Here is a 71,427-nt window from a genome sequence, read left to right as displayed (position 1 = left end):
GCTTCTTTTTACACAAGCTTATTTTCATCAGTATTAATATGACTTTACTTACCTCCATCAGGGTGACCAACCATTCTTCCATTAAGTCCATTGTGTCCATTAAACTGCATACTTTGTTTACAAGTACATGTACTTTGGTTTTTATCTCTTAATTTCTTTTGTAGCTTTTCTCGTCGCTTTTCAGCTCTGCCATTAGTCTGTGTAAAATTATTTGTGGTATTTGCATTGCCATGAGATGGGCAATAAGGATTAACAGTAAACTCGTGTGAATTATAACCGTTAGGAATCATATTAGAGTTTTGAATGTTTTGCGCTGAAGTATTGAGGTACATGGGTTGCGGTTGATGTATTGGTTGAGGTACTGGCTGTATAGGCATAGGACCAGGTTGCTGTGGGTAGGGTACTTGAAAGAAAACACCAGGTTCAAATTCGATCATATCTCCACAATTAGCAATAAATGATGCAACTGTTTCACCATTTGGTGAATTGAAATGGACAACATTTGAATTGCCATTTGGTTCAAGTATAATATACCAATTATGTTCTTGGCCCATCATATTAGTTCCATTACCTCTCGGACTGTGTGATTGATCGGGTATAGGGCTTGCACTAAGAGGTGATTGGCTGGGAGAATGATGCTCAGGAAGACACATACCATAATCTTGGTGAGCTTGCACAGCCATAATTTTTATTTGGTTTATTTTGGTTTATATTCTAAAATAAAGATGCAAACTTTTTCTCCAATTTCACTGAAATGTGATAAACTGTCTGCAAAACTTGAATAGCTGGTACTAAAGACAACAAGATAACATTGATTTATTTACATTGGAATGTTTTGATATCAGCACATATCAAGAGCATTCTCTATACAATGTTGATACAGTTATGCACATGTCACTGTGAGGTCACATGGTTACCTTTGGCTACCTCTCAGATTCTATCAAAAAACTGATTATCTCTCTGTCTAAAGTTGTGCCTGTAAAATTGAAATGTTTGTTTTTGAAATTTATTTCTTTGATATGGAATCTGAGCTACCTTTTTTAACTCAGATTTTCTCCTCTTACCACTCTCACCCCCATCTATATGCAAACAAAATTCCAATTGAGTTTAGAGAAAAAGATTGTCTCCTCTTTTAATGAATTTAAATAAGAGTTGTTATGTGTTACATCATGTATCTCATTCACAAAAACAAAAACTAGTGTCAACAATACTTCAGGTCTTATAGAAAAATGATGATACTAAAATGGTGGATTGCACACCATGTATATACACAAACCAATAAGCACATTATGCAACTGCTAATGTTTCATCAATTCTTTTAAATTATAAGTATGTCTCTTTTACTACCGTGAGAAAAGAGAGAAAGAGAGAGGGTTGTCTCTTGGAAGCATTCAGAATTGACTATCCTAGTAAATTTGTCAATAATAAGAAGGATCTGAAAAAATCAGACTGTCTTGATAAAGTTAATTTCAAAACGACAGGAAGAGCCCTTCTTCACGAAGAATAAATGTAGTCTTAAAAGCTATATCATTAGCAATTCACAATCTTAATTAAAGACTGAGTTTTTCTTGTTTGTCCTAGCTTTCTTTTACGCATTGTGTTTTTGGGTGCCTTGACACCTCAGAATCAAAGTAATTTTGGTGTCTCGTTTAGCTTACTTCACATCCCAGCTTTTTCTCCTCTTCAAATTTAACTTTCTTGTTAAAACATCTTCAACCCAAAGCTCTGAATAATATTTAATATATCATAACCAAAACATATTTTATCTTTATAATTTCATATATTTATAAAAACATAACATTTACATATCTTAAATCCTCTTCCTTAAATTCTCAGATTATAACGACACTTTTAACCTACCCTAACTCCTTACCTTAGTCTTGCATAAAAACATACTTTACTTTTTTGCAGGGGTTTTTGTTTCTTACTGACAATATATATGAAATTGTATATAGTTTGTATATTATATTCTCTTGTTTCAAGCAACTATTTTACAACCAGCTTTCTCTTAATCTTTTGTATACCTCTTTTGTTTAGCATTTTGTTGTACGCCTTCCTAGTTTGGCTGGTTGTTCTGTCACATCTAGCTTCAACTTTTAATTTAGCCAACTTTAAGCTAATTTCTTTATGTCGTCTCTTTAGTGCTAAAATTTTATATACTTTTTTTACTTCTAAACAATCTTATAATTTGTATGTATGGATAATGGGTCTTACCCCTTCAATGCTCCATAGAAAACTTTCCAATTTTTGCTAAAAAGGTTTTGAAGTCCAGAGGAGGGACCATAATAAAACCTATATTATATACTACTTTTCAAAGTCAACTATGTCGACCACGAATTTCTTCTTCTTTGTTCTCAGGAGGGCGATATTCAAACTTTAAAAGCTCAATTTTCTATCAGCAGGGTTTGAGGGCTGAAGAAATGGGGCCAAATATTGGTGTACACTAACGTTGTCCATCATGCTTGGGTAACAAAGAAAATTTTGAATTTTAAGTGGGTGAAAGTGCTAATTTTAGGACACACTTCAAGTCAATTTGAAAAGAATTTTGAGAAATAACCGAGAGTTTTTAAAATAGTCATTTGCGGCAAAAAAATGAAGGGGCCATGATCAGTTGTAATTAAATCATGATTGTAAACTTATTGTTGAAATTTGTTTAAAGATTTTTATCTCTGAAACATCCTTTGTCTCTTGACGTGATAAAGAGGATTCCCAAAAGTGATTACACGTAAAATAATTGCGCTCTCGAGATTTTTGAGCCAGTCAGAATTTAGAGCACAAAAAACTGTGAAAGACAAATCAATAGACCTTTTCGTCTTTCCATCCGCCATCTTGAATTATATGAAAAAATACAGGAACAAAAAAGCAGCGGTTGGATTTAGTTGGAAAATATGCAAAACATATGCAAAGATTAAAAAGACAACAATGCATCTTATAAAGAAATATTATAATCATTAGAACAATAAAAGATAGAATTTCTTAATCCAAAAAGAAATATTTACAGAACAACAAAAGCCTTTTAGAAATTTGTTCTCAAAGATATAGCATATTCTGTTTTCATGTCATTAAAAAATTCCACAAAGACGGAGTACACACGTATCAAAATTTCAAAACACGCAAACTGAAAGCAGTAATTATGACGTCACACATTATTTCCTGTGCAAGAAAATATTAAAACCCCCGTTTTGATATACAAGGTCAAGCGCAAGACATTAGTAAAAGCCGCTGTAAATCAGGGGGTTCAGATCAATGTTTTGATTTGATCATTTGGCGGTTCTATTCCCAGGAGAATAATTTACCGCCAGCCGTAAAGGATTATTTTTTTACCTTCGCTGGTGATTTTTCAGCTTGAGTTTATGTCTAATGTTATGGTTTTTTGAAATAGTTGTTCTAAGAGATGAGCAAATATAATTATTTTTACTTTTTAAGAGAAGTAAATTTAATCTTTCTTCTACAAGATTACACTTCAATATAATGCTAATTATGCATGTAAGTTTTATTAATACTTTCTTTTTGCATAGATTTTGCATACTTTCAATGCAATCTCACCACGGCAATTCAGCCACCATAGTTTTGTACACAATTCAGTATGGGGGATGAAAAGGCGAAAAAGTCTATTATATATGTGACGCTTTCATTAAAAAAATTTATGCTCGAGTTATTCAAACGATCGTTGCACTCTCCCCCCAAACGACTATTTAAATCAGAAAATGAAGATAGTATACTGCAGATTTTCAGACTAGAGTTTATCTAGACTGTCATATTTTCTTTGGTTTTGAGGTAACTTCCTGAAAAACTCACACATTTCATTGAAAATTTATGGTAAAAAAGTTTTTTCTTTTAAAAATTCTGTCTCTATTATACCACTACCAGCCAGGCACTAAATAGCTGTTTAAGGGAACGCAACAGTCTTTTGAATAACTAATTACTCCAGCAGAATTTTTTATTGATAACTTCATCTTATTGATTTGTCTTTTACAACACAGCAGTTACCTAGGGACAAGATAATATATCCCGATTGTACTGGCCGAGGGAAAGTAATGTATGTGGATAATAGTAATTTTGTTATTCAATAAACCGTTGTGTTCTTTTAAACGACTATTGGACAAATTCTTTAGAAGAGGTTTTGGACCTGATTTATTTGCAATATCAAGTCTAGCATCAGCTTTCGGACACACATGACAGCCCTGCCGTACCCATCACAAAAACCAAAAAGATGATTTCAACACAATATTATTTTCGGGTTTATTCGCATTAGAAAAGTATAAAGTTGTTGAAAAACAAAATGTAGTAAACTTCTCAATGATAATATCAAACATGTTACAGGACCATTCAACTGTTTACTACCTTTTTACTCACATTCACAACTCTAGACTTCATGCATCATGGGTTAAACAAACCGTTTCTTTTGCATTTTATGCATAAGGCATAAACTTGATTTTTCTAATGAGATTATCATAAAAAAATTAGCTTATTAAAAAGACGGAAGCTACAAAAAACAGTGTAATTTTACCATCAACAAAGCCACATTCCATCAATTAAAAATAATTACTTTTTCTCTAAATGTCTCTGGAACTTGTGATCATAAAAAAACTCGTGCAACTTTTCTCGTTCTATTTATTTTCAACAAGCGGAAATTAAAGTAGACGCCCACAGTACCTTTACGTTTTCTGGTCAGCGGTCTGTTTACATTTTTTAATAACCTAGAAAAGCACTTTATCTCAAAAAGAAAAAAGTTGAATTCTATACTAGGAAGGAATATTTCACGCGGAGACAGCGCTAGATAGTAGAGCTTCGATATCTCATCTCTAGCACGAAACTTTTGTATTTTTGGGATTTTGAAATACTGGCCGTTACACGTTACACGTTACACCACCCCTGCTAAACACAGAACATCTTTTTCCGATATTTGGTTTGAACCGATAAAGGCAAGAAGTTGAATTTTTCCCGACCCTTAGTGGATTGAAATTTCATTTTCTGATCTTCCAATCCTTTGGAAGTCCAAAAAAGGTACCCTTAAGGGCGGCACACACCCGTACCCTCAATATGCCAAAGTACCTACCCCTCGGAAAGTACCTTCGTTCACTTTATCATGATCCTGATAGCGCTAACAAAATTATTTGGTCCATCAGTAAAATCAAAAAGTGGTGCAAGTATGAGATTGCAAAGTGAGGAACTCTTATTGCCCCCGCAGGAGCGCAGCGACGAGGAGGCACTTATAGTTTCACGCATAGATATTGGACTGGAATCTCGAAATTTTGTTGTTTTTGTTGTTTTTTGTCGCGCAAGCATCCCCGTAGTTAGTCTCTTCCGTAATAAATGTTCGGTTTTTTTTTCGAGACAGTAGTATGCATATTTTCATATTTTCGACTGTGTCATCCCAATCAGATTGTTACACTATTCAATAGCATTGTTGTACCCAAACTTCTATACGGTCTAGAACTTGTGACTCTTACAAAATCAGAAGCTGAACATCTTAATACCCAAGCAAGAATGTGTCTTAAGTCACTTTTCGGTGTATCTAAACGATCAAGGAACTTACTGAACAAACTATACAACCTAGCTGACATTACCACCCTCATAGATAGCAGAAGACTTAGGCTACTCAGCCAAATCATTCACAACAAATCTGTTGCTCCATACATCTTTCATCTACTAACTACGAATATGAACATAGACTTCAGCTACGTACACTCTACTAACAGAATTATAAATCGAGAAAATTTGAACATTTACACATTGCTGTTGAATAAAAGTTATACTTTTAAAACTGAAGTTATTGAAATTTCTGATGAAGTTGAGGAATGCATTTATTATATAAATAATTGGCATATTTTTGAAAATAGACTTTCATTCAGAGCTAAGCTGGAAGAAAATATTGTGTGGTCGTAGATTTTCTCACTGCCTTGCTCCTATATCTACAACATACAATATTCTCTCTTCCACCTTTTCTCTTGAAATGGAATCTTTTTTAGAACGGGCAGCCCAGTCTAGATTTTCTGTTGTTGTTTTGATTCCATCATTCATACATTTTGCAGACTCTGATTCCCCGTAATTTCTTGTTCTGGCTTTTTTTTTTTTTTTTCGAGTTGCTTGGCGATTCCCTCGCTGATGATCTCAGCCGGCCTCTTATTTTGACACTTTGATGATTCCCATGCTAGACTGTTATCTTACTCTCTTTATCTCCTTACCGTTTGGGCGGCCTTACAGTCTTTATTTTTCAGTAAACATACAGTAGTATATATTTTGTTCCGAAAACAGAAAAAACTTTTTTAAATGTACATAAAAGGAAAGAGCTTTATACTTAGTTTTAGATATTTATATACCATTGATTTTCTTGGTGATAAAAGAGATGTTAATAAAAAATATTACGTTATATGCTATTACCATTGTTACATATTACAATTTATTAGTTTTGATTTAGCTTTGAAAAGCTGAATCGAGTGTTATAAATGCAAATTATAACAGTGTATGATATAACACGAATTACAATATTACTTGTGCAAATCAAAACAAACAAAATGGCAGACTGGTTATGATGATCATTGACTGGAAAAAGTGTTTTGTATGTCAAATTTTGTTTCTTGTCTTTGAAACTGAATACTAAATACTGTAATTTAGTCAGAAGTTAATTTCAGCAATGATTTCAATTCTTTTTCTGGAATCTTTAAAGAAATTTGCTCAAGTTTTTTAATGTACGTACATTTGATATTTTTGTTCAAACTGTAATTTATCTTTGTCTGTAAAGTTGAATCCAAAAGTGGTTGAATGAATGTTGAATGTCAATCAATGTAAACAAACTTTTTCTTTTGGTCTTCAAAATAGATTTACCTCACTTAGAGTGTATTCACTGTTTTAACATTTGTTTAACTTTACATGCGCATATTCAACTTTTTCTAAATAACTTATGCTCCAGTGGTTTGGTGAAATAGCTCCAATTCTGGCTTTCCAAGTTAAGAAGGACCTTCCCGAAGACATTTAACGGTGGTTAGACTAGATACACAGACATTCATACGGAAACACAATAAAGTGAAAGTATATAGCTATAAACTCAAAAAGTCTAGCTTCCTGGAGGCACGTCTCTTCATTGTCTGCGCTGCGATCATCTTAAATGGCTTCGATCCTTTCAGATTGGAGAAAAGATTGCATCATGAAAAAGTACTATGAACTTGAAAAAAAATTAAAGCGCATTTCAACTTTTCTCGACTTTAAGTCTGAATAGACCACATTGGCATTCCTTTATTTTTCTTTTGACCAACAACCATAGAAGATTTTGCTTGAGAGAAGTGCAATCACAGCGTACAAAGCCTGGGCCTTGACTAGGATTGGTTTCTATTTCACCCAATTTAAGATGGGGCAGAACTTTTTGGTAAATTTTATACGTAGTATTTTCTTGACTATTGTTTATTAGGCAAAGTAGCAATAGAGAATTGTTGAAATATAGCAGCCAATGAAAAAAGAAAGCTATTTCTGATTGGTTGCCTTGTTGATTTATTCACCGCTATATATTTTGCCTACAATCTAAGATGTCTGCGGCATTATCAGAAAAGGTCTATTGTGAATAATAATTATGACATATATTGTTGTAAGAAAGAAACTGGAGAGAAAAAAACAAACAGGAGATGTGAAAACCAGTAAGCTAATGTACCATAATTTTTTAAATATATTTTTGAGAAGCTTTTCCAGCTTTTCCTTAAATTTTATTAAATTATCTAGCTGCGAATTCTTTAAGTATTTTGTTAATGTTAATTATAATTTTTTTTTCAAGCAAATGCCTCAATCAATCAATTAATCAATCAATCAATCAACCAATCAATCAATAATTAAATCAATGAATTATTCCTGATTATTTTTTAATGTTTTAATTTTTAATGCATTAAAGCTTTATAAGTGCTTGACATGATCTTTATGTGGGGGCATTTAGTGAAAGCTATGACTAGTAATTAGATTTACTTATGTAAGTGAGATAAAAATCTAGAGGTTTATCATAAAAGACCTCTTTTTACAAAATCTCGTGTACAATTCAAGCTAAAATAAAATCCCTTTAGAAATATGAAGAGACAACAAATTAGGGAAAACAAAGATAACACAAACCAGTACCAAGCCCGTACTAATCTGCCATGAGCTCGATTAAATTCCTGATTTTTCCGACCCTTAGCGGGACTTTGGAAGTCCAAAAAAGGTACCCTTAAGGGCGGCACATACCGTACCCTCCACTTGCCTAAGTACCCCCCCCCCGGGCTTCTGTTACTCTAGGGTATGACAACCTCCCCCAAACTCAAAGTTGGCTAAATTTTCTCTAAACTGTAAGGGTCCGATTTCAAAGGCCTAATTTTGGGCCACACGTACATTCATTTTTGAATCGAGTGCCCCTCCCGGGTCACTTTTCCGACTGGATGCTTGAATTGGATGACATAACGAAGACAAATACCCTAAACGTATACTAGACCAAAGAGATTGCATCATACCATCATTGTCGATGATATCATCAACGAATATTTAGTTGCTATAGTTCGTATGAAAAACTCTAGTCTGGTCCATTGTTACTAGTTTTTTTGTTCAAACTTTTCTTTGTGAAAAACAATGGTTGAAATCGATTCGCCCAGCTTTTAAACAATTTGTAAGCATAAGGATTTAGTATGACACAGAGGGTTCTTTGTATCTCTCTTTGGTTTTGTTTATGTGGCTTTGATACGTCATCCAATTCCAGCATTCAAATTTTGTAGTGCGCCGTGTAAAGAAAACGGATTAATAGATTATTTTTACTTGGCTCACGCGCATGTATTTCTATTTCGACAATCTCTACGGTGACTATGTGACGTCATTGATCACTTCAAGCACTCTGCATGTGTTGCTAGGCTATCCAGGTAGTGTACTTGTCAGATACATGATATAATTTAAGAGACAGGCGTCACAATATTGCGTTGTACATTTGCCAAAAGTTAATTATGACACAAAAATCAAACTTGTGGCCATTCATCACTTAGTTTGTTTTTTTCTGATTGCCCCTGCGAAATGAATCACGTCCTTCAATAAATTTAACGAAAATTTAAACAAGCGCTACAAGTAGCTGTAGGGAAGGAGATTTCAAACACACGCTTTAGTCAGAGGTCGCTTTTAGTACTGTTAAACATCATTTGAAGATGTCATCGAGAATATTCGATGCAAATAAATCGATCCAGTAAGTGATTCCGTCAATTTAAAACAAGCCTTAGAAAAGAAGACATAAAAAATATCATAATCATATCAACATCATTCGCATATTCAATGTATTAAAATTCTAGTGTAATACACGCTTTTTTATAAGAACATCCTAAATTTTTGAAGCCTTGGGATGTTCTTTACTTTTTGAGTTTTAAGCCTAAAAATGTTCTTAACATGTTCTTGTTTCAACCATTTTGTGAGCATTTTTGTCCATTTTCTTTAGAAATCGAGTGTTTTAGAGCTCGCAAAGCCTTAAGCTGTTCTTAACTAGTTCTTAACATTTTTGCCATGGAAGCCTTATGTTCTTATATAGTTTGTTTTTATATAAAAAAAGACGTTGTAGATACGATATGACAAGGGGGCAGCTCTGATCGTTTTATACACAGAGAAAGACATCACGTAGTAAAACTTAGTCCAAAACGCAGACCTCTACAAAACCGCAGGTAATATAGGATGAACACGAATTCGTTAGTGTAGATGCCAACTTAGACGATGCTATCGTCCGTTTAGAGGCCAGTAAACGCGGGAAAGAGTTTGGGCGTCAGGGCGGTTTACGGGAAAAAAAGTGGCGGTAGAGTTTTGGAACAAAACTGTAAACATCTCCGCCACTGCTTACTCCACCTGAATTTTTCACGCCTCTCCTAAACTATTCCCTTTTTTAGTGATCTTGTGTATGTAGACGACAGAATCGTTTAATGCTAACTGAGTACAACATGAATGAAATTCAATCGCTCTAAGTGGTGCGGTTGAAGTGTTTGAAAAAAACTGAGGTCATAGGAATGCCATAAACCAAATTATTAACAAACAAATATACAAACTAACACAAAAATAAACAGACTAGAACATAAGAGTCAAAATAATACCATTCTTTTTGCAGGCCGACTTGCACTTACTTAGGAATTAAAAGCTAAACTATATAATCTAGTGGACTAAACATAAACGAAGCCTTTGAATGCATAACCTTTATAATAAAGCTTTTCATAAAGTTAACGTTTCATAAAGATCCTTATTTTTCGATCGATTACTTTCTAATTCCCGGCTATAGCCACTTTGGAGCGAATAAAAAACCCAGACACTGGGTGGGCAAAAAAGAAACTTCAATTTGTTATGCGGCCATTTGTTATACGGTATAGTGTTTTACTAGACGGTTCCCGTCGTCGTAAACGCCGGTTAACGGTTTTGCTTGCGCATCAAAAGCCTTTAAAATACTATAACGTGGGTTAATTCCTGACATCGTTTTGGCTTAAAATGCCAAATACATAATAAAAAATATACTTCTAAACTTTCTACATTAGTCAAAATTTTGTTTCTGTAAGCCTCGATGATATGTCTTTTTAAGATAACGGAAGTTTGTGTTCAATGAAATGCCATAGTGACCCTGTCAAAATTATCGAGGGTACCCGTCGTTGCAGACGCCCAAAGGTGTCTGAGGTGGTGAGAGAGTTGCTTCTTGGAAAGAAAAAGCCTTAGTTGTGAAGGAGAGGCTCGCGCTTTGCGATTGAGCACTGAAGGTTTTCCCGTTTGTTTGCTTCGCATGCGGACAGCTTAAGACCGGCGCATATGCAATGCAACCAACATTGAAACCTTTTTAAATAATGTTAGACGAAGTTTAATCATCAAACAACAATGTTGGATTTTGTTGCGTGTGTTGATATAAAATAATTCGAAATCGTGCAACAAAAATGCCACACCTTTTTATTTGAAACTTTGTGACGTCGCAGGACTTTTTCATGAAATTGACGTCAGAACTTTTTTCGTTTACAAATAGCAGTGTAGAGTCTTCTCTAATCCGAGTTTTCTACGCTTGTCAAACTTAGCGCGAGACTTTTTGTATCGAAGGTGGATAGGTTTTCCAGCCGCGGCGTTCAAATTTTAGAAACCTTAACATATGTTACTGGGCTAGCGTTACAGACATTTTTCATAAACTCATTTAGTATAGTAAGATTACGCAATTATACGCAGCAGAAGAATTATTTTTGCCGGTATGTCCGGTAAAAAAGGTGGAAAGATCTTGGAAATCCGCAAGAAATGTTTTTCCGAAAATGAGAAGTTTTAGCCATCATACCATACCACACCTGCTCAAACAGACCCAAAAAAAGAACTTTGACCATTAATTATCCGGAAAAAGAACTCCTAAAGAAGCTGGATTGTGCACGGAATCAGCGTTCCAACGAGCAGCAAGCCGAAAAGTTTCCGCGAATGGCAAATTCCGCAAATTTATCAAAAATCGCCTCTGTATAGTTTACAATCTAAGAGAATGACTCCTCAGAGACCAGCATGTGTCGCGCCTTCATTGAAATTCCCGATAGGAAAGTTTGAGATATCAAGCGACAACTGAAGAGAGAGAATAAAAGGATTATGTGTTGATGAAAATCAAAGCATTAACCAAGACAGCATTCCAAAGTAGAACCATGCTGATATACATGTCATAGTGTCAATTTCAAATCGAAAACATTGCCAGAGACACAACCAACCGTTATAAACATACAATTCTGTCATTTTTTTTCATAACATCTACCTTAGCATGATATTGTCCTTTCTTAAACAGAGAATGTCTGTAAGTCACATTTACAAGTCTCCACAACAGTTGTATAACCTTCTCGCAAAACACTCCGCGAAGGAGTGTATCTGCACCGATAGAGATAGAGATCCAATACCTTGGCTATTTGAAGCACTCCATCACGGAGGCGTTCCTAATGAATCAAGAAGTGACTTTATTGACTAGATTTCTATTGTTTAGCACATAGTTGTGATTTGTGGGTATGAGAGCATAATACTAGTTCCTTCTCTATCTCTCTCTCTCTCGTTTTGAAATGAACTGTTGTTGTTTTGACTAGCCGGCGGTAAGAAACTATCTATCTGATAAGCGCATTCGAGAGAACAAAGTCCGAGAATGTTAAACTGATTGAGTGCTAAGAGCTTAAAATTCGTTTTGCAAACATTACTGTCAAGAACTGGGTACAACAAGTATTCTAACCAAATTGATTGGTAACAACAGCAAGAAACAAATTCAAGGCAACGAGTAAAGAGTAATAGTTCTAACCATTAAAAATAATGCCTCAAAATAATATACTCCAGTCATTGCTGAACAAAGTTACACTCCATCATGTATCATATTTAGCTCTTATCACAAAAACAAGCATGACCCCGAAATTACACATCACGCCATTTCTCCATGTCAAATAACACTCATCACGTTGAGACCGTTGATCACGACAAATTTTCACGCCTACCTATATCACGCACGAAAGATTCCCCACTCACACCATAACTCTAGGTTCTGGAGGAAGGACTCTTGGGTGACTCTGTATTTCCCACAAGTGCTTCACCAGAAACCAAATATTCTATTAAAAAACGAAGTTTAATGCATTGCTATAAAAGTGTCACCGTCAGAGAACAAATCATACTGACTCCTTAAAGTCTAAAACGTCTGAAAATCTCCAAGAGACATCATCAAAAGAATTTCAAAACTTTGAACCATTTAGAATATGTAAATGGGAGCTAGGCCACAAGAAAGTTAAACATTTTAGAAAGCCAATCATTATATAAATCGATTATAATGATCTGGTGTATAATTTATGAAAACAATTTTTTCTTTGCATGACACAAACCTCTAAGCTTTCCTTACATAGATCGTGTTACGCTCGCTGTCCTTTGAGGTTGCAAGTTGGTGTATGTGGACCCAACGAGATCTAGTTAGATCTTAGTAGTACCCGTCTATTCTGCAGACTCTATGTTCACTCTATTCTGCCCAACTGGATAAGAATTCGAATCTATAGACAATGTTCTAGCCGTGTTTAGAGTTTAAAATCAATGTACAACGAAAAGAAAAAAGAAAAGAAAACAGGAGCTAGGACCAATAAAGATTTATCATACACTGGATAAACGACTCATAAAACGATGGAAGTATTGTATTTCCATTGTTTCAGAAAACAATTGATGTTCTAGCTTTGTCCGCAAAGGACAACTGTCATGGCGGCTCGAAGATGTCTGATTTTTAAAAATGTTTATCAGTCTTATTTTTAAAAAGTTCTCCAGCTCTTTCTTTTTGTACATTTGCAGAAAAAAAAGTTTGAAAGTAAGGCTAGCATTCCAAGCCGGATACATTTGTGAAATCTAATGTGAGAAAAACATCATTAGACAAATGCTTATAGGGACACAAAATTTTCAATTGGACGAAATATCTTTCCAAGACTGTCCCCAGAAGAGCTGAAATATAAGACTTGAGTGTCTTGGCTCCATTGTGGTATGAAAATCCTTTGGAGGCACGTGGTGGCAAGGTGGTTTTTTTGAGGTTGAAGTTTGAAAATTTCCGGTGTCAACATTAAATTTTTTATACACAACACGTCTTTTGCATCTTTCTCACAGCTTGAAACGTCATAACGACTTATAATTATCAATTAAGTGGAAGAATCTGACTCTCACAGGAAAGTTTTAAGTCTCTTTTGGGAATTGGATGAGTGATTTTGTGAAAATGAGTGAAAAATCATTTAATGAGGGAAGGAGAGTGAACAATAATATCATTACTACGGATATAGCTAGTACACAAGAAATCGGCAAAAATCTGTTACTTGTATATCCAGTGTATGATAAATCCTTGCTAGGACAATTTACCACTTAACACCAATGCTGTTTATGATTTCAAGTAGACTACTGCTCTCACTAGCCGAAAATGAGGAAAACTAGGGCCTATTAATCAATTCTTATTTAGCTATTACAATTAAAAAAGACTAGATTCCAGTCTAAAAACAAATGGAACAAAAACCAAGATCTTGAAATTTCTGCCGATCACTGTTACAAAAATTGACGTCACAATTTTCAAAAACAGTTTGAGACACTTGCACGACTTCATTGTGACCAAAGAAAAAAAAACATCAACACACAACATACACAAGACTAGTTTGATTGCAAAGATTTATCAGCAAAAAGGAAGAAAAATGAGGCCTGAATTGGGTGCTCAAATTACGCTATCTTTTCTGGCGCATCTCAGCATATTCTTTGTGGCAAATCAGTTCCTAAACTCGTCAGGTAAGATAACACGAAATATTTCCTGTTTTGGATAAGGAAAAAAAACTACTACTGCGACTAATCGTGTAGTCTTATTGTATTAGATCTTTATTATTCCATGGGATTATTGCATCTGAATGCAACCGCAGTCTTTAAAAGTACTATTTAATTCGATTTCTTTTTTCTTGCAGAGTTTCCACGTTTCGATATCGCAATCAACACAACACAAATTACAGACTCTAGCATCACCGTTTTCTGGAAGATCACCAAAGATAGCCCAAACATTGAACTAATTAAAACTGCTTATGTCAGCATTTACAGTTTAGAAATTGAAGATTTGACTTTCCGATCAAGACCTTTCAATAACATAACGTATGGCGAGTATCGGTTAACAAATTTACAACCCAAAATGAAATACAATATTTGCATTATTTTGCGGACCCTGAATGAAATGGAAGTGAGCAAATGTGTTGGTGCAAAGACAGGAATCATATCAACAGGTTTGACATATTTTATTTCTAGGATTTTCTGGACTAATCTATTCTGGAGTGACCTGATTCTGGAGTAACCAGAAACTTTTATCAACCCTTATTTGAACTAAATATGACAAAACAAGAATGGGTAAAATTGTGAAAGAGGGTGCTTGTAGTAAACCACAGTAGTATTATTATACTACTGTGGTAGTACTACTGTGGTACTACTGTACTATATTAGTATTAGTATTATATGAGAATCAAAATGCAAACATATCATAAATCTTCCGGCTTTCTGCAAGTACTCCCAATCTACAAGTACACCTTACGCAGTTCACTTTTAAAAAGTCTGAGTCGATCAGTTTTAAATTCTTTTTGTTCCGTCAATCAATCTGACGACTGATCAAAAAAATGCTTTTCCGTGTTTTTGTTTTTCATATTTTGCGAAAGAAATCACGTTTTAAACCACTACCATTGATAGTTTCAAACAACTAACTCGATATTAAGCGAACTGCTTATACTCATCGAGCGATTTGTATGTTTTTAGTGGTTGGCCTTACTAGGCCCTTTTCCACTATTTAGTAATTTGAGGTGTACAACACTCAATGTAGGAAGAGGTTAAGTAGAAAGAATTGGTAGGTGGATAGTATGTAATAGGTTTGGATTGTGAATAGATTTTGGATACTATGTGACATGTCGTTAGAAGGTGTTTAGGTCTTTTATGACAGAAGAGGAGGGGTTTTGGTGTGTGTGGATGAAAATGTAGATTTTTATTTGATTTTAGACATGGATCTTATGATGAAGAAAGTTATGATTGTCAGAGGTGTTTTGGCTTAAGAAGCAGAGATAAAGATAATAGGTGTGTGTGCATGAAGAAGAAGATTTTTTTTTGACATCGATAACTTTTTTTTTTTTTTTTTATGGGTTGTGACTAGAGATAACTTCATGAGGAGTTAAGAGACGATCAAAGCCATTGAAGAACACTTCGTTGATGTGATAGACGTTGTTTTTGGGATTTGTTTTGGCCTGAGTTAGCCAAGATTTAGCTAAGTTTTTTATTCTGTGATTGATTGATATGACTCTGCTGGAGTCTTGGAGAGTGGAGATTCTAGTGTATCTAGATTGATTGGTAATAATTCTTAGACATTTGTTTTGAAAGATTTCAAGTTTGTTTTGGTTTGATTTAGAGAGATTACATAGCATGGATGAACCATATTCGAATATTGGCCTGATGAGTAAGATGTAGGCTTTACGTTTGGCATTTAGATTGAAGTTTAGGTTGTTCATTCGAATGAGGTAATCGAGTTTTAGATGAGCTTGAATAATCTTTTTTGTGATGTGAGAGTTGAAAGAGAGATGGGTATCTAGTAACATGCCAAGAAATTTGGTTTCAGTCTTTCTGGTGATTTGTTTGTTTTCGATGGTGTATGCTGTATTGGCATGAATACCTTTACAAATGCTAAGAATGATTGTTTTTTTGATGTTTATTTTCATTCTCCACTTATTGCACCAGATCAGTATATCATTAATCAGTTTTTGGAGATGAGGATTAGCTTTGGCAACTCGTTTGTCACCTTTGTGGAGTTGTGCCATAAGGGCTAGATCGTCTGCAAACTTGGATTGTTTGACTTTAGGATTGGTGGGTATGTCCACGACGAAGAGGATGAATAGAAGTGGGCTGAGACAGCTCCCTTGCGGGACACCGTTCTCAGGAGTGAAGATTGTGCTCTTTTGGTTTCCATTTTGGATAAAACACCTTCTATTCTCTAAGAAACTTTTGACCATAAATAGATCCTCGTCAGGCATTCTGAGGGCTTTCAATTTGTATAGGAGGCCTTTGTGCCAGACCTTATCAAATGCTTTTTCGAAGTCTATGAATATTGTATCGGTTTGATGGTTTCTGTTGAAGCCTTCATAACAGAATTGGATGAGTTGGTATAGTTGATCATTAGTGGATCTTTGTTCCTGAAGCCTGCTTGGTTAAGATCAATTTTGTTGTTGTCTTCAGCCCAGAATCTGATTATATCTGCTATAAGGGATTCAAAGATCTTACCAAGCTGGTTGAGTAGAGAGATAGGTCTATAGTTTGAAGGATCTTGTTTATTGTCTTTTTTGTGTAACATTTTGATTCTGGCAATCTTCCAGTTGTCTGGGAAGAAACCATAGTTATAACAAGAATTAAAGATGATGTAGAGAAGATCTGTCAGCGAAGGTTCGAGGTACTTTATAAGTATGTTTGTCACTCCATCTGTTCCTGGTGACTTTTTTGTTCTTTAGTTTTTTAATTTTTTTTCGTATTTCAGCTTTCTCGATGAAGATTTGTATAGGCTTGTGATAGTTGTTGAAAGAGTTATACCAGCGATTGACAGTATTTTCATGCTCAATGTCGTGTACTGGGTTACCTTTAAAGATACTTTCTTGGTTCTTCCTAAAAACCTCAGCAATATCAAATTCAGATGTTTTGGTAGAGTTATCTGAGGGATCTGTGATATGTGAGATGATATCTACTTTTTTCTTTCTGAAAAGATTGTTGAAGGATTTCCAGGATTTTCTGGTGTCTCCTGATTGAATGTTGTTTATTTGTTCGAGAAGTTTTCTTTGTTCTGACTGTTGGATGTCTCGTTTGATCTCCTTAGAGATTCTATTGACATTTCTTTTGTCAATAGCGTTTCTCGTTCTTTTAAAGATTTTAATAAGTTTTCTTTTTTCCTTTATTTTATCTCTGATGTTTTTACTCAGTACCTGGTTACTAGTGGTTATGGTTTTTGTTGGTATTTCGTTTTGGATGTCTGTTATGGTAGACTCGATACTAGTGATAAGGTTACATAGCCCTTGTCTAGAAAGATCATCGGTATTCAGAGATGAAAGACGACGATTGGTCTCTGTCCAATCTACTTGGTGGTATAGTGGAATATTTCTGGTGAATTTGGGTTTAGAGAGACTAGCGTCGATTTTGAATAAAATAGGGAAGTGGTCACTTCCTATATCTTCAAGTTGAGTAGGTGAAACAGATTTGATATATCTATGTCTAGATTTCCAGAGTGCTAAGTCGATCATGCTTTCGTTATGAGGAGGAGTATGGCTTTTGAAAGTTGGTTTATCGTGGAAAGATGTGGATATGTTATCACTAGTGATAAGGTCAAAAAGTTTTCTTCCTCCTGGGTTTTCTGATGGGTCTCCCCATGCTCTGTGTTTACAGTTAAGGTCTCCTACTAGAATAGATGTATCAGTGAGTAGTTTCGAAATTTCTATGTCCAAGTTGTCTGTTTTGGGGTTATAGTATGAGATGAGTTCTAATGGTTTGTCATCATGAATGAACTTAGAAATTATATATTCGTTCTTTTTCAGAGTGGCCACCTTTTCAGTTTTTGAGTGTTTGATAGTGTCTCTGAATGCTAAGATGATTCCCCCATGACAGTTCATGGGTCTTCGAAAGTCTTTTACCTTGTATCCTTCGAAATCTATTTTTGGAGGTCTATTTATATAGAGAAAGGTTTCCTGAATCGATATAAAATCAGGGTTGTGGGTTTGAATGAGATCTAGTAGTTGTGTTTTTTTTGATTGGATACCTTGGATATTTAAATGAAGTATGGTAAGGATCATGATGGTAAAATATCCGAATTGCTGAGAATATGGAGATATTATGCAGATGAATTGTTTCTAGCTCGTGCAGGCTTTTTGACGAAGCCACAGTTGGCCATTAGTTGGTCTAAACTGTTTGTTTCAAGTTGTCTACTATACAGAGCAGAGATGTAGGATTTAAGCTTTGTCTGTGCTTTTGTTTCATCGTTGCAGTTTCTGGCAAGGTTCCAGATACCTATAGAGAGAGTCATAAGAGCTTCTGGTAGTTCCTTTAATTGAGAATGTTGGTTTTGAGTCTCTAGTAGAGTAAGCTTGTCTTCAAGTTGATTTATTTTATTGACTTGGTCTTGCAGATTTTTGTTCTCTTTTTTTAGGTTATTGTTTTCTTCTTCTAAGGCTTTAATTTTCTCCTCTAGACTGGTGATTGTCTGGGAGTTTTTGTTGATGTTGGATTGGTTATCTTTGGAAATTTTAGTGATATTAGCATAGGAAGATGTGGACGTATCAGAAGTTATATGGTTTACTGCTTGAGCAAGGTCTTTGATTTTTCTATTTTGTTTTGCTTCTTTCTGTTGAAGAAAAGCTTTTTCCATTTCATCTCTATAGGAAGGGCATCCTTTGTAATAAGTACTATGGTTGCCTTTACAGTTAAGACATTTTTTGGTTTTGTCTTTTGGGCATGATGGTCTAGAGCAATCCTTTTTATGGCAATCTGTGCAAATTTTTTCTTCACAAGAATTGTGTTTTTAAAGGAATGACAGGATTTGCATCTAAAGATGTAATTCGATAAAGGGTCATACTGTTTGGCATAAGCAACTTCGTGGTTTATAGGAATTCGTTTGTCTACATGAGATTTGCATTCAAGGTCTTTTGTTGTGAATACTATGGTGCTGTTGTATGTTCGTTCAATATGAAGGATTTCAGTTTCTAGGGTGGTCTCTATTGAGGTTTTAATGTCTGAGATGTCAATTTCTTTGTTTACTTTCATTAGGCAATAGGAATTGTGATCGATAAAGTTTTTAGTAAGCGTGCATTTAATATAGTCATACATCCAGTTTTCTTTCGATAAAACTTTTTGGATATCTTTGCGGTAAATTTTAAGAGTAGTTCCTTGTTTTAGGTCTCTAGCATTAATGATTAGTGCATTTTTGGAGAGCTCATTAAATAGTTCTGTTGTATCTTTGCGTGCATTATCATTCTTGTATCTCGTGGGTATAAATATTGTTGGTTCAGTGTTTTGGTTTTGTTTTTTGTTGTTTTCGTTTTCAGTTGGAGATTGAAGAGGCCTTTTTTGTTGTTGTGTGTTTGGGGGTGGGGTTTGGGGGTTTGCTGTTGCAGGCATGCTGCCAGAGAGTCAGGGTGACTCAGCCTGGGTGGTTTTGATGACCTAACCTAACCCTAACCTTAACCCTAACCCTAACCCTAACCTAAACCCTAACCCTACTTGTGTTTTTTTCCAAACGGTTTTTTCCAAACGGAAGAAAGAAAGACGTGAATTTATGGCTTAATTAGACGCTTTCAACACTTAAGTGATTAACGCATCCACGAAGAAAAAGACGAGTCTCAGTCTATGTCCGGTTTCGACATTTAAGTGATTAACCCGGCCCGGTAGAAGAAAAAGATTTTTCAAACAATAACTTGATAAATATTTCTGGAAGTAAACTTCCAGAGGGTTAGATTTTTGAGATCTAAACCTTGTACCCGTCGAGGTCATGTAGGTTTTCTCCGGTACCTTCAGTCACAGTCAAAAGTCCGAGGATCTTATGACGGAGGGTGTTAGTCTCAGACTGAGGTAACGTTTACTCGCCACGTTTGTCCGCACTAGAAACTCGTTTGTCCGCAATTCGTTTGTCCGCACTATACGTTTGCCTGCACCACTGATAATTGATAGTTTGTTTTACCAAGACTTCCTTATACTCATCAGTGCAGTCAAAACTTTTCTAGTGACAAAGGTTTATACCAATAAATTAGACCAGCGCAGGAAGCTATAGTCAGGTTGATAGCACTACTAAAATAATAGGCTTGCTGCTCATCCTCTAGAGTTTCTAGATAGGAGATATAGAGGCCTGTGATTTCGACTACTAAAAGATACTTTTTTCTAATACTTGATTGTGACATATGAATCAAAGTAGACACGTCATTGAGATTTTAAAAACCCATTTGCGTGAAAACGGATAAAGCAAAGATAACCCAAGAAGCGATTGCAATATAGTTTTCGAAATAGAGAGTAGGAAAAGGGATACTACTTAGAGTAATATTTATTGTTTACTATATGAGAGAGAAGAGGTGGAAAAACGAAGAAGAAAATAAAAAATTTTGATTAAAAAGTTGAAAGTTTGAGAGTTGTTTGAAGAGTTTTTTCGTTGAAGAAACGTCATCGCTTGTCGAAGGGGGGAGGTGGGCGAAATCCATCAAAAGAATCTCTCAATGAACTCTTCTTTCCTCTCTTTTGATGACATAGTCTAGAACGGTGACTGGTCGCAATAAAGTCAAAACTAGTTTAACCTTTTCCGGTGGCCAGTAAAGAGTTGCCTCATGTTTTTAACATTTTGGCCATCGAAGCCCTATGTTCTTATATAGTTTGTTCTTATAAAAAAAGTGTAAACAATACACGCGTTATTTTTATTCTTATTCCCCAGGATCTCGTTTCAAGTTGTTACACGGGCTAACGTCGACAGGAGGTGGACACACCGGTCAAATCATTTTCTATTTGTTGCTTGTGGGAAGCGTCTTTTTCGGAGCATCATACTTTTCGTACCAAATCTACAACAATGCACTGAATGGCGGTAGACGGAGACGAGGAGAGAATGTTGGAAAAGAAATGAGTTTTGTTTCGTTCAGTGACATGTGCACTGAAGGTGATGATGGAGATGATGATTTTGATGTCAACATTAGAAGGTTTGTTTACGTTATAATTGTCTATTATATTCATGATTGATAATGCACCATTGCAATGTCTTCTGACATTACATCGCGGACCCTATTAGCTCATTGGTTGTAAGTGACGTAAAATCAGGCAAGCAGCTGTTGGGTCCGTGGAAGACATTGCAAGGGTGCATATCATGAATACATGAATACCCAAGAACCTATACTCTTACAAAACCCTACCCATGAACTCTATAACCCCTAATCACACAAGAGGAATGGGTCAGAGTTCACGGGGGATTGAAATGTATGTATGGCGAAGAGTCCTCGTGCTCTCCATACAACATCATGAGACTTTTTTCTACCTTTAAGAGGTCTTTAAATTAAGACTACCTTAAGGGTATAAATTTTCGCGGGGATTATATTTCGCAAATTTTCGCGAATTTCGCCTTTTTTTCGCGAAATATAATCCCTTGCGAAAATTTTCAAACTCTCATCTCACGCTAAATTCGCGAAATTTAATCCTCGCGAAAATTAAGTTTTTTATGCTAAAAATTCTTTCAGCTAATAAACTATCTTAAATGAGTCCCCATTACTCGAATGTCTCTATAATTCGAATAAATTTTCATTCTTCGTAGCCGTTCGAGTTATGGAGACTCGACTGTACACACAAAATCTCGTAATCAAACTAACGAAAAATGTTTTCACTGAAAAAATTCGCCAATTCGCGAAATTAAATCCTCGCGAAAATTTACAGTCGAAGTTAGTCGCAAAAAAAAGTTATAATTAAATTATTTTGCGAGGGAAGCTGTCTCGCGAAAATTAGTTGCCGCGAAAAATTATTCCCTTAAAGGCCGGTCTCTACTTGCGCGCACTTCAATCGCATATTTTCGAGCAAAGCTTCCACGCTATTGGTCAAAAGAAAAATGAAGCAACTCTATTGGCGCGATCTGACGTAACGGTTGAAAAAAGTTGAAATGTGTTCAACTTTTTTTTCCAGCGCACGCTACATTTTTATGACGTAATCTTTTTTCCAAGCAAAAAGGATTGAAGTCAAAAAGTGCGATCACAGCGCGCGCAAGTGGAGACCGGCCTTAAAGCTATCATGAACGGGCCATATAATTCTAACAACAAAAGAGGGTTGTGTTTGTGTTTACTGGGGTCGAATGTTGTAAAACTGTACTGGGTAATAAGTACACTTGACGTCACTCAATCCTTGTAATCTAGAACCCAATTCCCTTTCACGTAGCTTTTTGTCCAGTGATTCATAGGTTTAAGCATACAGAAACAGGCACTCGTCTAATTTGTTCCACCCTTTACTAAAACCTTTTTACAAGAATAAAAATAGTGGTCGTCGAAATTGGCGAAATTTTTAGACGGAAAATGGTAAAAGAAATTGTCAGCAAAAAAAACATCTTATCATTCCTAAAGAGAACTTGAAAACCAAGATTATAGATTTCCTCCATGTTTCTGATATCTAGAATAAGTGAACAAAATAGTCAAATGCTTACTTCATTTTGAGGTTTTCTTTTTAAAGATAGGAGCTTACGTTTTAGCGGTAATTGACACACCCATAAAGATTTGACTAGTCATGTAAAGAGTATTAAAAACCTATAAATATCTTCTCAAAAAGAGCTTTAAAACAATCACCAAGGGCCCGGTTGTTCAAAAGTCGATTATGTTACGGTAACGGCCACATCACGGTTGAAGATTGAAACGAAATAAGATCTGCTTTAGATGGCACACTTTTAAACCTGTATATTCAAAGGGCAGAAGGCCATCTTTTGACCTCCGTGCAATGACTTCTTTCAATCTTTTCAAGCAAGGATTTTAACTGCCAGCTTTCTGCCTACTCAAAAAATTGGAAAAACAGGGAACAAAGGTCAGTTTCAACCAGAGCTAAAGCTATTCTCTTAGTCAATATTAGGAACTAACATCAAGCCTAGTGTACCTCGTGTATAAGCAGATTTATGTATATAGCCTTTTAAGGAGGGCGAAGATCTAAAGGAGGAGTTCCGACAGTTCTGAAACGCAAAATCAATCAGAGTCAGTCAATCAAAAACTAACCGTCTCCATCGCAGAAAAACACAGAAACATACACACTCGCTACTTCCAACTCAAGTGAACTTTCACCATTACTGTACGAGAATTATGTTCCGTTGGAGTTTTTTTAAATCTCTCCGAAGAAAGTAAATTACACAGCGTGACCTCTCGATAATAAAGTTACAAAACAAAATGGTGGTCAGCCAATAAAATTGCGATATTGACCTCTCGACCTTGCGAATTACGTGATAGACCCTATGTGTGATCAAAGTGCGTCGTTCATCCAAGTAAAAAACACTCATCCAAGTGAAAAAGAAATCAGTAAGGTTTCCTCGTTAAAGAGATCCAAAGCCCATGAAAACATCTTTAGTACAAGCATGTAGCAAGTACAACACAAAATACGAGTCTATATAAAAAATAAAAATACTTTCTTTTACAAAGTCTTAGATTAGAAGAATTACGTAAACTAGGGGGAGAAGAAAAACCAAGAGATTTCAAAACCACAGAATCTCGATGATGACATTTTTGGATGATCACTCACTTATGCTTTTCATACAAAACTCTGTTGAAATTGTCTAGATCATTCTTAAGTAGAGCCCAGTAAAGCTATTGTGCAGTGCACTCTTCATAGTTCGAACCTCTATAACTCGAAATGTTCCTTCAGCTAAAAATGTCTTATAAACTAGCCTCAACAACTTGAAATTTCCTCAACTCGAATAAAGTTGTGTACCCCGTGCTTGTTTGAGTTATAAAGACCCCCTGTAGTATTTTTGTTTGGGTGACAGAGGCAACAGAAATTTTCCCTATCATATTAGAGAACGTATTACTTCGACAAACCTTTAAGAATTATCTCTCTTTTTGGCGCTGTAACAAAAAAATCTCAGAGATACAAACATCATTACTCATGCATTATTCATGATACTGGCGAAGAAATACTTCAGAAAAAAAGAGGAAAAAATTAAAAGATATAGATTTCAGTCTAAAATTTTACTCTACCTGTATATTATATTACAAAGTATTGGAATATGAGTCTCAAGTGGTCCCTAAAATAAGGACATCAAAAAAGTTTGTCTGAGTAATACAACGCCAATCACTCCCATATTATTTTTCTTCCCAGCCCATCATCGTATCAATTCAAGTGATATCACATCACCTTACACTCTATTCTCTTCTTTCTCTCATTTTTTTCAGTGTAGAACAGGAATCTTTCACTTGAAATCGAAAAAAATCTCCAGTTTTCTCTTTCCCCCTCTCTCTCCTTTTTATCTGGGAGTAGGAGGTAAGACGTATAAAATCTCGAACTGTTTTATTCCTGGTAAGTGGGCGGGTGACGTCACATAATCACAACAAGAGATGTCTCAATATTCTGTGATCCGATGTAAACACATCATTCATTGTTTAGTCTGTTACTTATTTGGGACATCACCCCTCTTGGCCTCGAAACATCTCTACAAAAGCGACAATAAAGGACTTAACTTAATGTTCTTAACTTTTTGAGTTTCAAGCCTAAAAATGTTCCTAACATGTTCTTATTTTGGCCATCGAAGCCTTATATTCTTATATAATTTGTTCTTATAAAAAAACTTGTATCGTTATTTATTCCAAACAAAATTTCTCTGATAACCGAATACTTCCTATTCACATACGCGCATTGCAGCGCTTTAGTTCTTACTTTCAAAGTTCAAAGACTCTTACCAAATAAGCCCCCCTACCAAATACTGTTTACAAAAATCCAAAACATTAGCCTGTCGCCACACTTTACTCCGGTAAGCAAAAACAGCGCACAGTGTTTCAAAATGGTTTCCGGGTCAATGGATCTTTTTGCCCCGAAGGAGAAACTTTCTATGATAACGGTGTTCCTATGATAACAGCAGACTTAACCACACAACGTCAATGTAATTCAATAATCAAGTTGTGAAACAGAGGAAAGAAAGAATCCTTGTTCTATACCATTGACAGAAATTTTATCTCAGATAAGAAAATAAAACCTAAACATAAATAAATAAGAGTACCTTTTTACTGTGCTCCAAGTGCGGTTTATGAAGCAAGTTTGTTACTAAAGAAAATGAAAGAAGCATTTTAAGAAATCTCGATAAAACCAGTCCCCCGGTGCTAGGGGAAATTTTGCAAAAATATCGCGAAAGGAGCGAGCGCGAAATTTTTTCGATATTTCTCCATTTTCTAGGGCTAAAAACTACCATTTGTATGGTAAAAAGGGGAAAGAGGCGCTGAAATCAGTGTTGTGAAAAGCCTTTTTGCGCCCCCCTAAAAAAACACGAAAAAAACACCACGCTGATGCACATATCCTCTTCCAAAGGTCAAGATGTCACAAGATGATCTGTGAAGGTTGGCATATTAAACTTTCTAGCAAGGACATTTGACTAAAACGGGCTCTCTTCTTTCGTCTGAGGCCCAATTCAACTTGACGGAGAATATGTATCCGTGTTTAACTTAACAATCTGGCAGGGAGGGAGCGCTATGGACCCGTATAAGGAATACCAAAGAAGAAGGAAATTTCACAGCCGTAATGAGTAACCAGGACCACTGCACGCTAATGACGACTTACTATTGGTCCAAAATTTTGAAGATTTTTGCGTCTATCCAACCGGCAGTCGTTACTAGAGCGCAACCAGTCCTGATTACCCAGGATTCATTTCGACTGTGAAATAGCATATACTATATCATTATTGAAACTTCCAAAGCACAAGCTTGAAAATTAACCATACCTGTTCATTTTCAGTTCATGCCTTTGTAAACGAACAATCAGGTGCATCCAGTCTAAAAGGAAAGTCAAAGTTGTGAGTGATTGGTCTAGAAACTGCACTTTATTGAATTCATTTTCTCTTTATTTAGACAACAAATGGAAGAACCACTCATCACCGAGGAAGATAAAGAAATCAACACTTAAAGTTTTGAAACCTTAGTGAATGAGGCCAGGCTGAAGGACTCCGTGTCGCCAATGGACCTCTCGTTGCCTAGTTATTTTGTAAGATATGTTTATTAGGGCTAACAGTGTCTTTACAGGCTAAGATAGTGGCTTAAGTCTTAGGTGGGTCACTAGTAAATAAACTTCCAGTAATGAATAATTTAGTTGAACTTATAAAACCTTGCCTGAGTGAGCAGATGCTTGTCTTTTCTATGCAATTTCCTATCATTTTGCAATTTCATTTTCTAGACAATTATTTTCTATCCATTTTGTAACTAGTATTTCACATCTATTATAAAAGAAAGTATGTATGAATTTATATAACCTATACAACGATCTATTTTCTACTTCTACTAGGTAAGTTACAGTAGGCAAACAGCCTTAACCAGTGTTGAAATCTCAGAGTAAAAACCCCAGCTGGATGGGATATAAGGAGCTTCATTTCCCATCCAAAAGTTTCAGCTTCAGCCCCTTCACAGCTTTGAACTCAATGCGAAAATCCCATTGAAGGAGCTCAACTGGACTAATAGACCTTTTCATAAATTACGTCACTTGTCTCGTTTTGAAATTGTTACCAAGTTGATTAACTCCCAGCGGATTTTATTGAAACTATTTTCTATTAAAAAAAAAATTTAATGTCTTAACGGACATAATCACCATGGTAATTGTTGGAATACGAGGCAAGTGATGTTCGTGGCGTAATTTATGAAAAGGTCTATAGATCAACAGATTCTTTAATAAGTCATGTTAAAAAGGTGACATAAGTACAGGGTATCAACGGACATTTCTCCGGAAATGCTTCATTCCAAACTCGTAACCAACGTCGACATTTTTATTTAAAAAATTACTTTTTTCAGCTAAAGGTATTCTAAAAATCAAAAAAATATTAATTTCTGGGCTTTGATATTGCAAAGTCTACACCTAAAAATGTTACGGCGATACAAAATTAATTTCAAGTAGACGTGAAATAAAGAGTAGAATTTTACAAATACCAAACAATAAAAATTTCAAATCCCAAGCCAGCCAAAATGATCATTTTCCCTTCGATCTCTTTTAAAAATTGAGTTGTTTCATGGTTTCGGCTAGCTTTGGGTCGCATGCACCGATTGTTGCTTTAGCCTGTGATCCTTCTTCAGGTGCTTTTTGTATGACGGGTGTCAAGCCTGTAATATCATTTCTCTTCAATTTATCAAACTTATCTTTGAATTCAGACAAGATTGTTTGATTTTTGAATTTTGCGGCGATGAGAAGATCTTCCGCTTTCTCTTCACTAATATCTTGGAAAGCCATCCACGTGATCGTTAACTCGTTCGTTTTGAACGGTTCCAAAGTCATCTCCTCCACCAAGAAATGATTGGCGCACAATTTCCTCACCTGATCACGACGCATGACTAATCGAGCTTTACCGTTGCCTCGATGTCTCAGAATCTTCATTTCACCGACACCGCGTTCTCTCCATTTCTTGTCAGCGAACCGATACAATTTACATCTTTGGTTGAAGAAGCAATCTTCCTCTTCTTCGCCGCTTGTTACGGCAACCGTTGACAATTGAACAATCGGCTCTACGTAAACGTCATGATCGTCTTCTCCTTGAGCACCTTCGTCTTGATTGCCTGCGCCGAAAAGTGTTCTACCGGCACCAGAAAATTGTTGACCGGCATTGCTGGTGAAACCTGACTCTCCGCTTGATGCAAGGGAAGCAAACGAAAGATTACCTGAAAAAGATGCAATAAAATTTTCAAAATTGATTCTGTGAATTTGACTAAATTTTCTACAATTCTTATATACCTTATCGGGGAAAACTTCGTCGGGGAAAAGTGACGAAATTTTGGACAAGTGACGAATATTTTCCCCGACGAAAATTTTCCCCGGCCTTAATGCGTTTACCAACTACCAGCAAGTGACGAATTTTCCCCCAACGAAAATTTTCCCCGACGAAAATTTTCCCCGACGAAGTTTTCCCCGATAAGGTATATCCATTGAAATGCTTATTTCACACAACAAGTATAAGAACTATGAGGAAATTTTTAGCGCAATGAAGAGTTTTTAAGGGAGCCTTCGCAATTTAAAAGAAATTGACAGTATTACCTAAGCCACCACCAAAGATTGATTGAGGCACGTCAGGCGAAATCTTGCTGGTTTCTTCTTCCGCTTGATTTGATGTGAACACTTCTTTGAAATTCTCCGCAATGACCATAGATTGGTATTTGAAGGCATATTTATCTGTGGTGAATTGACCAGGGATATGAACTTCAACCATGGTCGGTTCTCCTTGACGAAATTCGGCTGACATCTTCTTGGTGATTTTCTTTTCGTAACAAACGTTATCCTCTCGAGATAACAGTAAAATTGAGTGATTCTCGTTGGTTGTCAAGATCAAAGCATTCACATCATTTGCTGTTTCTGCAACCCACTCTCGAGACAAAGTCATGAATTTGAAAATCTCAACTTTTTCTTCGAATAACGTTGTCTTGAACTCTGCGGCATCGAATTGTCGGATTGGTTTGAAAAGTTCATCGGTTCTTGGTGCTACATCTGCTCTTCGGTTACCGGAACTTTGGTCACTTTCCTCGTCAGACAGCGATATGGGTTGATTCACTTCAGTTTTTTCGCCTTGGCGGTTGAAGAATGACTTAGGCAACAAGAGATCTTGAGCCTTGTTTTGATCAAGTGATGAAGCCTCTTTCGTATACGTCAGAATGATATCGCGCGGTCGCTCGGTCATGGTGCCGGAGTCGACCATCGATGAGCTGTGAACAAAAAAAGCAAGCAAATCAGTAATTGATCAGTTTGAAAATATCATGACAATTTTTCAATCACCTTCTATTCATGATATGCACCACTGCAATGACTTCACAAAATTATGCAACTTTTCTGTTTTTGTTCCACCCAATACGTCACTTTTTCTATTGTTTAAGTGACGTATTGGGTGGGAAATTTTAAAAGTTCTCAGAAGACTCTCCAGTGGCGCATATCTTGAATTGAAGCATAAAGATTTTACGTTTTAGAGGCGACAGGTCGCCAATAAAAATCAGTTACAACACAGAGTATAAGTTTTGTCCAACCATTGACGGATAACACTGGCAAAAAATGTTGAAATAGTTAATAAAAGCTTACCTCAAAGCTTCTGTCTTAGTTGGACGTTGTCGTAGTTGAACGGTGGGCTGGTTGTAGAATGATATTGGCAACAAAAGCATGCGTGCTTTCTCACGTAAATCATGCGTTGGTTTAGCTTCGTACGTTAACGTAAGTTCGTCGTCATCCACGTGCTCCCGTAAAGCCGGGTTACTATCCTCATCTTCTCCGTCGGAAACCACGATCACGCTCGACTCACTTGCGGCCGCTACACTTTCCTGTGCGTCCGCTGCTTTCTTGAAGACCTGAGCGAATTGACTCGCAATTTCTTCATCCTTGAAACGAGCGGCGAACATCATATCTTTTGGTTCGTCATCAGAAATATCGCCGAGTGATTGCCATATATAAGCTTTATTGGACCCTTTCATTGGATTCAAGTCGGTTCCAGGCCTAATATTATGATTAGCGCATAATTTATGAATCTGGTCACGCCTCATGATCAAACGGTGGTTACCAGTCTTCTTGTTCAATAAGATTTTCAGCTCTCCCACACCGCGCTCTTTCCATTGATTCGCGTCGTAGCGGAACAGTTTACATCGGTTAGCGAATAAACATGATTCGTTCTCTTCCCCCGTGCTTTGTGTTTTCAGTTGCGATAGAGACACGAAGGGGGAGAACTCGACGTTAGCCTCTCCTTCTGGGTCGTACTCTGAAGAAGTAGGGGGAGTTGGGACTTTCCATTTGGATTTTGTCGGTGATGGTGTTTTAGCGGTTTTTGTTTGTTCAAAAGTAAAAGAGAATTCAGCGTTAGCGAAAGCAGAGGTTACGCCTGAGAATGTGTCTTGGGTTGAAAGATCGTCAACACTACTGGCATTCGATAAAGATGGTTTTGGGTTTGCGCCGAAAGAGAAGAGATTTCCAGTATTCAGACCAGTGGGTATCCATGAATTAGATTTCTTTGTGTCTGTAGTTGGAGTTGGTAGACCTTTTGGGACAGCAAATCCGTCATTTTTTGGTGTTTGAGCTGTGAAGGTAGACGGGAAACCAGTTGGAGCTTGGAAGACATCTTTTTTGGGTGTTGTTTGTGCTTTAGGTGTGGCCGTTTGTCCCCAGCTGAAAGTTGAAGGAGATTGTGTATTGGATGGTACAGCAACTGAAAAGGGGAAAAGTTTGTTTTCCGTTCCTCTAGAAGCCGCAGCTGCATTGAAATTAATGGGTTGAGAGAATTCTTCGGGGTTCAATTTAACGACCGGTGTTTTTTGACGCGGATGTCCGCATTCTCGACATTTGTCTCGGTGTCCGGCGTTTTTTATCAAACATACACACTCCCAGGTGTCCGGATCTGCTTTGAATTTATCCTCAGCAGGAGGTGTGGTTTTCGGACGAACGTCTACTTTCAAACTCGATTTGAAATTATCGTTTTTGTTAGGAGTGGTTGATGACGAGACTTGATCTTGTTGAACGGGGTCATCAGTTGTGTTTTGACCGAACTTAAATCCAGTGGATGTTGGTTGTTGACCAAAAGTAAATCCAGGGTTTGGTGTTCCATTCAAAGCTTCGCCAGATGATGTTGGTGTTCCGAATGAAAAATCACTTGATTGATTGGAATCTGCGGGTTTTCCTCCAAAAGAAAAGCCACTTGATTGGTTGGAATCTGCGGGTTTTCCCCCAAACGAGAAACCACTTGATTGGCTAGATTCTACGGCTTTTCCTCCAAAAGAGAAGCCACTTGATTGATTGGAATCTCCGGGTTTTTCTCCAAACTTAAAACCACTTGATTGACTGGAATCTACAGGTTTTCCTCCGAATGAGAAACCACTTGATTGAGTGGCATCTGCGGGTTTTCCTCCAAACTTAAAATCACTTGATTGGTTAGATTCTACAGGTTTTTCTCCAAACTTAAAACCACTTGATTGATTGGAATCTGCAGGTTTTTCTCCAAACTTAAAACCACTCGATTGGGCAGAATCTGCAGGTTTTTCTCCAAACTTAAAACCACTTGATTGGGTAGAATCTGCGGGTTTTCCTCCAAACTTAAAACCACTCGATTGGGCAGAATCTGCAGGTTTTTCCCCAAACTTAAAACCACTTGATTGGCTGGAATCTGCAGGTTTTCCTCCAAATGAGAAAGCGCTTGCAAAACCAGAATCGGAAGAAGGAAATTTGAAGGTACCGCCAGCGCTTGTCATCGAGCTTGAAGAACTTGCAGTAGCACCCTTTGGAGCATTAGGGTTAGGTGTTTCACAGGATTCACAAACCATAGCTTCTTCATTATTGGAGACCATACAAGTATCACATTCCCAGGATCCAGCAGCTGGAGCAAGTTTTCCAAAAACGTTATCTCCTCCTTTGGCAAAACTGAACGTCGGTTGGGCAGGAGGTTGTTGCGTTGGAAATAGTTTTGGTTTTGGGGTTTCCTTTGGTGTTGTAGTCGGTTTGGGAGTTTCACATGATTCGCATTCTGTCACCTCTTTAGTGTTTTCAATGAGACAAGCATCACATTCCCAAGAACCTTCTCCTGGAGTGAATTGTGAAAAAGGGTTGTCTGATGTCTTGGCGAAACTGAACGTTGGTTTCTGTTCTGTATTTTCAGTTGTTGAGGATACTTTACCGAAAGAAAATCCAGATGATTGTTCAGGATCAGCTTTAGATGCTCCACCAAAAGAGAAACCAGAGCTTTGAGAATCGTTCGTCTTAGATCCGAAAGAAAATCCACTCGCAGGTTGACTGCTGGTTGAAGTGTTACCGAACGGAAATCCAGCAGTTTGTTGGTTGGTTGTTGTGTTGGTGCCTCCAAATGAAAAACCGGAACTTTGTTGCTGATTGCTTCCTGAGTTACCGAAGGAAAATCCTGAGGAGGCCGTTGTTGAAGAAGGCTGGGCGCCGAAAGAGAAGCCTCCCGTAGTAGAGACAGGCTTTGTATCTGTCTTAGGGGCGTTCGGATTGGCGGTTTCACAAGAAAGACACTGTGGTACTTCTTCTTTGTTTTCTACAAGACATGTTTCACACTCCCAAGCTCCTTTTTTGGCTGCGAATTTTGAAAAAATATTCGATGTAGGAGCTGTTGGTTTAGCTTCTTCGGTAGCTTTGTGTCCTAATGAGAACGCTGGTGCAGGCGCGCTGGTTGCTTGGTTACCATTTGGTGATGTAAAAGAGAAGCCGTTCATGTTTGAGAACGCGTTTGATGGACCATTTGTTTGGAAAGAGAAGGAGGGCGATTTGGAGACTTCAGGAGTCGCTTTTGTAGCATTAGGAGTTGTCGGTTTGACTTGTGGTGATGGAGAGGTTTGTGGCTTCGCTTTTTGAACTGGTGTTGAAACAGTTGCACTTTTACCACCAACGATTTGAATACATTCATCAAATTTCTCTTTGAATTCTTTCGCGATTTCCGATGTTTTGAATTTGGCGCAAAAATATTCGGGTTTTTGTTCTTCTTCACTGAAATCAGCTTGTGTGAACCAGGTCCACTGTTTGTCTGATTTTTCACTTAGCGGTTTGACTTCCATGGTGGAAACCACCGCATGGTTTGCGCATAGCTTGTGAACCTGATCTCTTCTCATCAACACACGACAACTATTCTGTCCTTTCGTTCTTGTTAATTTGAGAACACCGAGTCCTCTCTCCTTCCATTGTTTGTTCTCAGAATCGAATCGATACAACTTTGATCGGTTTTCAAACATAGTTGTTTCGTTTTCTTCACCAGTAACTACGCTATCTAGCTTAGAAACTTGCACGATCGCTTCAACGTGGATATCGTCATCTTCCTCATTGTTGAAATAGCCTGGTGATTTCGGCTCTTCGGAGTTCTTCTGCTTGTCTACATCTGATGTTGTTTCGACAGCAGGTTTGTTGGCTTCAGAGCTACCAAGTGAAAGAGAGGAGAACGGGCTAGGTGCACTTCCCTCATTATCCAAAGCCGATTGAACTGTTTGATTTCCACCACCGAAAGTGAAATTACCAAAGGGTGATGAGGAGGCAGCAGGGGCGGTTGATTTGGATGCACCAAAACTGAACGAGGCGAATGGGTTTGGTGGTTTACTATCTATTTGATCCCTTTCTTTTGGTGCGACGGCTGAAGACTCTTCTTGTTGCTTAAGTTGTTCTTTTGCCTTCTCCTTGGGTGCTTCAATCGATACTTTAGACATCGTCTGTGTGATTTGGTCCGCTTCTTTAGCCTCTGATCCAGTTTCTTGAGCTTGAAGTTCATCAGCGGCTAGTTTAGTCTCCATAAAACCTTGACAAGCAACAAACTGTTTCTTGAACTCCTCAGCAATGTCTTTGTTTTTAAACTTGACGCAGAATTGAACAGGTTCTGGCGGAACGCCCTCCGAATAATCCGAAGGCGTAAACCAAATCCAAGAGACGTCTGACGTGTTCAACGGTTTTAGCTCCATGTTGGGCATGATTGCATGGTTGGCACACAATTTGTGGATTTGATCACGTCGCATGAGGACTCTACAGTATCCTGTCTTTGTGTTCTTTGTCAGTTTGATGTCACCAACACCTAATTGAATGAAAAATGAGAAGATTTGTAAATTTGAGGACAGTAGAAAAACATTAACTACTGTAATATGCCTATTGCAGCTATTAGTAGAAGATTGCTTATGTAATTTAAAGATTCGGGTTCAGTTTTAATATCAATTAACGGTTGAGAGAGGAGAGGAGAGAAGAAGCTATGTTGTTATTGCTGAGAGAGCCTAAATTTCAAAAATTACCGAAATTTACCTCTTTCTTTCCACTGTTTATCGAAACGATACAATTTCGCACGATGTTTGAAGAGCACTTCGTCATCTTCTTCTCCGGTCTGTATATTATCCAGTTTCTTGACTTGAACGATAGCCTCGTAATGAGGATCGTAATCATCGGCGCCGGCATTTTCGTCATCTTGCGAAGCTCCAAACAATTGAGCACCTGCACCACTAAATGCGCCACCTGTACCGGAAAATCCACTTTCTGTGTTTGAGGCTAACGATGCAAATGATGAACCCGAAAATCCAGATCCGAAACCCGTTTTTGAGCCCGATCCAAAGGTGATTCCAAAATTGGGTTTAGAATCAGTCGACTCCTCTAGTTTGCTTTCGATCTTTGGTGTTACTGGCGTTTTATCTGAAGGGCTAGATTTTCGTTGGAAAGGTAGTCTTGGTAGATCATCAGCTTCGTATAAATAAAACGTAGTGGGAAGCTTGAAACGAGCTGCTTTCATTTGCTGATTGAATGCTGGAATACGTTCATATGTCATACTGATTTCATCATCGATTATTTCCTCAATGACTCCTTGTGGTTCACGTCGCTGGATGTTGAATCTGAGAAAAAGAAAGTAGAGAGGGGTAAAGGAATGTTTGGGGTTCGTCAGTGCGGAAAGATATGACTTATCTATTATACTATTACATCTATCCGCAGACACGTGTTTCATCCTTCCCAGGGCTTGTCAGTACGGCTCGGGTAAGCGAGCATAGACTGCTGTTGTCACCAGAGTGCTCAAAACACTAAGTGTTGAGCTTCGCATTATCGCTTGTGGTGAACGGAGAAGCAGAGCTTGCTCCTCAACAGAGTCTATTATATACTATTATCCAAAAGTTCATTAAATACATTTCAAAAATGCCATCAGTGCAAGATTTTATTTATTTCAATGTGCTAATCCGCCCATAAGTGGAGCTCTGGCATCTCGTGGTGAATTCGGCATTGTGAATTGGGTAACCAATGAATGTAAAAACTGAAAAATAATATTACCTGTCTTCAACTTGATTTCCCGTGGGAGCGTCCGACGATGATTTGAAACTCAATTCTGCTTCTTCAGGAGTACGACGGCCGCTGCTAGGTCGTGAACCAGGATATAAACCTGAAAGTACAAAGAGCAAAAAATCATATTTCATATTTCGTCACGAGCCATTCTCAGAGTATATACTTTTGTTATCAGTCAGATGGATTCAACAAGAAGAAAAACAAGTTTAAAGAGTTTAAAGATATGTCTATGAAATCTTTTGCGACTTGTCCAATAGCTTATATAGTTTTAAACCATTGGTCATTGTACGCGAGACAAACACTCTTGAAGACTGAGATACCTAGCAGCTGAATGGTCATACGTTAACAACAAAACTACCACCAACTCTCTCAAATTTGAAACCTCTTCAATTTAGATTCTTTTTGTGATTCGAACTAAAACATTAGTGCATTCAGCTAGAAAGTGGTGTGAAATGCCCTCTAAAAGTCGAATATTTCTATGATTCGTCTAAGTCTCGAGGGCCCTCGAAGAACGAATAAGAAAATGAAGATCGAATAAGAAAATGAAGATCGAATAATGGCACATGTAACCAAATTTAGTTTTTAAAACACTTGAGAAGAGAACTTAGCTCTAGTTTAGACCTAGTCGACTTTCTGCCTTGCCTATTCTAATTGTTTGAGTAGGCGAAAAATTGGCGCAAAGTGGGTGTTAAGAATCTTCGCTTGGAAAAGATTGAAAGAAGACTTTGCATTGACGTCGAAATAGGGCATTGACTTTAGACAGCCAACTTTCTTCCCACTTTAATTCACAATTGGAATACTGTAGGTAGGGCTGAAAGTGAATCGTCTAAACTAGAACTTACCTTTTTGATCGAAATCTTCATATCCTTCCGTGTCTTCATCATCATCTTCGTCGTCCTCGTCGTAACCGAAATCGTCGTTTGGATCGTAGTCATAATCTCCCATGTCATCGCCATAATATTCACCGTTCTCTCCGTAGTAATTACCTATGGAAATGGTAAAGAATTAGATGGATCTAAGTAGTATTCGACATTCTCGCCGTATTAATACCCTAAGGAAATAAAAAAATTAAACGTCATCGCCGTAATATTTACCGTTCTCCCGTAGTCATCTTCATGTAAAAAAATTCATCTTAAAAAAACCCGAATTTGTAAATGAGAAATATTAGATTCAGACAGACAGACAAACAGGCAGATAGACAGACAGACATAAAGAAAGCAATACAGAGCTGTTGATGAAGGCCAAAAACTACCTTTCCAAAAGAAAAAGTTTAACAACTTAACCCAACACTAGCAAATCAATCCAAAGAAAAAATATATACAACAAATCAATAGTAAAGATCATTGATGGAAATATGCTCGAATACTACCACTATCCAAGCCTATATTAAAAACTGCCACAGGCAGACAGACAGACAGACACTCACCATCGTAATCACCCTCTTCGTCTTCTTCAATTTCTTCATCTTCATCATATTCCCCTTCCTCCAATTCGTTGTTCGTTTTGAAGAACTCGTCCTCGTCAACCTTTATATGAAAAAGTATTCAAGAGAAAAATGAACGAGTCTTGTATTGTCAATTGGCTGTCTAAATGAAGCTAGATTACTTGTTACTAGATCTAAAATCTTTTCCAATGTTTTGTAGGTCTATGTATAAGAACGTGGGTTTTGTTTTACCTTTTCAAAAGCTTAAGACTAAAGATCAGTGTTACATACACACATCAATATTTCATGAATTTGTACTTTTTCCAACTACCATTGTGATAGTTAGTATAAAAATTCCATTAAAGCAAAGTATAATGCTACGTACCTCTCTAGGTTCGTCTGCTGTATGACCAATAGTGTCTAGACCTTGTTTGTTTCCGGAGAAGAAAGTAACACCAGCGGTGGCATTGGACCAAAACGAGGCTGGATCAACAGCTGTATCGACAATCCCTTTTTCGAACACCGGTAGCTTCTCCATGCCTTGACGAAGAAAATTAAAAACATAATTCAAAATTCAATTCAATAAATTTATAACATTTGCCCAGCGAAATTAACAATAACGCGGGAAAAGGTAAGAACACTAGAATAATCGAGACAGATCGAGAGCAATTTAAACGACTTTAGCGGAGGCTTTCTAGCTTCGAATCGAATTACAGGAAGATTAAATAAAGGTTTAAATTTAAGAGAATTAACTGTAGATAATTAGAGCCAATCAACATCATAATTACCTGGAATGACAGTTTTTGAAGGTGACACATTTTGTTGCTGTGGCGATTTATTCACAAGCGGCGCAATAGGTGGTGATTGCTTTTGCTGTTGTAGCAATGAGGTCATCATTGGAAATTCATTAGGAACGCTTGTGATAGGTTGTTGGGCGATCGGCGAGGGCGTTGATAAGACGGTCGTGGCGGGGACTGCGGGTGGAGGAGGCGTTTGAGCTTTGAAGCTGAAACCAGCAAAAGGTGAACTTGTGGTTGTTGTGGGCTGTGGAGCCGCAGTGACGCTACTTGGTTTTGACATATCGAAAGAGAAGTTTGCAAACGGGTTTGGTTTTGCTTCTTCCACTTTTTCAGGTTCTTCTGTTGCTTTGGTGGTGAAGGTAGGAGTGAACGATCCTTGAGGTTTGAGACTCATCAACGGTTGTGGTGGAGTGTTGTTTTGACCTGGTGATCCTTGAGGTTTGACGTTGCCGAATGGTGTTGGAGCACTGTTTTGTGGAGTTCCAAACGAGACTGGAGCAGTGTCAAACGTTGGTTGAGATCCACCAAATGAAGGCTGTGGTGGTGGGACTGTTTGAGCTGGTGGATGGCTCAAGGGTACAGTACCTTTACTGGAAGGTTGAGATGAAGAAATTCCAAACGAAGGAGCCTGGCTGACAGATTTTTCATCTTTTGGTTTTATAGGTGAAGGTTCGCTAGACAACAACTGCTGACATTGCTCGAAGGCTTCCTTGAATTTATCCGCAATCTCTTGCGTTTTGAACTTGATTGTGAATTTCTCAGGGCGTGGTTCTTCCTCAGTGGCGTCTAAGGGTGTAAACCATGACCAAGCATTTTGGGCGTCCGCCTTCTTGACGAGCTTCATATCAGGCGTGATCATATGATTACAGCACACCCTGAACACCTGATCTCTACGCATAGTGATGCGAGCTTTCTTTGTTTTGTCGTTGAACAGGAGTTTAACATCGCCAAGACCACGTTCTTTCCATTGAGATAGGTCTTCGTCAAAGCGATACAATTTTGCGCGGTGAACAAACTTCTGGGCTTCACCTTCTTCGCCTGAAATTTCATTGAAAAGAGAACCAAACAAGGGTTTAGTAAAACGTCTTGAACTTTAATATCTCGACCAAGCAGATTTGGTTAGAACATAGAAACATTGAAAAGCCATCTGATTATCCCTTTACATATCAATTGTATGATTTTCTAATAGCAAAGGAAAAGTGAAAGGTGGTATACCTGTTGTTATTTCATCGATCTTTGATTCAAGTTTAACGATAGGCTTGACGTAAATATCATCGGGTTCAATGCCAGGTGATTTGGGCGTTACAACTATCACTCGTTCCTCTTCCGCCTCCAATCCGCCATCTTGTGCTTTGGGCGTTGTGGGCGTAGCGCCCGTTTGTTGTTGTTCATCTTGGGGCGGAACAATAATATCACCAGTTGACGGGTCACGTAATGTTGGTGCTTCTCCTTCTCCACTTTCTTCACGAACCTGAAATGCAATGGAGAGTGTTTCTTTTAGCCTTATAATCTTTAGGTTATAAGGTCCAAAAACGGACGAGTTCTCATGGTCTAATGAGAAGCTCGAGACATGGGGTGTGCGATTCAGGCTTATAATTCAAAATTGAATCGTGTTTCTGCGTAGAAACGATTATTGTGCCAGCATACTATACTATACAGCAAAATTAATTCGCAGGGAACGTAGACAAAGGGTGCTAAAACTTTTCAGTGATGTAGTGGAAACCAACCAAAAAAAAAAAGAATGCAAAGATCACCCACCTGTTCGACGTGTTGTGCAAGACCAGCAAAATATCCTCGTTCGAAGGAGGGTTGCGGAGAGAAGGAATCCCACCAGAGATCAGAAGGTGTCTCCATACCACCTGTCATTACTGTAGGTGTCATCGGGTTCGAGCCATACATTCCTATGAAATATAATGGACACATAATGAGATACAATGTTTAGCTACAATGAAGTCGCTTATAGTCCGTCTTATACAGTGATATCGGTGTTATATGATAATATCATATTCATCCATTCCATTATTTTGTGCTTATTTTCTACTATTACTGAATTAGTCGTCTGGCATGTTTGACTATGTTTTAGCCGGAGCGTTGCAAAGTTCAGAAAATTAAGAAAAGACAAAGGTTTGAGCATTTTTCTCCGTCGAATACTGAAAAGATGATCTTTTCTGATGATATTCAAGTCTTCTAAAGCCTTTAGAGGAAAAACTACGGACAGAACTGTTGTATTCGATTATTTTAAAACACGTCCTCTGCCTTATGAAATAGCACAGAAAGTTACAAAGGAATATGACAAATTTTGAATTTTGAATAGTTAAGGTCATACCAGGGCGTGGCCATTGTTGCATTGGGTGTTGGGGCGGTTGAACGCCCGGTATCACGCTTCCGTTGGGCGGTGTTTGCATGGTGTTCGAAGATTGTCTCATGTGTTGTGGCATGGCTGTTGTGAGGAATTGAGAAATTAGGACCACCAGCCTTTATAAACTCTGGAATAAACTATCATCTGCTTTCTTCGATCGGAGATGCTTTTGAAAGTGATTCCCGCAAAGAAGTCATTGCAGTGTTAAAAATGAACGTCAAATAACGCTAGCTACCTCATCATGAGTATTGGCCGGGGTTGAGAAATTGCCGCCAAGGTCTATATAAAGTTCAGTGATAAGGACTAGCGAAGATAACTTTAAAGTTTGTATGATGATATAACTGAAACGTTGCCGTTAGTGTTACAAGAGGCTTCGCTTAGCCTTGACGGAATGTCTTAAGTTAGACTTTATTTTTAGGAAATTTCTCCCTAGAAAGTTTGTTTTGGGACGGAAATGCTTATTGGAAATTTCAATAGACGGTAAAGTTAGAATACTGAGTTTTAAAGCTTTCAAAACTTAATATTTGTTGAAATTTTATTATGCAACCTATCAGCAATTTCACGGGTTTTTCTTTCTCCTTTGCTGATGAAATGGGGCTGGTCGTTTTTATTGCAGCCAATTTGGAGCACTAGATTTAAATGTAGCACTTACCATTAGCTGGTTGTTGAGTCTGAGTCATAGGCGGGTGCGCCGCTGGCTGTGTAGCGGTTGTTTGGGTGGCTGAGTATTGTGGTGGTGGTGGTTGAGTGGTAGTTGGGTGAGAGAGTGGTGGAGGTTGTGGGGCTGCTTCTTGCGTTGAATTCGGTGGCATTTGTGGATCGGCTTGTTGTGGTGTTTGCTGAGGACCTATTAGCAAGAGAAAGAATCGCCCAAAAAATAAGTTTTTATAAAACTTTTTAAAGTTTTTAATTATGTTGGTAATGGCTTAAAGGGTTTCGAAGTGATTTGGTCAGGGTTAGTTGAGATTGACATAAAACACAGACAGTGAGGTCAAAAGTGATACCGGCCTTGTTCGATTGAAAAACACTAACCAGGGTGTTGTTGTGGCCCCATCATTGCTGGTGATCCGTACATTTGTTGTTGATAGTGAGGCGACATCATCTGGTTCATCTGCGGATGCATCTGATGTCCCATGGCGTGTTGCTGTTGTGCATTCATGTACTGTTGCATAAACTGTTGTTGTTGTTGTCTGTAAGCAGGGTGGTGGGGCGGTGCCATAAACGGTTGCGCCAAAGGTGGGCGTTGCCTTTGCATCTCAATCTGAGCTTCATACATTGCTAAGGCTTGTTTCAGACTACGATTTTCGTTTTCTTTAGCATCAAGCTGTTCCTGAAGGATTGACTTTTCTAGCATGGAAGACATGTCGTTGTTTTCCAAGACTGTTTCTTCGTCTTTGATGCTTTGTGGTTCAGAGATTTCTGTGTCCTCTGAGTTAGCCTGGAAACTGAGCGATTTTTGAGCTAACGGTTTAGGCATTGGTTTGGCAGGTTTTGACGGAGTTCTGGAGGCTAGTTCTTGCATCTGCTCAAAGATGGTTTGTTTAAACTCAGGGGTGTGTTCAGCATTGAGTAGACAGATTTGTAACTTTTCTTTGGCTTTGGTCATGTAGTAGAGATGGTCTTTTTCTCCTTCTACAGTTTGAGGGTCAGTGTCTGATGCCATTTTGATGTAAATCTAAACAAAAATGTTAGTACGGTCTAATTGTGTAAAAATTGTGCACAAAGGCGTACAAGCATGAGACTTTTCACAATTGTAGTTTAGGGGTCAAAAATGAATTTAAATCTCAGACCCAATGTCATGTTACATACCGTTGGAAAGCATTTTTCATGCTCGTTTAGAAAAACATTACAACCCATATCTGAAAATGAAGCCAAAAAAAGTTATTGAGGAAGGCTTTTTAAAAAATGCAGAAAAATGACGTAATTGCTGACGTCAGCAAAAATTCAAGTACCACCCAGAAAAGTTTACTTCTATCAAATTAAATAGAGGACCTTTCAATGTCTGAATGGATAGCTTTGGTTGAGAGTTAGACTTACTTGACATTGAATATCGTGTTTTTATGACCCTTCGAAAGCCTTAGGCTAGATGGGTTGTATCGGGCATGCCCATGATAAGCACTTCTATGTCAAAATTTCCCACCATAACCATACTCGAAAAGTTATTGTAAAATAAGTTTGCATCTGATCTAATTGATCGTATCTAGTATCCGAGAGGTGCATTATTGAATTTCACAAAAATAAACGTCTTTGGGTGGTCCTGGAGTTTTTGCTGACGTCAGCAATTACGTCATTTTTCTGCATTTTTCAAAAAGCCTTTCGCAATAACTTTTTTTGGCTTCATTTTCACATATGGGTTGTAATGTTTTTCTAAACGAGCATGAAAAATGCTTTCCAACGGTATGTAATATGACAGACTTTGGAGAAAAAAAATTCATTTTAGCCTGGGAACCTGTTCTGGTCTGTAAAATACAAAAACATTTAAATCCATTTTTGACCCCTAAACTACAATTGTGCAAAGTCTCATGCTTGTACGCCTTTGTGCACAATGTTAATGACTTTTGGCACATTTAGACTGCACTATGTGCAAGTTATCAATAGCTAAATGTTTTCCGAAAGGCGTGTCTCTTTCGAAGGAAATATTCAAAATATCAAAATGATTAAAATTTATTGAGAGAAGCGACTTAATTTTAATTGTTTGTATAAGATTCAAAGTCGTATTTTACTTCTAAATTCTAATTTTATTCGTTTTTTGAGAATATTTTATGTGGATAGTAGGACTATTGTCTAGGACTAGGACTTTTAGAACCGGCTCAGCTATTTATGAACTGAACGGAACATTCAAAAAAGCGGGAATTCGAGCCGTCAACCCTTGGTTTGCAATGCTGACGTCTTTGACCACGTGGCCATCGTTCCTTAGATATATAAAATATAATTGCTGTTCAACGAAGATATGAAAGGGAGAAAATTTATCGAGGTACCTGAGCTTGATTGTACAGAGCAGGTAACGTTTTGACTTCTTCATAATACTGCAATGCATCCTGGTATTTCCCATCAGTCATTGCAGCGTCACCGAGTTTGATGTAGTTCTTATTCAACAGGTTCGTTACTTCGTCAGTCTAAAAGAAAATTTAGTGTTCGCGAATTCAATTTAAAGGTCAATCGTCAAATCGACTAATTCTCGCTTGTAAAGACCCTCGATAAGTTCTATCAATTACTGCCTATCAACTGAAAATCGATTTACTCGAAAACTACAAAAAATTCGAGAGTCAGTTTTTTGTCAATTCTTCACTCTATTAGGAGCAAAATATTGTAAAATTGTAAATCTGACCATACGCCTTTTCTGAATTCCGTACGCTGGTCTGCTAGTCTTAACTTTCTCTCGCTCCTTAGCTTTACTTTAGAGGGTCGTGAAAGTCGACAGAGAGTCTTAAGTTAATACAATGCCTTGTGTTGATTTCGATACACTGATTTAATTCCAAGCTGATTTTGAACTACCGAAGTTCCGTCGATTTTCGAATGTCCCTTGTAACTAAGCGGAGACAAGGCAGAAATTCAGTTGTGTAGGTCATTCCTTAGAAAAAGTGTGCAGAAAAATAATGAAACGTTGACTCACCAAGAGCGGATCAGATAAAGGAGGTATCAAAGGGTTCTCGCATATTGGAATCGTCTTGTTCCTGAAGAAAAATAAGCGATATTTGAAAAATAATTAAAACGGTGTACTTATTTGTATTTGCTGGTTTGGCTGCGTCATCAATACACCCATCAACCCTTTGCTGCACGGTCGGCTTTTTAGGGAACTGGTAAAGAATTTACGAGGAACCTTCGTTCTCGTCGCACGACATTTTTTAGGATACAATCAAATCAAGCAAATTCCCACCAAAAATCTAGAGGCATTTTACTGTGTCTCTGCGGTAGAGTGCAAACTATTTTTTAGCATCCGAATAAAACTTAACTATATTAACGTTATTTCATCACTTCAATGTAAGGGTATCTTACATTTTAAAAGAGCGCTTTTACACTGTGTTTTCGATAACGTCATCAGGAAAAATTTCCCGTGTATTTTCGTTACCAGTCTCCTCAAAAGCGTTAAAGGTTGATTGGTGTATTTGAAGACTGATGGTGGTGGTGGTTCATCTGTGACGATGAACATGTCCCTTGCATCCGAGCGCGTTCTTATAGAACGCATTTTTTGTAAAAACAAGAGGATTTTATCACTTTGTCCTCAAGCGTCTCTGTCGGCCAACCGATTTTCGTTCGTTTGTTTGTGTCGAATTCAAAATTTTATAAATTGTTAATCCAGAACGTGACAATTTTACGATGCAGAGAAAAGGCTATCGTAATTGTTGTTAGCATCATCCAGTAGCTTTTAAGAACTTTATCTAGAAACTTTGAAGGTGGAACTCTCTAGCAGATTTCGATAAGTGGCATCCACATCATAAAATACTTAGATAATGGAACGAAAAGTTATAATTACCTTTTAAAGATGTCTAGAATTCGGATGGCTTCCTTCATGTAAAATACTGCGCGATCTTGTAAACTCTATGATAAAATCACGTCAAGAATATCACATGATTTCTCGTAGAAGTTGAAATTTTGGCATACATTGGAAGGTTGGTTCGCAAGGATTACTTACTTCTCATTATAAAGACTTTAAGATCTCAATGGAATATCTTGTTACTCAAAAATAGGGGGCGGGACAGGGCACTTTTTTCACATCAACGAGTTCTTGCTAACATCGCGAAATTATCAATATAGAAGAAGGACTCCCTAGAAGGGTTTTTGAGAAATTTGGGAAATTCATGGGGAGTCCATTTCAGGATCAAATTTTGGTAAAAAAAGTTGCCCGAAGTGTGGTCTTGAACATCCCCACATAAGAAAAATAGAAAAAACGATCGGAAACAAACCTGCCAATGGTCTTGATAATCATATTCCTTTTCTTTCAATCGCTGTAATTGTTCAGCCTGAGACAAATCAAGAAAGTCATTGACAATTACCTTGGCAAGACTGTACTAAAATGAATACCTGATCTTCATATTTCAGTGCCGTAGCAACTGGGGGGGGGGCAAGGGGTTCAAAAATGGTTATTTTGCAAAATGCAAACTTTTTCTTTTTTAATTTGTCATAATTGTCTTTATGTGCATGTTTTGAGTGTATTTTTCAGCAGTCTAGAGCTCAAATTTTCAAAATTTTCCGCTCGCGATGTCACTAAACTTCAGCCCCCCCCCCAATATGAAAATGCTTCCTACGGCACTGTATGTCTTGAGAAAAGCTGGTAAAAAAATAAGAAAAAGTGATTTTCACATTTTTACCTTTTCCCAGAATGCTTGAGCCATGTAAATTAAGATGCGCGGGTCAATCCCATGATCTTTGATACACCTCAGAGTTTCTAATCCCTTCTGTAAAACAACTTTCAATCTTGCAGGGCTCAAAGTGCTGAAATAAAATGAAACATTATTTTACTTCAAATTCGAAATAAAGTTCAAATCAATTATTTTAATACGATTTCAATAATTTGACCAAGGATTCGAGTCTCCTAAAATTTTCAATTATATCAGTGATTTTGTGATGCTCTCAACAAAAACCCGCAATTAGCATATTGGAAAGTTCATCTTTACTTGGATCAATTATGGCTATTCCATTGCGAGAGATTCTTCTTACATCATTGGGAGCATTCTTTAATTCTTTTATGAAGCGATGGCCAAGTGGTCAAAGGCGTCAGCGTCTCAAACCAGGGATTCGCGGTTCGAATCCCCGCTCTTTCCAATATTCCGTTCAGTTCATAGATAGCTGAGCCGGCTGGCCGTGGACCCCGTGAAAACAATCGAAAGACTGTCTAAAAGACCTAGATTACTGGGCTATCCACGTAAAATATTGACTCTATCTATCTATCTATAACAAGTGCAACTAAAGTTAAATAGTGATTACATACCCAATCTTTCCTGTGTACAGACTGTAAGCAGCTTGCCACCAATCTTGTTGACTTTTGGTGACCAGGCTAGTGCAAATGACCGTTGGTAATAGCTTGAGTTCGTCTTCGTGTTTGATACATTCAAGATGGATGCTCTTACTGCTTCGAATGATACCGTAAATAAATGCCTGAATGGGAAACAGAAGAACTGATACTGATGGACAGAAGACAGAAGGACTTAGGAATGAGAGTTAGTAATAAAGGTTAGGGGCTTATATCACAGAAACTTAAATAAAAGACTATGGATGGTGAAGTAGTCTATAATCACCAATTTCGGCAGTGAAAAAAGCTGTAAATTCATCGTCCTCATCATGTTGCAAATTGCTTTATTTTTTCAAATTTTTCAAGAATCACTATAATGCCCAACAGTCGTGAATTATCACCGTAGACGAACAATGATTTGATATGGATAATATTGCCATGTATTTCTTTACCTCGACATCTCTCAAACACATTGCTGTGTGATGGCAATTCTTCATGTTCTTTGCATCCAAGGCAATCCCTTCAAACAAACGCCCAACGATGACGCCCACTAAAAAGAAAGAATGTATAACGTTTGATTTTTTCACGGTGCAGTTCCGTACTCTCATTGTAATAAACATGGGAGGGAATATCGAAAATTATCTGGTGGGGAAAGAGCGTTGTTACGAAAAGAAGTGAACCAGGTGTACTGGTCAATTTTGGGACTATTGGTTTGTTGCATTTCTTGTTCTATTTTGTTTCGAGTTAAAACGGAGAACTTTTCCCTAGAGTTGTTGTAGTTTTTAATCTCGAGTCAACTGGTTAATTATAGCACAAAATTACAAAAACAAAAGAATGGGAGATTGTAAATGTGTTTTGTGTACCTCCAGGTCTCATAGGTTCATTGAGTTGATTCCAGTTCAAACCTATCCATGTGATGTAATGAAGATCTTGCGCTTTATCAGCTACCGAAACTGTAACAAAGAAAAAAGAGTTTGTTTTCTACAGTAAACTCTCTCTAATTAGGGGGGGGGGTGAATGAAAAAGTACGTACTTATCAGGGGGTACAGTCATTTGCGTACGCTTGCGTACAGGGGGTAGGGAGTACTCGATTTTCGACATTTTAGTGCGTACGTACTATATAGACGGCCCCCAAACAAACGATCGAAAATCGGTTGGCCGAAAACTTTTTGTAATTAGAACTAAAACCCTGTCCTTTCAGCTAGGAAAGGGGCGGTGTTAACATTCAGAGAAGTTCGAAAAGATGAAGTGGGTGTATGAGTTAAAAGCCCCACAAGGGCTAGAGTTGAAAATCTTGGATGGGAGAAGAAGCCACTTGCCTATCTAAAACGCGTGTCCCACGTGGTTTGCGTACAAATGCCTGCTTGAAAATATAATATATCGCCAGATTTCGAAAGATACGCCGCGAGAAAACAATAGATTAAATCCGTCCTTCTCAAGGCGGTGTATATCTTAAGGATCTACTTTTTTATGCTTGAGAAAGGTTGGTGATTCCACTATAATCACACTTTGGGCTGAGCAAAGATAGATTATCAGAAGCTAGACATAAAAAGTTGCACAAACTGAAGTAAGCTTTGATCAACTGTCACCGTTGATCAAACTATTGACTGATTATATTTACGTTTAGAAAACAATAAATTTCTTAGCTGATCAAATAGAAGAATCTATGATTGCGTCAAGACGATTGATTTTCCAGGGGTTTGGCGCTAAGTGTGACTGGGTACTAGGTTGGTTAATAGAAGTATTTAAAACACCGATATTCACGGCGATCTCGCGCATTACAAGATTAGCTTAATTAATTAATGGAAGTTTAATTACACTGATAATTTTCAATAGTCGAACGTGCGCAACGCACTGGGCTCAACTTCAGTGCCTTCAAACTAATCATAGGCCCAATTGTAGAACCCCAGATATTCACCCAAGGAACAAGTGTGCAAAATTTCAGCCAAATCGAACAATTTTTGAAGCCTCCAGGCTGCCCCAAAGTTTTAGCCTCGTTTTGGCGAAAACTCGTCCCCAGGCCCCAAAAATTAAAAATTTTTGAAAAATAAAAGAAATACGTCCTCAGATAATCACCTAAGGAACAAGTGTGCAAAGTTTCAGCCAAATCGAACAATTTTTGAAGTCTCCAGGCTGCCCCAAAGTTTTAGCCTCGTTTTGGAGAAAAACTCGTCCCCAGGCCCCAAAAATCAAACTTTTTGAAAAATGAAAAAAACACCCCCAGATATTCACCCAAGGAACAAGTGTGCCAATTTTTGTTTCTTAAAATTTTAACAGAAATTTTCAAAAATATCAACAAGAGCTCATAAAACCAGAAAAAGTTTTATCAATGTTGACAAAACAGACAAAATAACACAATTTTAGTCGCACCGTATAGGATTCGAACTCTCTAAAATCATTACCCTATAAATGCCGTTTCATAGATATATCCCACTCGGCCGCGCAGGTGATGTATGGTGGTAGTGAACAATAATTATGATGAGACCTTTCTTTTGCCATGACTTGTATAATTTTACCCTGTCAAGGTATTGACTTCTTTAAGAAATGATTTTAGATTATTTCCAACATGCAAGAGCCGATTGCACTAAATATATATAACACTCGAAAACTGTCGTGTTATATTTTTTTGTAATTAAATCTTGCATCAGCAGTTTCGAAACAAAGCTTGCTATATTTTTATGTTAAATTATTTTTATAAAGAGAAACGCTTCCTAGGATTAAAGGAAAAAAGAGTGAACGGAGAAAACACTTGGTATCAAAACATACTATTTGAAATATTTTTTTTGATGAATTGTGTGTGTTTATAAAAAATAAACGATCTGATTTTTCTTAGCTCTTTGTTACCTATCCCTTGACCAAAAACGTATGTGTGTGGCCTTATAAATGAACCTCTCACTCTTGTTTTCAGCCTCCCGCCTCCCACTTTCGTTTTCAGCCTCCCGCCTCCCACTTTCGATTTTAGCCTCCCGCCTTCCACTTTCGTTTTCAGCCTCCCGCCTCCCACTTTCAATTTCAGCCTCCCGTCTCCCGCTTTCGTTTTCAGCCTCCCGCCTCCCGCCTCCCACTTTCGATTTCAGCCTCCCGACTCCCGGCTCCCGGTTCAGCCTCCCGCCTCCCGACTCCCAGTTTTCCTGTATGCCAAAAGAAACTTGTTTTGTTTTGAAAAGAATTCGAATGTCATTAACCCTTTAAGTGCCGATGTCGTATATATACGACATGGGCTATATAGGAGGGCGAAGCCCTCCTGTAATGCCCAGTTTGAGTTAGAAATCGTTATTTTTGGTCGAACTCGTAGGAATTAGATTGTCCTTTATGGTCAAGCAAAAAAAATTTCAAAAATGAGTCTTTCCAGCGAGATTTTAAGCAAAAAAGTCAAAAAAATGCAAAAAATTGACAAAAATTCACTTTTTTGAGATTCTGACCGTTTTTTGACTATTTTTGGTCAACGAGTGATCCAAGAACCTCCAAATTTGGCCCTGTTTTACTTTATTCTGTCTTCTAGTGAATTGATTTGAAGTTTTACCACTGGGCACCTTCCATCAGTTCAGTCAGGTCCGCGCAGCGGGCCTGACTGCTTTAATTCCCCTAACGTACCCCCCCCCCCTTGGCCGCCGCCCACCACGCCCTTCCTCAATTGGGCGGCGCCGAAGGCGCCCAAAAGAAAGAGGAGACTCTAAGCTATCCAACGAGCTATATACGAGCTTCTAATTCTTTCTAGATCAGGAGATATAAGCCCTTAAAGTTTGAACTAGCGATTTTTAAAAAAAAACTTAGAAAAAAAGACCCTGGCACTCAAAGGGTTAATAAACACGGATCGTTAAATTCGAAAACATTTCAAACAAAAGAAAAGAGAAAAATCGGGGTAAGGCAAAGCTAGGCAGAAACTAAAATTACTAAATGTAGATGGGCCTTAAATTTCAAAACAAAGGCTGACTAAAGTCTAAACCAGGCTTTATCCGATCTGTCAATCAAAACAAACTTATCGAGAACAAAACATTGCTTGCGAAATCGAAAGTGACACACAGACAGAAAACAGAAAACAGAAAACAAAATGACATACGCGTTATACTAATAATATATAGATTAGAAAGGAATGCTGACTCATTTGAAAAAGTTTCTAAATTTTACAGAACGTTTTCACAGCTATTAGAAAAGAGAAAATAATATGTAATAAGAGCACTTTGAACTTCCGAAGCGAGATCGCAGTGATTTTGAAAAGGAGTTTAAAATTTGAATAGAGCAACAAAACGATAAAATGGCGATCTGTAGTTTATTCTTAGCGGGTTTGTTGATATCTTTCATCTACGGCGATGCGACAATAAAGGAAACGGAAACACTTGGATATAATTTAAAGGACAGCTCTTCAAGTGTAAGTTTTAACTACCTCATATCATAAACATTAATCAAAATAAAATGTGATGTAGTAGCTATCAGGAATTTGAGACCTACCTTATTACACGCAAAATAAGTAGACATGTAATTAACACGAATCAAAAAAAAAATTTGTGTATTATTTTCAAGACCGTTAATTATTATGTGTCTACTTATTTTCGTGTAATTAAGGTACTTTATCTCATTCAATAGTCATAATCTTCGCGAGTAAAACATTCAGGAATATTAATGTTTATTTATGTCTAGAATTCAAGATGTTCTGTGTGTCGCCACGGACGTGATGGTTTGAATGGGCGTGATGGCATGAACGGGCGTGATGGTGTGAATGGAATTGACGGGTGCGATGGAATGCCCGGTAAACAAGGAGTGCAAGGTAATAATATTTTCTGTGAGCTAATCCCGAGACAAGCGATAAGGTCAAAGGTTCAAGCGTGAGTTTGTAAGTTTGAATTTTTCTGAAAATGTTTCCTGATGTCAACAGAAAACGACCAAAATGTATTTTTTTTGCCCCATTTTCTTCATCTCATTTTTGGGCTAAAACTGATGGAAGCATTAAATATTTGATTTTCAGACTTGGAAAAAAATCGATAGACCCTTAAAACTACCGAGAAAGGGAGATTTTTTCTGTCAACTCTATGCTTTATTAGGAGCGTAATATCTAAAATTTGCCCAGATTTAAGAGGTACCCTACAAAATAACACAACACAATTCAACCTCGGCCGCTGCGGTCTATTACCGAGTTTATGTATTTGCACTTTTGAGGACGGTAGAGTGACTGAAGCGATTTGGAAAAACCCGCAATTCCGCCCCGCAAAATCGAGGACGGTAAAAGTGCTGATTTACCGTCCTCCTCAGCTGGTCAGGATCTACTCAAATTAGAACCTTACCGTCTCCGTCGCTGAAAAACACACATACATAAACTCGCTATTGCTTTCTATTCAGGGAACGATTGATTTCTGACTCGTTTAGGTGTCAAAGCCAACTTTTTTGCCCTCCATTAATTCTAATTTTTAGGTAAGACAGGAAGTCGACAGGAAATTAAATAAAATCTTTGCTTAAGAAAGTTTCTAATAAACTTTAGCATTGATGCAAAATAAAAAAAAATGTACTTTTTGCCGACCTTAATTCAAAAATAGAATAGACAAGGCAGAAAGTCGGCTGTCTAAACTAGAGCTTAAGCTTAGAGTAAAGTATAAACGTATTTTTTATTAAGGACCGCCGGGTAAAGACGGTTTGCAAGGATCAACCGGAAAGGATGGAAAAGATCTCTTGGCATCTCAGTGGAAAGATTGCGTATGGAATCAGATCAATGATAACAAAGATAAAGGTCTTGTCAGGGTACAAATTTTGTTTACTATTGAAAGAGCATCGCCCTTATCTCACTACAGCCTAAACTTAATGGGTATTCGTGCCGGGGAGTGAAAATACAAAACAAAATGTGTACAAAACGTCTTTAAGTTTTACAACTATGAGTCTCCAGGCTAACCAAAAGTTTTGAATGTATAACAGAAGGTACACATTTTTTAGCTTAAATAAAGTTTTATACCCGATTGAAGCTATTTATTGCTCCACATTATAGCCAATTTCATTGATACAGCACTGCACGCTTTTAGAAAAAATAAAGAAACGTGAATATTTTGTTTTGTATTTCTTTTTTTTAAAGGAATGCAGTTTTAAGAAGAAATATGCCACAACGTATCTCCGAATCTCAGTTTCGTCTAACGGCAGAGTGTACGGGTGTTCGGGATGTTGTAAACGTTGGTTCGTAACCATTGACAACAAAGAATGTGCACCGGCCCCAATCGATTTTTCACATTATCGAGCTGACGCAAAAACTGACGATGATGTTGGACAATTTCTCTTAAAAGGCAACTGTCGTATTCCGAAAACCGGTTCTGTGAAAATCGGATTCCATATCGGAAATTGCCACGGAATAGGAGATGCAGATGGTTACACGGGATATAAGCAAGTTACAAGAATAATGATCGAAGAAATCGCACCTCCTCAAGCCTAAATCAAATCATAATTTTTATTATAATCTTAACTTTAGAAAACTGAAATCAATTGATAAAATTGGAACATATTTTTCATGACCAGCATCATAACACAATAATATTTTGCCACGTTTCTCTTGAAATCGGAACGCCTAAAGTCACATTGCATTCGCTTTTTCTCATTTTCTCATCTCTTATCCTCAATTTTAATATCTTAACTGGCTATCTAAGTTTCGCCTCTTCCAACTATAGTTTCTTAAGGATTACATTGTCAATCATTATTTTGACTAATCAAACCACTGCCCAGGTGATCTTTTAAAAAGAAAGACCTTCGAGGTTTGGGAACCAGCGCGTTAGCCGTTGAACTATCGTCGCAAAAAAATCGAATTAATACACAATCCATCCTGAACCGACAATTCTTTATTGCGGTCGAAATGAGCGAAGGTGAGAAAAAGTGCACTCTAAGGGTATAAAATTTGTAAAATCTGACCAAATTTTGCCTTAAAAGGATCAGAAAATTTCAAAAAAGGGTCAAGAAGAAAATCAAACTTTTAAAATTATATCTAGAAATTATATTTTAATGATCTTAAAAAGTATACAATATCTGTTGAAGATTGATGGTATATTTGTTGATCGACGATGTTTGTGTCGTGTGTGTCGGGTGCCATGTATGTCTTGCCGCGCGAATTGTGCCGTAAAAAGGATGTTGTGAGATATTGTAGACGCAATCTGGATTCAGTTGGAAGGAATGACTAACTGTTGCGATTTCCATGTGTTGTCCAGGAAGCCACATAGAATATGATGATATTGAAAGATGTTGAAATATCTCATATTTTGTCATTCCTTCATCGTGTGCGACACTTTTTGTGACGACTTAAAGTCGTCGGCATTTTTCGACACTGTCGCCGTCATTGTCAGCTGCAGGTCTTTTACGAGCAGCCCGGATCATATCATCATCAACACCGTCAGGGTGGCATTTTTCCATGTTGTTGGTGTACGGTGACAAGAAATAACCTGTCGACAAGGGAGCAGTGATTGAAGGGATGTCGGCGACACGTTGCCGTTTATTTGACGGGTCATCGACGTCTTGGTCGTTGGTGTCGTCGACACGTTTTCGCTTGCCGTTTTCGATACTGACTTCATCATCATTAGCATCGTTATCGTCATCTTCAACGTGACTTTCGCCTTCGTCGTCATCTTTGTCACTTTCAACGTCATTTTCGAACTCTTCATCTGAGCGCATTATTCTTTTACGCCGACGTTCATATTCATTGAACTGTAAACTGTAGTAGGAGAGCAGTTCCGTAGAAATCGTATCTTGGAGAGTACATCCGAGAGGAGGGCGTAAATCGAGGAATACTGGAACTCTTTTGGTGTTGTTTTCCATTGGTCCTTTGTATCGTCGACGTTCCTCAGCTGCTTCAGCCGTTTCAATGTTGTTATCGGGTGACGGGAGCGATTCAATGATTCTATATGGCTGGTTAGCAGACGGGCCTACTAGTTGAGCGTTGGAGAGTCCTTCTGCTTGGACGTGTGCGAGCCATTCTGGTTGATGTAATCGCTCTTGGAGTTGACAAATGAGCAGAATTGCTTGTTCAAATTCGTCCCCGACATTTTCGACTTGCTCACCTCCTAAAAGTTGAATTATAAATAGTTCAGCTGGTCGCTCATCTGGGTCATCGATGACGTCCATAGGTTGTTCTTGTGGTGGCCCAGCGGGGTTAGCTATTTGCTCTTGTGGTGGCCTAGCGGGGTCAGCTATTTGCTCTTGAGGTGGCTCATGGTGGTTAACTACTTGCTCTTGCGGTGGATCAACGTGGTTAACCTCTTGCTCTTGTGGTTGTTCCGCTGGTTCAGCTATTTGCTCTTGTGGTGGCTCATGGTGGTTAACTACTTGCTCTTGCGGTGGATCAACGGGGTTAACCTCTTGCTCTTGTGGTTGTTCCGCTGGTTCAGCTTCTTCGGCTTGTTGTGGTTCATTCAAGGATAACCGTTCCATCGAATCTATGAGATTGAGAACTTCAATGGATGGGAAAACCGGATGTGTTGTGTCCAAAGAGTTATCAGCCAATACAAACTCTGGTGCGATTCCCTTTCCATTCTTGTTCTTGAAAGGATGTGAAGCAACTCTTTTCTTTTGAGACTACGGGATTTATGTTTCAAGGACTTTATTTTGTTGGTCCCTTGCACATTGTGGCCAGTTCTCGAGAAAATATGCTCCTTGCTGTTACGATGTTTGTTGAGCGATGATTTCCCCAACTTTCGAATGTCGATTGACGAATCGTTGTCAGGCTTTGAAAGATAAGTAGGCCACCATGCAAAGCCTTATTTGGAGATGCTTTCAAATGAAAGATCTACACCATGTGTTCTGCTACCAAAAGCAGTTCTGTTATTCATTTTGAAATTTACTTTTTTCACAATATATTTGACAATATTGATCAAATAAGACAACTGAAAACCCAAAGTTGGAGGAATACTTCAATCTGAAGTTCATTTCAACATCTTTTTTTATTAGTTTTTAATATCTTTTTCAATTTCAATTCGGTCTTTCCGTAAAAAACGATTACATTACCGGTAGGTACAAAAAATAAAAATATATAATAAAATAAAATTTTAATTTAATATCTATTTTAATAATAATTTCTATCGTCACTTTTTTAGGTTAATTCTATCTAGGCCAACAAAGCTTGACGGAAAGAAACAAAAATATGAGGTGTTTCAATAATTCGGAAATTTTGCAGATGGTGGGGACCACTACAGAAAAGTTTTCGGCAAGCAGCAGAGATCGTAACTAGCAAAACAAATTACGAAGAGCGAAAGAAAAGAGCATCGCCTATTTGGATGAAGGTCGGCGACTGGTAAAGACCAAACACCAAACAACTTAGACAATGATAAATAGACAAAGAATCTTATCCGTGACGCAAAAACAAACAACCAACGCAGACCAACGACGAATGAAAGAAGTAAGAGAAAAAGTGTAAAGCATGCGAAAAGACCAACTCTTGTTTAGACCTGCCAATGGTAAAGCAGAATTAAACGATAAACAGAACTTGTTGCAAAATTTTAGAAAACGGGAGACATTTTTTTTAAAGAGTTATGAATTTTTGTTCAAATTTTTAATTCTGTTCATACAAGCAAAGATAAAGGGTTTTCCCAAACTAGGATGGGGTCAGTTTAAGGTTGACCAAAAAGAAAAAGCAACAATACCTTCATCATACTGCACCAGTTGTTGTGGCTCAGGAAGGGCAAATTCTGTTTCCAAAAACTTCGGATTGGCAGCAAAGCTCGACTATCAAGTAAAAAATACAAAGTATACTTTTAGATGGTTGACATTATGTCTTTTGGAGCCATGTAAGGTCTCTGAGAAATAAAAGTTAAGTAAAGACATTTACAGTGAGATATCTCTTGTTGCATGTTTTTTATATTAATTATTGGTGAGGCTCGACCGTTCTTAATTTTGTGGTTTTCAGGCTGGAATGTTCTTTAAAAGTTCTATATAAGCTTACTTATAATTTACTTTATTATTTATTATCTGTGACGACACAGTACACAAACTGGCCTTCCTTCCTGCGGCTTGCATTGCATACGACAACCCCTAACCGGGCAACCAGATCCCACTTTAACCCTTGAAAATGACTAACAAGAAGGATTTTCTTAGCCATTTCTGAGATCTGAGAAATAAGGGTGTGGCTACTAACCCAGGGGGGGTCCATGTACAAAACAACGGCATGTATCCATACTTTGTAGCAAATTTCGATTTTAGACACCACCCCACCCCTATAGTACAAAAACTGCAAAATATTATTCAGCAATCTCCAAAATATACCCCAATAACACCTGTTTAGTACAAAATACTATCCAGCAAACTCCTAAATATACCCCAATACCCCCTGAATAGTTCAAAATACAATCCAGCAAACTTCCCCAAATATACCTTTACACCCCCCCCCCTTTATAGTATAAAAGACTATCTAGCGAATTTCCAAATAAAAAAACCCTTACAACCCCTAGAGATCCAACAAATCCACATCAAAAATTCGAATTTATATAGAACGATTCCAACAGATTCCAATGTGTAAAAAATGATTCGAATGTATAATTCGAATAAAAAAGAATGAAGACACACATTCGATCATTTTACGAACTAGGGCGTTTTCTTTTTTGTATGTTTTAATCGAATCTGTTTGTTTGTTTATTGTTGTGATTTATGTCCGTCAGATAGATTATTTTTAGTCTTTTGACGACACAAGAGATTGTTTTTATACTAAAGCCTAGTTTACATGCAAAAAAATTCAGGTTTTCAAACATTTGAGTTTTGTGTGTTTGATGATTTGCGCTCACTCCCCACTCTTCAATCGTCGTTTTTAGCAATGTAATGTCTTTTTTTGTAAACCAACTTTCGATTTGGGATAAAAAACGGCAATAGAACGACTTCATTTGTTTGAAGAAATAATGAAATTGCCCAAACTGTAGGATGGTACACATTAGTAAACAGACAATTTGAAGTTTGACCCTAAACCCCCCTGTATATTACACAACCCCCCCTCCTGACTAACCTGTGAATGATCACCTCCATTGTAAAGAAAATCCAAAATTGTCTTTCTCCCCTGAAAACAAAAGGATTTTTCAATTAAAACAGCTCGTCAATATCACTAAGAATTCACCTTTTTCTCCTTGGTATTTGAATACTTGAATATTTCAAGAGCCTTTTTACCAGAAGTTTGATAGTATTTTTGTAATTTATTTTGCAGTACAATACAGCACTCCTTTTTGTTACCGACATTATTAGCTTGTTTGAATAAGAGGTCGTTAAGTGATAGGAGTTTGGTCTTTAATAAAAATGGGGATGTTGATCATCTATTTAATCATTAAATCATTTCTTTTAGAGTTAGGAGAAATAAAACGATAGATTGCCAAGGTTTTCTTTAAAAAGTCTAAAAGTTCACATCTCTTTAATGGAAAGTATAAAGGAAGGAGGAAACAAGTGTCTGTGGATAGATGTCTGTCTTTGAGCTCTGCTTCTCCGTTCACCACAAGCTATTATGCGAAGCTCAGCACTTAGTGTTTTGAGATCTCTGGTGAGAACAGCAGTCTAAGCTCGCTTACCCGAGCCGTACTGACAAGCCCTGGGAAGGATGAAACACGTGTCTGCAGATACAGGAAATTATTCTTGTAATTTGTCTCACAATTAGAGTGTGCTCGATACCATGGGTACTGCAGAGCTAATGACTTAATTAAAAGAAAAATATGTAAAGGAAAGTATGTATAAAAATGTCAATCATATTTGTACTTGTTCTGTGCAGAAATCAGCGAGAGTTCCTTGTTGCCATTCCTCACCATACTCATCTTCCAACTGTAACAACATGTGACCTGTAAGTATACAAGATCAAGAAATTGGATAAAGTAACAGGTTTTGGGTGGATCAATAAAACCAGAAACGAAGTGTTTCTTCGCAATCAGTCAATGAAAAAACTTGCTCAGAATCTTCAGATTTTGCTGAATTCTGGGACCAAAAAAAAAAGGTTGATAGGCACTTCAGATACATTGAGAAAAATTGAATCACATGAAAGTCATGGAGCCCGGTGGGCTGCTGAAATAAACTTTTTCCCCACTTTAAAAACTTTGCTTGTGCGTAAAGAACATATCATACCACCATAGTAAGTTAGATCATGCAAAGTTGACTTGTGGAGATTAAAAAAACCTCAGTTATGGTGACCTGTGCAAATTTTTCCATTTTGCATGATCTTTATGTTGGCAAGCCAATACACTACTATGAGGAAGATTAAGTCTGATTTAACCAAGGGAGGGAAAGTAAGTAATTGTGCTTTCTAAAAAAATCTCTAACCTGCTTGAGAGAGCCTTGAACAGGCCAGTATGGACCAATCATAGGCTTGTTGGTTTTGTCGTTTTAAAGGTGAGTGACGCCCAAAAAGCTTTGGAGTTAGGTGTGGGGCAGGAACCATCCAACTGGCCATCATACATGCATACATCATTTGGTTAGCTTTCATCCAAGGAATGAAATTCTAAATATGAGAAAAATTCTAAATATTTAAGGCTCTGATCAAAAGGATAAAAAAAACACGGTCATAGAGAAAGTATGGAATCTAACTTCTTCATTGAATAGATAGATGAGAACATATAAAATTCAAAAGACAAGTTCTAAATTCGAATTTCTAAAATAATATGATATCAAAATTATTACTTAAGAGGATTTATCAAAAGAAAACTAGAAGGCTCATTTTCAGTTCACCACACCTCCTTTCCAAGTTTGATAAGAAAGATTCCAGCGTTCAAATATAATTGTCCTTGCATTTCGTTGACACAATCCTTCCATTCTGTCATTAAACCACTGAAGGTATCATCCGTCTTGAGTTCTTGCAATTTCAATACTGTTGTATCAAATCTGAAAATTTCAATTGACTCTTAACAAAGTATTTCACTGGGGAATATATAAAAAGTTTAGAATATGCTAGTTCTACTGGGAGTCTGCAAGAGAGGGTCAACATTAGATCGCAAGTCAATCAAAAAGGCTTTTATTTAGAACAGCAGAAATTACATTGGAATCGATTGCGTTGACTTAAAAAGCTTTAAAGACAAACCTCATAAAGGCATTCATGCAATCTCTTGTGGGTGATTTTGTGAGATGAACTCTCATCAATTTACATAATGCAGATGCCAGAGAAAGATAAGCAAGTATTCTGTTATCACCTGTAAAAACGACAGTTTAAGTGGAGTGAAAAGCAGTAACAAAAAATTATCTGAAGGACTTTACACTACAAAACATTCCATTGTATGCTATTGCTTCTTCAATCAGAATGCGAAAAGTACTTGCTTTTAAAGGGACATAACAGTAGTAAAATGTAAACATTGCGCGAACCACGTGTCATTAAAGAGAACAATTAAAATCACGTGTCCAAAACAAACTTGTAAAACAATTGAACAATCAAAATTAGCTATATTTGGTTTGATTTTTTATTTTGACATGTGACATTTGTTTTGATTTGGTATCCGCTGCATACAGTTTGTTTACAAATTTCGCAAGTAGTGTTATGTCCCTTTAAGACACAATATCTAAAATGCAAATTGAAAAAAATTACCATCTTCTTGTTGGTACGTATCAAAAACGTCAACAGCACATTCAAGCCATTCAATATCGTCATTAAAAGCTCCAGTTTTCTCAACTGACCGACAGTGAGAGAAAGCTTCTTTTAATGACCCTGAAAATATTCAGATAATACTTTTAAAAATTCTCATCTTAAAGGGGCGACTTACCTAGAAGTGCAGTTTATCAAAGTAAGTTGTTAAAACAGGATAAACTACCTATTTACAAAGTACATCACTATTACCAACTTTTGGTCATTTTCCCTTATCTACCATCGATGTAAAAAGATGGAAAGAATCCAAAATGACCAAACACTTTAATGCACAATCATTATGCGAATTACTTTCTGGTAGAAAAACATTACCAACATGAAAGTTTTCCAGGAGCTTGAAAATTTGCATTTATTTTAGTCATTGGCTAATGAAGTTAAAATTCAAATGTTGGATAAACCTGACAATGGCAAATAGTGCCACCACAAATTTTAACCCTTGGAAATATAAAGGGGTTTTTAAAAAAAGATGACAGCAGGGAAAGGGCTAAGCTCTTTGTCTCACTTACCTCTTGCATTGTAGTTGGTTACAAGTTTCTTATGAAGTGATGGATCTCTGGGATGGCGAGTCTAAAAGAACAGAGAAAGTCAAATCTGTTTTATTATTTCGATAGTATAATACATCTCAGTACAGCAAGGTCATGTGGTAAGGGGTACGAAGAGAAGTGATGCTCATTTTGTAAATATTATTGAAAAAAAATGTCTTACCAATTCATCAGCTATCAGATTTTCGATTTCATCATAACGTTGCGGTGTTTCCATTGATAAAAGGTGCCACTTAAAATAAATTTCAATCATTATTACAAGTGATTTCTAATGAATTACTTAAAAGGCAAAAACCAGTGAAGTTTAAATTTTCACAAAGTACCATTTTCTCAAAATTTTATTCCCAAGGAAATTGGTTCCCTTTTAAAGGTAGAATATACGTACTTCAAAGTGTTTTTTAGATAAAAATTTTAAATCAGATATGTGCGTTTGATTTAATTATTTTAAATATTAAATGAAAATAAGCAAAAGAGCAGCACTTTGATTGTCTATAGTTGGAAAAAGATAAATTTCAAAGAGAAAAACATTTTAATTTGCTTACTTTTAATTCAAATACATCAGGATGACCAGGACAAGTTCTTGCTCCTTTATCGGCCCAAACCTTTGCTCTAAGTGGGTCCATGGTGCACTTGCGACACATTTGAATGACTGAAAAATACAGAATGTTAAGAAATTATCAGAAACTTAAAGGGGTTATCATTCAGTTACTGTTCATTTAGAGAAGGTGCTGAGATATTGAAATATAATTTGTTGAAACTTACCTTTGATTAATATATCTTTTTGAGAACTGCAAAGCTCTAGTGATCTGAAAATTTTGAAGGATAGTATGGATGAAAAGTTTTCTTTTATCATTTATACTGGCAGTTTTACAATTTATCAGTAAAAAATATATACACAGAATAGAATTCTCTTCCCTCTCTAAGGCCAAGATGACAGCAAGTACATTGGAAAACTTGATGAAAATTATAGACGAAATTTATTTTGCTCAGAAAATGAATAATTTTCATTGGCTACCTTTTGTAAGCATTGAAGGCTTCTTGAAAATTTGATAAGCTCTCTTCAACTGCACCCAACAGATTGTACACTCTGCGATGGTTGAGAAAATGATTAAAAACAAGGCACAAATTGATGATTTCTTAAATTAATTTTGTGATTTTAATTGACAATAGTACAATCTTTAATCTGATGTATAATAAAGTCAAAGAATAATCATAAGAGAAACATTTTGTGATAATCACACAAACCTGAAATCTCGGTTCTGAATACTCAGGTAATCATTCAAGTATCTAAAAATGCAAAGGAAAGTCCAACCAAGTTTAAAACAGAAAACAAATCATCTAAGAATAAGGCCAAAAAAATATTGTCTTGTTTCCGGAAATCAACCAGGTGAAAAGAATTTTTTTGAACTGTAACCTCCTACAAAGAAAATCAATGAACCAAGCAAAAAATACTAAAATTCTAAAAAATGTAAAAAAAATATATTTTGTAAGTGAAGTAGTGAAATAGGAATGGTTTTCAGTTTAAATAGAAAGAAATACATAACTCTTTTTACCTTTTTGCGGTCTGATAATCTTTAGCATCATAGTACAATCTTGCAAAAGCAAAAGCCTTTGACTTTTTCTAAAGGAAAAATTTCAGTGATCAATATTTCTTATTGTAAATTTTCTTACTTGGTCTTAAGTTCACCTTCTTTAAACCTCAAAACCAATTTTGATGGCAAAATAATACAACTATTGTCAGTAGAAAATTCATTGGTTTTAGGTATAACAAGGTCAAATCAGTTGTCATTAAAGTCTTCCCAAAAAAATACATTTGACATATTGACTCAACTAAACCCCAATAAAAAATTCTGTGACATTAAAATTGACAGACCTATAATAGCCTAGCTTACAAAGTGAGCTAAAACAAAAGAAAAAAATCTAAATTTACCTCCATTGGAGAATTGAGTCTACTTTGAACTTTATCAACATAATTCTTGAGTTCTGTTGGTGTGAAAGACCTCTTAGTAGGTGTTGTGGACTGTGTCTTTTTTATTGCTGAACTGAACATTATTTAGTCTCTAAAGATAAACAAATTTTCATACCGTAATTAAGAATTAATGTTATTTAATAGTAGAGTCTGCTAGAAGCAAACTTTTGTAAAACATTTCTACTTTAAAAATTCAGGGAGAAGCCTAAAATTTAGTATGACAAGAACCCCTCCTGATTACCATACCACAGAAATAAGTTGATAATGATGATAATAAATCACTTTATAATCTGATATGAAACAATAATATGCACTAAATAACAAAATTTACAAAATTTTTGACAAAGTTTTTACCAATTTCCTTTTTGTTTCTTCAATTTTCTCAGCTTTGTAAATGGCTTAGAAAGGTAAAAATCTAATTATAAAGGTATAATAAAATTTATATAAAAATTTTACACACTAAATTTAAAAAAGATAAAATCTGACACAAGATTGGAAACAACAAAAATCATATGCTTACGCAAAATTACTGTTTAAATTACTTCTTTGCTCTAGCATCAAAGTCAATGTTTTTGAATGGTAAATATTCTTCTGAAGGAGTTGCACAAGAATGATGGCTAATGATCAGTTTCTGTAGATCATCCATATCTTGAGTTTTTTCAAAGGATTTAGCTTCTACTCCAACAGCTTCTGGTATTTTGGCCATTGCCACAAGCCCATCTTTAAAATCAACCATATAATTTTGTACTTCAGCTTCATCATTTCGATCAATTCCAATCCATCTGGTCAGTTCATTATCTTTCTTTAATTCAGTCAAACTATCAGTCAATTTCTTGTGGATTTCATTTTCATCTTTTTGTGACGACACATAATGAGCACCTTCCCGTCGTGGTTGAGAAGGTTTTAATATACTCCTATCTTTATTGGAAGATCTCTGTGAAGGTTTATTATTAATTCTGTTAGTTGTAGATTCAGCCAGCGTAACCCAAATGGCCGATCCATGTAAGATAGTACCGTGAAGCTGAGTACATGCATTCACACACTCCTCAATTGTTTTGAACCTGACAAATGCGTAAGTAAAATTAGTACTAAATTTGTCTTGGATGTAAATATCTCGGACATCTCCAGTGCCAACAAATAATATTTTCAATTCTTCGATTGTGACTTTGGAATTCAAATTTCCAATATGAACAGTGTAAAGGTCTTTCTTATTAACGATTTCATTGTACATTTTCGAAAAAATGGTGCTAAATCCAATGCTGTTTATTTTCAATAAAGATGTGCTTTAATCAACTGTTGCAGAAAAATTAGCCAAAATATTCAAGCTAAAATTTTAGAAAAAAAATTTCGTGATCCAAGTCCCAAGTCCTATACCTAGTATAAAATATTTGTTGATTTAATATTGTTTTTAGGAAAATCACATCTCTATTCTTTTGCCATTCTCGAAATCTTAAAGGTTTTTAAGATGTAAAAAGGCCTTCATTTCGTGGGTGAAAATGACTATAATGCGCAATAGCGTGGTGGGTCAACTAAAATTTGTTAAACTGGGTAGGCAATTTTAGAAGATTTTGATTTTGGCGCCCGCTATAAGTAAATATTTCTTTAAAAATAACGCGAGCAAAGTGAGGACAAAAATTTTGGGGTGTTTTCTCTCTTTTTTAGCCAAAAAATACCATATCTAGTAATCAGTGGTATCTTGTGTCCTTTGTTTTTCGGCGCCATTTGAAAGACCTCTGCTCGAGGGGCATTTGCCCCCAGCCACCACACTACTGTATAACGGTTAATTCAAGATGGTAGACATAAGTGAAAACAAACAGAATCAATAGACTGGAATAAAGGGTTTTAAATAAAAATGTGGCGATTTTAAAGAAAAATAGTATAAGAAATAGTCAGCCCCCAGCCTTGCCATTGAAATTTCAGGCCCCCGAAACATATCAGGTCCCCCCAAATATTTGGCTGTATTTTAGCTCCCAGTTTTCATTTGCATTTTTTTGCTGTAGCCTCCCAAAAAAAGTCAGGGGAGTTGATGCTATGTTTAGCAACCAAGGTGATAAGCAAAATAAAAACATTTTTTGAATAATGTAGCCAACAATGTTCTAAGCTGTACTGTATCGTAAGTTGGTCAAATATCGACATTCCTTATCTAATTCCAACATTATTTTTAAGAGATAGGAATAATATGAAAGTTGGAATCACTGATTGAAAAAGGATTTTTCCTCTCTGACTAGTAAGCAAAGAAAAATAGTTTTTGACAGGGAAAATACTAGAATTGCACTGGTGACGAGCCGCAAGGAAGATTTGTTTGTGATCAGGTGTCTGTAGAATTGCAGTGAAAAGTTATACCGGGTGGTCCAGAAATAACATGTCAAAATTTAAAACTTAAATATCTTGAAAAAATAATCATGTCAGACAATACTGCAAATTTTTTTTGCTCTAAGTTTGAATAATCTTTTTGCTAGTATGATTCTTTTTTCTTTGAGTTAAAAAAAATATCACCCTGATCTTAATGTTGTACCGGGTGCGCCACAAAAAGGTTTCTCTAGTTAAAACTAATTTTCTCAAAATGTAAAATTTTTAAAAGAACCATTGGATTCTTTTTTCATTAAAAAGAAGAAAAATTGCGTCCTGTTCAGTCAGGACTTCCTTTCACTTTATCGATATTACGCGCGCGGCAGTGTGTGCTATAATATTTCGGTTTCGCTTTCGATTTCAAGCAAAGGTTTTAGCAACAGGATGCGCATTCATAACAACGGGGCTCGGTAGAAAAATCTAAACATAGAATTTTAAAGAAATACCGATCATTGTATAGAGCACTAAAAATACCCATTTCTATGTTTAGTTTGTTCTACCTTGATTATAACTGAAAATATATTCAAAAAACATTTGTCAGTCATCAGCCCACGCAGTAATCTTTGCCTGCTTCAATCCTTAGACAATGAATGTTAATGCCGTTTGGGCATTGATTTTATGTTTATTCTTTGTGTAACTAATTGATGTTCTTACAATTATTACTTCATATTTAATTGGTCTTTTGTAGGTAGATTTCTTATAATTGTTTCCTTTATGTCATTTATTTTGTCTCATGTGTATTAGGTTTAGTTTTTATTGTGTAATGTTTATATATTATTGTATTGTACTATGAACCCTATGGGAATTTATATGTTATCTGTGTAAGTTATAAATGTTCAGTCTTGTGATGTGTTGTCTAAATGTTGTGTATTGTACAGTCAGTCATGTGATGTTCCAACACAGTGTTTTTTAGTGAGTATCTTCTGTATTTATGTTATACTTTTCCTTCTGCTTTGTAATAATTCTACAGTTTTCTATTTCTATTATTGACTCATTTTGTATCTTTATAAACTGTTTTACCTAGTATTTGTACCATTTCTGATGTATTTTGTATTGTTCTTTTTAGCCGTCAATCTATGTTGATGACGCGTAAAGATGACTCATAAATGCTAATTTGTGTCATATGTTTGACTGGCATTTACAATGAATAAGAGAGGTGCGCTTAGCTAAGCCGTGTTTGCGGGGGATAAATTTATGTTTACTTATCTTGTATATTTTAGTGGTATTTATCCAATGAAAAGGATGCTGACAAGGTATGCACGGCGTTGATTATGACATCATTAAATATGTCAATATTGATTCAACGCTTGTTAAAAAAATAATTTGTAAATAGTTCATTTTACAGTATCGTGAAATTTTGAAATACAAGCGAAAGAGAGTCAAATTTAATATTTGTTTGTTCTATATAGATTATATTAGCGTTACAATATGGTAAATTTTCATGAAAAATATTGTCCACAGGAAAGTTCCAATTTTTAAATAGAGAGATCGGGGAAACCAGTTCACCATGTGGATAAAAAACGTACGGAATGAAACCTAACAGAAGGTTTTTGACAAGATTTACTCAGATAAAGCTATAAGAGGTTCATTACTTGTGGGTTTTAAAACCTACATAAGCAAAAGCAAAAGTTGTTAGGAAGGAAAGAAGAGTAAATGCAAGACCTGAAGACAAAAGGTTTGGTTGTGTTGATCAGGTATGTTTTTATTCTATCCTGGGAACTAATGTTAAAAAAGACCAAGGAAGCCCTGACTGCTAAGACCTTTGCTTGAAATCGAAAGCAAAACCAAAATATTATAGCACTAACTGCCACGCGCTGATGAAAAGGGTGTCGGAATTAGAGAAGGGGTGTCAACATTAGACCAAGTTACGGTAAGGCAATTCATGAAAAAATATCCCAGTGCTTTTTAATGAAATTAACATTTTTGAAAACTATAAGAAAATGCCCAAAATTTGAGCCATAGATGAAAAAATTTGACCCAAGCCAACCTTAAAAACTAATTTGAAGATCAACTTCCCAAGACAGGGTTCGAATTATAAATTCTAAGAGCGATTTTTTAACTGTTTGCGAAACATTTTTAGTATTTTGCGATGTTGTTTGGAACAAAATGCGAAAGTATCATCAATTCATTTCTCTAGAAAAGCGAAGTAAGACTTGAAGTATAAGAGATTAAAGACAAAGCAATGTATAGTGAAGTTTTGAAGTAACGATTAGATAAAGCAATAGATAAAGGAGTGAACAAAGTTGCGAGTTTATAAAGCAATAGATAAACGAATGAAGTTGCAAGGTAGCGATTTTATAAAGCAATAGATAAACAAATGTGTGGAGTAGCGAAGTGGCGAGTTGATAAAGCAATAGATAAACAAATGGATAAAGTAGCGAAGTGGCGAGTTGATAAAGCAATAGATAAACGAGTGAATAAATTAGCGAGGTAGCAAGTTGATAAAGCAATAGATAAACGAATGAAGAAAGTTGCAAGGTAGCAATTTTATAAAGCAATAGATAAACAAATGTGTGGAGTAGCGAAGTGGCGAGTTGATAAAGCAATAGATAAACAAGTGAATAAATTAGTGAGGTAGCAAGTTGATAAAGTAATAAATAAACAAATGAAAGAAAGTAACAAAATAGGTGTTTTCTTATAATTTTTTAACTTCGCATTTTTGAGTTAAGAAATCTTTTTGGGTCGCTAAATCTATAATTCACTTCGCATTTTGCGAAGTGCGAAGCTATATTTCGAACCCTGCAAGAAAAAGATCTACGGGGGAGACGAAACCCACCTAGATCGGAGCACCGCAGGATAGGCTATTTCCCGGGAATTCAAAAAACACCTTATCTTAGACGGTCGTGGGTAGATTGTAAATGACGCTCCGCGATTTTTTCTACTTTCTCTATTTCCTATCTTCCATTCTACTTTCTGATGTTATTCTGAGTTTTTGAAATATTGTAAGTTATATTCTGACTTTTTTAACCTATTTCTGAAATATACTCCCTTACCTCGGCTCGAACCACTAAATGCAAACAACCTTGGTTTCCAAACCCGACGCCTAACCGGTTGCGCCAGCGAGACACGGCAGAAATAAACGAACAAATACTTCTAGGGTGTAATTTAAAGACTCTATATATAATAGCTCCCAACCCTATTGGTGCCCCTAAGAGAGCCGAAGGCTCTATATTGTGACCCTCGAGTCCAACCCTCTGACCCTAACTGATAATAACAGAACCCCCGTCTAAATGGAACCACCATACCCCGGTCTAAACGTTTCCGCAGATTGAAATTTTTTTTGCCTTGTTAGTCATTTACATTCTACCCGACACCAGCTTAGACACACCTTCCTCAAAACTGTTCCAGACGAACCACTGCCAGTCTAAGCTTAAACTCCTATATAAGGATTAGAAACTAGGCTAGTCTTACCTCTTTTATCTTTCTCTTTACAACAATACAATGCTGACAAGTTGACACAACACATGTGTACATTCTGGTACATTGACAAGTACCCCATAGTTGCCAACTTATGAGAATGGAAATGCGGGACAACCAGCAAGCGGAGCGAGCAAGAAAGATTGAGCTGGGGGTTTTGGGGGCGCTCTCAACCCCCTGAAAATTTTTTTAGGCCTGAAATGACGTAGGAATGGTTAAAAACAATATAAAAGTAGAAATAAAGCAAAATTTTCAACCAGATAAATATTAGGTGTACTGGACAGTTCATGTAGTACTATTACATCTCTGTCAAACGCGTATCCGATGTATTGAATACGGACGCACGCAATTGGACGAACTGTTACAGAGCGCAGAGAAAAAACGAGGAAGTGAGTTTGTGCTTGTGCAAACATATTTTTAGTAGCATTTCTATATTTTTTCCGGAGTTCTACGAATTTCTGAGTTTTCTCGAAAAAGCGGGACATCTAAGGTATGCGGGCACGACCCTGCCGATTCACCGGACATTCCGGTGTTGTTTTTCAAAAGTGTGCACCGGACTACACCGGACTGTCCGGTGCGCACTTTTCTAGCGGGCGTTTCGTGGTACTGCGCGGTCTGCACGGCCTTTTCTTAAAATGAATATTGCTAACGCGTGGTCACGAGCACTGTTTTCTAAAGTCCCGAAAAGCTGGATATTTTAGCTAAGTAATTACAACCAAAGAACTCCGGCGAGAAAGGTGAAACTTCGTGTTTCCAAAGCTTAGTTTTTCTGGAAATTACCACTTCTGGGCATTCGCATGTTGCGAAGTGTTTTGTGAATTCAAACATCAATATAAAAATATATGTTGTGAAGTGTTTTGTGAATTCAAACATCAATATAAAAATGCAATTATATATATTCTGCTGGTGAATGATGTTATTTATTACCTTATCGGGGAAAACTTCGTCACTTGGCCAAAATTTCGTCACTTTTCCCCGACGAAGTTTTCCCTGATAAGGTATATTGGTTTTCTGTTGGAGAGAAATAGAGAAATACAGGCAAATGGGTAAAGGCCACATTTTTGGGACACCTGTCCCTTCCGTTACGCTTTTGACTTTTACTGCTCATATCTTGAAAACTAGCATTAAACTTGCAAAACTTCCAATTGATTATTGATCTGGGGTAGAAAGTGCCCTTACAATCAGAGTTTGGCCAGCAATAGGACAGTCTTTCCTCTTACAGACCCTGCAGAAGTCTAAATTTCACATTTTTCTATGAAAAATGCAAAAAAAATAAGATTCAAAATTGTTTTTTCTTCAACTGGGATGAAATATTCACTTTCAATTTTTTTTCAGTCCACCTAATATTGATAGGAGCAAGTTTTCACAATATTTTGAGTAAATACTTTTTTCACTGGTGCTCAGCTTTTGCATTTTTCTAAAAAGCATGTTTTGCGACTCTGATCTTGTCCCTTCCGTTACGCAAATTCATTTTCAAGAAAATCTTTGTCAAATAGCTATAGTTTATGTTAAATTCTCACAAGTTACCATTGGGATTACTCCAAATTCAATTTGCAAACCATTATCCTCTATTTTTGACATGTTTTTTCATTGACAGTCCTTCCCATTGGAAATGTGCCTTGGTTTTGTCCCTTCCGTTACGCAAACATTAAATTGAACAGCATCTCAAGTCTTCGACTTAAAAACTTTTCCTTTTGGTTGACTACTACCCTCATTAGACTTCTTACTTGCAGGTACATTTAAACTTTATTCTCAACTTCAGTTGAGTTAGAATCTGAGAATGTGTGTGTGTGTGTCTGTCTGTGTGTGTGTATGTCCCAAAACTTTGGGGCAGCCTGGAGACTTCAAAAATTGTTCGATTTGGCTGAAATTTGGCACACTTGTTCCTTGGGTGAATATCTGGGGGTGTTTTTTTCATTTTTCAAAATTTTTGATTTTTGGGGCCTGGGGACGAGTTTTCGCCAAAACGAGGCTAAAACTTTGGGGCAGCCTGGAGACTTCAAAAATTGTTCGATTTGGCTGAAATTTTGCACACTTGTTCCTTGGGTGAATATCTGGGGGGGTTTTTTTCATTTTTCAAAAATTTTGATTTTTGGGGCCTGGGGACGAGTTTTTCGCCAAAACGAGGCTAAAAATTTTGGGGGGCAGCCTGGAGACTTCAAAAATTGTTCGATCTGGCTGAAATTTTGCACACTTGTTCCTTGGGTGAATATCTGGGGGTGTTTTTTTTCATTTTTCAAAAATTTTGATTTTTGGGGCCTGGGGACGAGTTTTTCGCCAAAACGAGGCTAAAATTTTGGGGCAGCCTGGAGACTTCAAAAATTGTTCGATCTGGCTGAAATTTTGCACACTTGTTCCTTGGGTGAATATCTGGGGGTGTTTTTTTTCATTTTTCAAAAATTTTGATTTTTGGGGCCTGGGGACGAGTTTTTCGCCAAAACGAGGCTAAAGCTTTGAAGCAGCCTACAGGCCTCCAAAATGGTCGGATTTGGTTGAAATTTGGCACACTTGTTCATTGGGTAAATATCTGGGGGTCTACAATTGGGCCTATGAATAATTTGAAGCCACTGAAGTTGAGCCCAGTGCGTTGCGCACGTTCGACTATATTAACAATGTGGTGGGAGTTATCTCCTTGGAAAATTTGATGTCCCTTCCGTTATGGATGTCCCTTCCGTTACGCCTTTTTTAAAAGGGAGTGTTACAGGGACTTGGATGTTCATTATAGTGTTTCTTTCTTCAAAGCCAAGATATCTGAAGTTATTGCATTGTTGAAAGACCTATTGTAGACTGTTCTCACATTTGCTACACTACAATGACTTCTTTTTATCTCTCAACCCTTAGACTCCATAGGACGACAAATTTTTCAAAATTTTCAAAACTACTACAAAGGGTTAACCAAAAAATTTTTGACTCCAAACTGCTCAAAATGCCTGAAAATGACAATTAGGAGTTATTCGAAGTTGTTTTAACCATAACAAATTTTACCAGGGGTCTCATTAACCCTTAGGCTCCATAGGACGCGTTTTCGCGTCTTCTTTTTTGAATGCTCAATATAAAAGTTTAAAGAAAAACTGAAATGCAAGTCACATTTTCGGTTTCAGGGATCACCTACAGTGGGTCACCTAAATTTTAGGGATCATCTAAAACTTGGGATGAGGCTTGGATGGCCCAAAACAGATCTATTTTCAAATTTTGAAAAATTTGTCAGAAAATTTGTCCCTTCCGTTACGCTTATTCCATACCTAATATTTACAATTTTTAGGAGTATTTGTAAGTTTATATAGTTAGTTCTGGTTAGTTCTATCATTTTAGGTTAAAAGATCATATTTTGACTATTAAAATTCAAACTATCTTTTGAAACAAGTTTTTTCCTAGTAAAGATGTTAATTAAAAATTTGAAAGTTGTCCCTTCCGTTACGCAAATTAGGCTACCCCTCCAACCCGAAAATGTAAATTCATGAAAAACGATTAGGAATTGGTTAAAACACTTTGTAGAAACATTTTAAGAGTAAGTTTAGTCTTATAAGTGTCTCTTTTTTGTAGAAATAACAAGTTTTTAGTTATTGGTTGAAAATGAGAAAAAAATCAACCACAACAACTTCTAGGGTCCTACAGTTCTGCAAAAAGGTAATATAGAGGAGCACATACTTGATCATCATCATAGAGGTATATACACATCCAAATAAATAGGTTTTAAGCAATTTTGAGGATGAAATTTTTTTAGCGTAACGGAAGGGACAGGTGTACCAAAAATGTGGCCTTTACCCAAATACAATGATAGTGATTATGGCGCGTTTTGGAAAGGGAAATAAGTGGTTTCAATTTCTCTTGCCTGAGAATGGTTGAAGATTTGCCTCTAGCCCTTCGGGCTTGAAACTCAATGGACAGAAATATTGTAAATATTGTACGATGCACATCCGAAATCATATCAGAAGCAAAGGGTATGCATGCAGCCTAGGCCATAGGCAAAACGAGAATTTGTATGGGCGTGCGCAAAAGTATATTGGGCGGGACTGAGGAAGATTCAAAAAACACCCTTGCCCGCTACACCGGACATCGGAGAATGCCGCGGCAAAAATGTCCGGTGCAATTTTTTCACTAGCAAACAAAACACACCGGACACTACACCGGACCTGTGTCCGGTGATTTTTCTGTTGTTTTTTA

General features: G+C 36.9%; 5 protein-coding genes across 5 annotated transcripts in view; 2 read left to right on the top strand and 3 right to left on the bottom strand.

The window, feature by feature from the left end:
• Nucleotides 1-710, bottom strand: part of LOC136807388 (fibronectin type-III domain-containing protein 3A-like) — a 17,239-nt gene extending 16,529 nt beyond the window's left edge. The window contains exon 1 of the mRNA XM_067063967.1: nt 53-710. Coding sequence (XP_066920068.1) covers nt 53-683 — 631 coding nt within the window. The 5' untranslated portion in view covers nt 684-710. The remainder of the gene's footprint in view (nt 1-52) is intronic.
• Nucleotides 711-14,040: 13,330 nt separating this feature from the next.
• LOC136807387 (uncharacterized) lies at nt 14,041-26,272 on the top strand. Its single transcript, XM_067063966.1, has 4 exons — nt 14,041-14,229; nt 14,400-14,708; nt 20,903-21,161; nt 26,025-26,272. Exons 1-4 carry the CDS (start codon nt 14,139-14,141, stop codon nt 26,077-26,079), a joined length of 714 nt encoding a protein of 237 aa, XP_066920067.1. The 5' UTR covers nt 14,041-14,138; the 3' UTR covers nt 26,080-26,272.
• A 639-nt stretch (nt 26,273-26,911) lies between these two features.
• On the bottom strand, nt 26,912-61,587 carry LOC136807385 (E3 SUMO-protein ligase RanBP2-like). The gene is made up of 37 exons (XM_067063964.1): nt 61,459-61,587; nt 61,082-61,149; nt 60,774-60,815; nt 60,544-60,615; nt 60,291-60,334; nt 60,071-60,177; nt 59,692-59,760; nt 59,493-59,553; nt 58,930-59,049; nt 58,432-58,540; nt 58,088-58,235; nt 57,678-57,855; nt 57,123-57,202; nt 56,389-56,439; nt 55,040-55,121; nt 46,310-46,399; nt 45,899-45,996; nt 45,426-45,592; nt 44,806-44,929; nt 44,401-44,457; nt 43,971-44,035; nt 43,110-43,170; nt 42,475-42,612; nt 40,529-41,171; nt 40,149-40,343; nt 39,464-39,577; nt 38,896-39,038; nt 38,353-38,608; nt 37,126-38,175; nt 36,723-36,877; nt 36,341-36,440; nt 35,757-35,900; nt 34,903-35,011; nt 33,898-34,475; nt 29,215-33,676; nt 28,186-28,847; nt 26,912-27,812 (listed from the first exon to the last, which is right to left on the bottom strand). The coding sequence occupies exons 1-37, from the start codon at nt 61,576-61,578 to the stop codon at nt 27,151-27,153; spliced, it is 11,424 nt and encodes a 3,807-aa protein (XP_066920065.1). The 5' UTR covers nt 61,579-61,587; the 3' UTR covers nt 26,912-27,150.
• Nucleotides 49,618-51,921, top strand: LOC136807386 (collagen triple helix repeat-containing protein 1-like). The gene is made up of 4 exons (XM_067063965.1): nt 49,618-49,815; nt 50,085-50,211; nt 51,052-51,176; nt 51,502-51,921. The coding sequence occupies exons 1-4, from the start codon at nt 49,702-49,704 to the stop codon at nt 51,850-51,852; spliced, it is 717 nt and encodes a 238-aa protein (XP_066920066.1). The 5' UTR covers nt 49,618-49,701; the 3' UTR covers nt 51,853-51,921.
• A 448-nt stretch (nt 61,588-62,035) lies between the features above and the next one.
• On the bottom strand, nt 62,036-62,728 carry LOC136807441 (uncharacterized). The gene has a single exon (XM_067064029.1). It carries the CDS (start codon nt 62,726-62,728, stop codon nt 62,036-62,038), a length of 693 nt encoding a protein of 230 aa, XP_066920130.1.
• Between the last annotated feature and the right edge of the window lie 8,699 nt (nt 62,729-71,427).

This window comes from Clytia hemisphaerica, unplaced genomic scaffold (genome assembly GCF_902728285.1).
Source record: "Clytia hemisphaerica strain Z4C2 unplaced genomic scaffold, Clytia hemisphaerica genome assembly, whole genome shotgun sequence".
NCBI lineage: Eukaryota > Metazoa > Cnidaria > Hydrozoa > Leptothecata > Clytiidae > Clytia > Clytia hemisphaerica.
This window is presented reverse-complemented; position numbering and strand designations above follow the sequence as displayed.

Excerpts from the sequence above, each read along its gene's own strand:
- LOC136807387 (XM_067063966.1), top strand. The coding sequence starts at position 14,139 with ATGAGGCCTGAATTGGGTGCTCAAATTACGCTATCTTTTCTGGCGCAT. Across the intron at positions 14,230-14,399 it reads TCAGTTCCTAAACTCGTCAG|AGTTTCCACGTTTCGATATC; the intron begins GTAAGATAACAC and ends TTTTTCTTGCAG. Across the intron at positions 21,162-26,024 it reads TTTGATGTCAACATTAGAAG|ACAACAAATGGAAGAACCAC; the intron begins GTTTGTTTACGT and ends CTCTTTATTTAG.
- LOC136807386 (XM_067063965.1), top strand. The coding sequence starts at position 49,702 with ATGGCGATCTGTAGTTTATTCTTAGCGGGTTTGTTGATATCTTTCATC. Across the intron at positions 49,816-50,084 it reads TAAAGGACAGCTCTTCAAGT|AATTCAAGATGTTCTGTGTG; the intron begins GTAAGTTTTAAC and ends ATTTATGTCTAG. Across the intron at positions 51,177-51,501 it reads AAGATAAAGGTCTTGTCAGG|GAATGCAGTTTTAAGAAGAA; the intron begins GTACAAATTTTG and ends TTTTTTTTAAAG.
- LOC136807385 (XM_067063964.1), bottom strand. The coding sequence starts at position 61,578 with ATGTTCAGTTCAGCAATAAAAAAGACACAGTCCACAACACCTACTAAG. Across the intron at positions 59,554-59,691 it reads ATCTGATAGCTGATGAATTG|ACTCGCCATCCCAGAGATCC; the intron begins GTAAGACATTTT and ends CTGTTCTTTTAG. Across the intron at positions 41,172-42,474 it reads CTCTGTACAATCAAGCTCAG|ATTTACATCAAAATGGCATC; the intron begins GTACCTCGATAA and ends ATTTTTGTTTAG.
- LOC136807441 (XM_067064029.1), bottom strand. The coding sequence starts at position 62,728 with ATGTACAATGAAATCGTTAATAAGAAAGACCTTTACACTGTTCATATT.